Genomic DNA, 72,089 nt, shown 5'->3' on the forward strand with positions numbered 1-72,089 from the left:
AGGGGTCCAATCTCAGAAGCAAGGTGATTTTCAAACTCCTGAAACTCTTTGCTTGAGTATGAATGAAATCCAAGGAGGACATGGGCCATACAGTAAAAGTTTAGGACCTCTGATTGCTCATGTTCATCTTCACATTGCTGCAAGATGGTAGTCCTCCAGCTGGCAAGTAATTCATTCGCCTTCTTCTCATTGGCTGCTCGGTCACTCATGCTATACCCAAGTTTCTCTAACGATGATCTTATAAAGTTCTGATGGTTGGTTTCTGCATGTATCTCATTCTGCAGGCTAGCAAGCTCACTAAAATGTTCTTTTGTTGTGTCGTTTATGGCAACTGCTGTCTCATGTGAAACTCGAGTAAATCCAAGACTCATCACTTCACCAGATGATAGAGTAATGGATGTATCCAGAATCTTCTGCTTCTTCCTTGTGGTGCCATCCCGGTTTAATCCCCAGCTGCTGGCGCTAGCCAATTTTTCCGAAATAAATGCCTTAGCAACATAGTGGCCCTCGTCAACAATTGTCTGCACAGTCTTGCTGGAAGGAAGGTCCCCCTTGGCAAATTCTTTTGAAAATAAATGTTTTGCCACTGAGCAAATGACAGGTGAAACTTTTTCATTAGCTACTTCTAGACCAGTCAGTTCTATCACACAAGTTCTGATACTGTCCACAAATGATCCATCTTTATTTCGTGTTTTGACGTAGTTTTGGAGCAAGTCTTGCAGTCTCTCAACTTCCAAGGTCAATGCTTCAATTTCTCTGGCCTTCTCTTCATCTTCATTGGTGACAGGATCTTGAACAGGTGAATTCAATAGTTCTTTCATGTGCTTTGATGAGTGTTTGTAATAACTTGCAGACTTTTGGGCAATCACTTTTTTCTTTTCTTCAGCTTTAAGTGCTGCCTTTGTGTCCTTATAGTCTTTCATCTGGTTTACAAGGTCTTTGTTCACTGCTTCCAGGTTTTTAATTTTTTCATTATTTGCGTTGCAGGCTTCCGTTAACGATTTGACAACTGTTGTTAGCTTCCTCACAGTGCGCTGTGAATCCCTGAGCAGGTGAAGAAGATTTTTTCTACTGATTTCATCTCTCTTGTTCACATTCTTTACAGAGAAATGTCCAACTTTAGACTGGAGGGCCTGAAGCTTTTCTGAAGCACATTTTATCTCACTATTCACAACTTCTAAAGCTTTCTTTCTTTTCATTAGTTCATACTGCATAGAATTGGACTCCTTGGCATCTATGTCGAGACAGTTCTTGACACTAACAGACTCATGTCCAGTAGTTGAACTCAGAGTGGAAGGCAGAATGGGAAGTGGCTCCTGTGTTGAAGAGATCTCATCTCGGCTGGTCTGGGTGTCAATTTCAGAAATTTCACACAGAACGTTAACATCTTGGACAGAAGTTGGTGATCGAATAGATGGTATAGTAATCGATGAGGGTGGTTGGAACTGTTGATCCAAAAAGTCATGAAGTGATGAAAAACCTTTGACCTTCTTCTTCGATGAAAATTTCTTGCGAATGTCAGCTGTTCTTTTGATTTTCACAAGTAGTGAGTTCTGGTTTACACTTGCAAATCTGTCATCCAAGGATTGTAAAATCTTTAGTAGTAGGCTCACACGTCCGTTGCCATAATACGACTTCAGCTCCAACAAAAGTCCATTGGTTATTTCGCACTGTGAAACACAGATTTCTTCCAAGTCCTGTTTTTTAATGTTTAATTTCTCACAGTATGGACCAGGGAAGTCCATGGTGTCTTGCTGGGACAGGGAAATCAGCAAAAGGCATGACCCCAACAAGGTGTGCAAATATCTGAAATTTTAAGAAATAAAAATCAATGATACATCAAAATTTCGGGGGGGGGGGAATGCATAAAAAAAAAATTGGGCAGAGTAACCCCTGCGGGCGTAGGCCCATGAAACATTCCCCCTTCCCTGTAAAACCCACAAGAAAATTAAAAAAAAAAACATGGAAAATTTGTTCCTGCACAAAAAAAAAACTAAGTTAAAAGAAGCAAAAAAAAATTGGGCAGGGGTTACCCTGCGGGCGTAGGCCCATGAAACATTCCCCCCTTCCCTATGAACCCAAAAGAATGTTAAAATCAAATCCCAAAGCCTTAAAAATTTGGTCTAGCATGGACCACGATAGTGCATAGATCTGAGAGTGATTTGGTTTCATTTTTATTCCAAATGCAAATATAATGAATAAATATTATTATCAAGAGAATGAAATGAAATTATTCATCATATTATAAATGTTCACAACAGAATAAAGCATTAAATGATATAACAAGCGTATACGTAAAAATACGATGTACTGAAAATCTGAGGAAATTCGTTCGACCATCAACGACATCGATTGCCAAATTTATTCATCAAAAATAATAAATAATGTCATTTTAACAATCCTAATTATCTATATCCTTTATAAATAATAATGGTATGACAAACAATGCTTCATTTATAGGGTAAATCGTGTTTGTGAGAGATGTAGTATTGCGAGTTGTAAAATTCCAAGATGGCGCCCGGTGACGCGTGAAATTTGGGTGCGTCTTTTTACCACAAGGTACCACAAGGAACCACAAGGATACCACAAGGAACCACAAGGAACCCCAGGAATACCACAAGGTACCCCAGGGACTCCATATACAACCTTTATTATTCTAAATATGGTTTGTATGCACTTGTAAACTACAAAAAAATGTTTTTGAAGGGCAAATTAACACTTTTATTGTCCTAAACAGGGCTGTTATCCAAGATAAAAATTCAAAAGTAGTATACTTAAACAGTTAAGCTCAATTATGCATGTATAGTTTTGAGGAACTTTAATAATATTTTATATGGTGTAAAAAAAAATTCCTGTAACTATAAATGGTGTATTTCAATACACAGAACCAATGGAAACTCGCATAAACCCAAAGAATACTGTAGGCTTAAGGTACCACAAGAATACCCAAGGGTACCCTAGGAATATCTCAATGACACCCTATTTAACTTTAAAAGATGTACATGTAAATATGGTTTATATTTGCATTTGTAAATGACATAGTAACAGATTATTGTATATACAGCTAAACTTCGAAATCTCGAACACGGATATCTCGAATACCCCGGATATGTCGAAGTAAGGCCGTGGTCCCGACGAAATTTGCTTTATAAATGATTAAAATAAACCCCTCTATGTCGAACACGGTAATGTCGAATACCCCGGTTATCTCGAAGTAAAATTGTGTACCCTTCATTAAAATCACATGCGTTATCTCGAAGTCAGGATAATTTTCCGCTCTGATGATCAAGTCCGTTAGGTAAACTGAATGCTCTATTGATAACACCCACCTGTCTGTCACGCTCGGATTACCTGTGTTCCTGGGATCAACAAATAATAGCGCGATAATTATACGAAGTGTATGTATGGCTTACCTTGATTGTAATTATGCAAGCCAAAGGTTGTGTGTATTAGTCTAATGCATACGCGTGGATGACACATTCATTGTTTTGTGGCTTGGGTACGTTTATCTTGATAATTAATCGCAATTTAATGCTATGTGAAATATGCGCGCATACATACTTTATGCATATGGAAGTGAAAATTATAAACATTGAAGTAAAACAAAATTCTGTAATTTATAATGCAATTAGAATTTATTTTCCCTATATGAGCGTGCAGAAATTACAATCGTCCGTACACACCATCATGTGAGCATGTGTCGCAGTAAAAACTTGTGCTGTAGTGCCCTGTGATTCAGTGTTGTTCTGTTGTTAGACAAAAGTGCATGATTTTTCTTTTGTGTTTGATTTTATTACGGTAAAATAATTTTCTTTTTTACTGATTTTACATGTATGAACATGTTTTTCCAATAAAAGAAATGTATATTTCGTTTTCGTTATTCTGACAGCGACCGGTTTTAAATTTACAATGCATAGACGATATCCGGTTATGTATACATGGGAAACGATGCTAGCGGTTGACTTTCCGCGTTGGATTATACTTCTGTGCATATTATACAAAGCTTTTATTTTGTGAATTATAAAGAGGATGTAAAATTTTTTGATTGCTGAATACATTTTCATGTATATTAGGCCAAATAAAAAAATATGTGTGGTTCCGGTTACACCTCCAAACAAATTAGGGTAGGTAGGTAGGTGTTTTTTTTTTTTTTGTTTTTTTTGATATACTGAACGTCAAAAATATCATTGAATGTTCTTGAATTAACTATTGGTGATATTGGTGAGATAATACTATTGCTTTCTTTCAAGTGGCGATGTTGTCAAAGAAGGCCACCATTGCTGAAACTAAAACAAATACTGGAGCCAATGAGGGAAATTGGGGAAAATTCCGGAAATTTGAAAATTGTCAAAAAAAAGTTTAGGGTCGGGGGTATAAAATTGGGACGGTCGGGTAACCGGAACCACACATACTTTTTTATTTGGCCTTAAAGAAATCTTATACAGAATTTCAAACAAGAAGTATTTCGACATGTTTTTACTATTAACCCGTACATGTTCATTGCACTAAGTTTATTTGAAGTTCTTTTGAATTGTAACCCTCGATATGTCGAACCCCCGGATATCTCGAAGTTCATCAACGGTCCCGTCAACTTCGAGATAACGAAGTTTAACTGTATATATATTGCAATACACAAAACAAAATGATACCCGCATAAGAACCAAAGGATAGCCTTCAGTTGCCACAAGGACATCCCAGGGTAACCCAAAAAATATCTCAAAAAATCCCAAGGACATCCAGTTTGACCTTTATAAATCTAAAAATGGTTTTAATGCTTTTGTAAATAACTTAGTAACTGTTTATTGCATAATTAAGGAAACTCTGGGTATCCCAATAATATCCTTAAGTATCCCAATAAATTTGAGCTATTTCAATGACATCCAATTCAGCTTTAATAAATGAAAATAAGGTTTATGTGCATTTCTTAATTACATTCATCATTATCTGTTTATTGCTTAATTCAATACACAAAATAGAGGATTCAAAGGATGTACCCCAAGCGTACATCAATGACACCTCATTCAAACTTAATAAATGTCATATGCATTTGTAAGTTAGATATCAAGTCTTTCTGAGGTTTATTTGCATTCACTGTGTACAAGTTAATGATCCAATAATGGTCATCTACCCAAAAATTTCAGCCAATCTAATTGATTAGAATTTTTCACTCACGATTTCAGACAAATTGTCATTTTATCTGTGTTACCTGCTATATTTATGAACATCGTATATAATTTATTATTATTAATTATAAAATTAATGTTATTATTAACCTGAATAAAGAAAATACAACAGTAAATCATCCTAAAAGTTTTGCAGTATGATGACTATAACTTACAAAACTTTATGCATAAAAAAATATAACTCATACATGAAGGGGTCATAAAACCTAAATAAATAAATTTAATGCAATAGGATAATTTCTGTCCATGTACCACTATACACTATAATTATAAAATTAATGTTATTATTAACCTGAATAAAGAAAATACAACAGTAAATCATCCTAAAAGTTTTGCAGTATGATGACTATAACTTACAAAACTTTATGCATAAAAAAATATAACTCATACATGAAGGGGTCATAAAACCTAAATAAATAAATTTAATGCAATAGGATAATTTCAGACCAAACATGTTTAAATCTTGCACTAATTACTACCCCAATATTTATAAAGGTTAGACTTTGTTGTACTTATAAATAACATTTAGTTGACTTGTACATCAAGATGACCTATGTAATCTTTGATTTAATACTTATGTTTTGATAGTTTCTCAAGTACATGCCAGTTTTGCTGCATTTGATTGTAATATTTAACTTAAATTCTTAATAAGTTTTGTTTGATTCATTGCTTCAATCTTAAAACTATAAATATTTTGGCACATTAGAGGTACATGTAATGTTTTAATTCGGATTTTTATAAATTCATTAATACTTCCCAAAAAAATATCAAAATCCATTCTCATGCAAGTTTATTACAATTTACAAATTCAGTACTGATAATTTTTCTCTTTTAGGAATAGTAAATAGCTATGTGTAACCCGGTACTTGTCTAAATCTATGTACTGGTTAGATTAAAAAAGTTTTTATATATTAAATTTTTAGGTCACAAAGAAGTGGATCCACATTCAATTTAAATTTTCTTTGCAAAATCACAACATGGATTTTTAATAAAATTATTTTTTTTAAAAATGCATACAATTTTTGAACTCTGAGAAACACAAAAAGAAATAATTTAGAGCTGTAACATTATCATTATAAAGTGAGATCTGTTAATTAAGTTCTCCACAAACCATAAAGTTTGGTGTTTCTTTTTAAATGTTTTTAATTAGCTCAAAATGGGTTTACAGAATTTACTTGAGGTAATCAGTTCCCAGTCAATTGAGTTTAATATTAATATGTGATAACTGTTGGCCAACTTTTTCAAACATATTTTAGTTTATGCTATGTATTAATTTTACCAATGGCAGGTGCCATTTATGATTCATTGATGCTGGAAAGAATGGGATATATATGATTTTTTAACAACATTCAAAGGAGATGGGCAAACATAGCGTGCAGAAAGCCTATAGCTTCAGAAATATAAAAATCATGTTCAGTTTGTGAATTTAATATTTAGAGTAAAGTTCTCATTATTGAAATTTATGAAATTGTGATAAACAAAACTTTTCTGAGGAAAATGTTATCAGAAAAATTTATTCTTTTATTAAAAAAATTAATGTGGTATTCGTGGGGTTCGAACCCTAGCAATAAAAAGCCTGAGTATCATTTTCTTTCGAGACTAGCACGCTAACCGCTAGACTACACAAGTCCTGACGAACAGTGACATTTAAATTATATTTGTGATATGACCCTTGACTTAATGGACTTCAAGTATTTCTTGAAAAGATGCGAATGTTTTGTCATAAAAGTATATTTTTAAGGTATAGTGGGTCACTGCTCCATATTTTTGGTAACCAAAAAATGTATATTTTTATGCAAACTTTGAGAATTAACTTTCAAAAAGGTGGAGAGAAGACCCACTCATATCGAAAAATAGTATTATAGTATGAGAAAATGACTCTTTTAGCCCGCTTTTGTGTGTGTCTATAAATACTTCACAGGCAAATAAATTCAATCTTTGAGGGATTTTTGCAAATTGTAGAGATTTTACATAAAGTATATTTTAATGTTAGATGAAATATCAAGGAAAATTTTGATATAATTGAAATTTAATTTTTCATCTTCATGTTTGTCACACTATATCGCTCGTCATGTTCACCCATCTCCTTATTGCCCATCTTTAGCAGCATGATCTGTAGAAATGTTGAAAGTACCGGTGTAGTAGAATTATGGGGAAAAATGGGTCAGCTTCAGGTATTTTTGTAAAAAAATATTTAATTTATTTACCAGTATCCAGCTAAAAATAGTGAGACAATTTAATGTTTATACTTGTATGTAAATGGTAAAAGAAAAGTTATACATGTATAAGTTTATTAATAATTATTACATTATACCACTGTCCAGGTATATTTTTTCACCAACCATGCAGATTTACTTTTGTTTATATACCTAAGGTATGTTGTGACCAGTTATGTGTACCTTGTGTATACACAAGTTAATCACTGAAAACTGTTGATTTCACTGTTGATTACCTGAAATGGTGGATCTATACATGCAAACTAGGCACCCTATACACAAGAGAGTTCTCCATATGTCATTGAAATACATGCATGCTATTTTCCATACTTCTTTATTAATAAATGGATATTTACTTTTCTATGACCTGGAAAATTAATAATATATTCTGTACTATCTTTATAGACATCCATACAATTAAATTATTAATTTTATAAAAACATGTTTCAATCTTATATGGAGAAATTTAATAAGTTTGCATGAATTCATTTCAATAACAAAAACTCAATGTTTGACATCCTTTGTACATAATTGTTTTTAAATTTGAAATTATTAAAGAATTAACTCTATGAAAACAATGAACAAAATATTTTTGTAGAGAAAAGTTCTTGTGTTCATATAAATGTAAATTAACAAAAATTATTTTGTTTACTTAATTTAATTTGGATATGGATGAATTAAAAGATATTGACTAAAAATTTGAAATTTTAGAGAAAAGTAAGTTTGTTTTTAAATTAATTAACATATATTTTTACAAGATAAGATAATGTATAAATATTCTAGTTAATTTTTTTTTTAAAGTTAGCTCGAAATCGATGTACAGAATTTGTAGATCATATAATTTTTATATGTATATAAAACATTCTAGTTATTTTTTAAGGGTCAATAGAATACATAAATCCATAGAAAAGTTTCAGAATTTTTATTTACAGAACTTTATTTAAAAAATAACAATTTTTAATTATGAAGATAAAACACGCCTCCACCAAAAATATTTGACCATGTGCAGAGCATAAATTAAACCCATGTGGAATGTTAATTAAAAAAAAGTGTTACAATTAATTCCCAGTAAATTACTTTGAATTAATTTATATGATATTCTGTTTCCAATCTGCTTTTTTCATAAAGTTATTCAATTAAATTTGAAAATGTATTAAATTTTCAAAGACAGAAAAAATTATTCACCTACCTACCTACCTACCCAACTTGTGATTTTAGGGTCAGGGGAAACAGCAATATTTCTAATAATGGCCCAATTTTTTTTTTAATACAAGATTTTGAAGGGATCCTCTTTAACCTTTTTTTTGTTGCACTCCTGACTTCTGATGTTTATTAAAAAAAATCATCTAAAATAACACAATCATTTTAAATTTTGTAAAGCAGTTCATTGTTTGAAAATTAGTAAACATTTTATTTTTTAAATACCCAGGGGCAAAGATGGTTTTGAAAGAAATAATTTTGAAAAAGGCATGTTGCTGAACACAACTATATAAGCATTTTATTTTGCTTCATACCTAGGAGCAGAGAGATTTTCAAAGATTTTAATAAATGCTTTACAATATATTACATACCAATAGATCCATAACCTAACACCAGAACCCCTAGCTGACCCAGGGGCCATCACATCATGCATTTAATATGTTTGCTGAATTAAATACCTTGAGTAGAGAATAATGCTTTTTCACCATATTTACCCTAAAACTCTGACCCTGGGGCCATGAATATCACAAATGATTGATCTAGAGCTAGGGCTCAATGCTTATTTATCAATCATGTCAACAGTTTGATTTCCAGGAGTCCCACCCCTCAAGCCCAGAAAGGGGGAAGGGTTAGGGACCATGAAATTCAAAATTCATGTTTCCCTTTACCCATACAGTTTCTCGGACCCTCTCAGCTGCATCTTTGGTAAACGCTCCAAACTCCTAACATAGAACCGGATTTGAATAAGTTGAAGCTACACTACCTGAGGATGCTTCCATATAAATATGACCAATCATAGCTTTGCTGTTCTTGAGAAGATTTTTAAAGATTTTTCCTATATATTCCTATGTAAGACTTTTATTGTCTATTGTTGTGATCCAATCCTACCCCCAGGGGTCATGATGTGATCAAATTTGAATCTACACAACCTGAGGATACTTCCATTTAAATATGACCAATCAAGGCTTTACTGTTCTCAAGAACATTTTTTAAATTTTTCCTATACATTCCTATACATGTAAAATTTTGATTGTCCATTGTGGCCCGCCCTACCCCGGGATATCTTGATTTGAAAAAAAAAAAACTTATCTATTCTAAGGATATTTTCACATTTTAGTTTCATTTTTGCTGGCCCAGTTGTGGTTCATGAGAAGATTTTTAAGAGATGCCATTAAATTTTCACTAATTATTAAATTATCTCCCCTTGGAAGAAGGCGTGGTACTTCATTTGAACAAATTTGAATCCCTTTCACCCAAGGAGACCTTGTGGTAAGTTTGGTTGAAAATGGCCCAGTTGTTCTTGAGAAGAAATCAAAAATGTGAAAAGTGTACAGATAGACGGACAGCTGGATGGACGGTGCACACTGGACAATATGTGATCAAAAAAGCTCACTTTAGCCTTTGGCTCAGGTGAGCTAATAAACAGTTAATTAACAAATGCATTTAAACTATTATTAGATTTTTTAAAAGTTGAATTAAGTGTCATTTAAGTGTCATTTTGATATTCTGTAGGTACCTTGGCCTATCCTTGTGGTACAGGGGACATGACATTAGGGTTTTTCTTGGGTATTGACTTATGGTTTGTGTATTGAAATACACAATCAACCATTAACTTTTTATATATCATAAAAATACAATCTCTCCCTCTGAACTATGCATGCATAATTTAGCTGAAATTAGTGAATTTAATTTAGATTTTTACCTTGGTTTAATAGTGCTGTACTGTACCTATTTAAGACAATTAATGTGTTAATTTGCCCTTCAAAACATTTTTTTATAGTTTACAAGTGCATATAAATCATATTTAGAATAATTAAGGTTGTATATGATGTTCCTGGGGTTCCTTGTGGTATCCTTGTGGTTCCTTGTGGTATCCTTGTGGTTCCTTGTGGTACCTTGTGGTTCCTTGTGGTAAAAAGACGTACCCGTGAAATTTTATGAATGAAGTTGACCTTTAGGTCAAAATGCGGGTGCATAAACCGGAACGTACAAAATCGAAAGTTATATCAAATAAAACTTTAGAAAGTGTACTTTTAAAATATATATGTAAGTAAAAAACTTACCGATAACTTTTCATGCAGGACTGCAAAAACTTTGGTGTATTGTATCTTTCGTAATAATAGGACTACAGCTGACTTTCAACTTCCGTCTTGTAGGAAAATCTTACATGTGATTGGTTGGAAAGTTTCATGCATATTCATTTGTATTTAGACCACCGCATTTCAGTTCACGTGAACCCCTTGAATGAGGCTACGCGCGCCGAAGATAAAACTTCTCCATTGACGATATTCATCTCTGTGTATTGACTTTATCGCTTCAAAACACACTTTCATCAACAAATAAACTTTAAAATATGCACATCGATCGAAAGTTTAATTTATTCTCTTTCAAACAAGGTAAATTTTATTTTAAGTTCTATTGAAGAGATTAAATTAAGGTGATGCTATTTTTTGCCCCATTCTTAACCGAATTCGGCGATCAGCGCGGGTCGCTATAAGTACATTTCTGAAACACTGCATGTAATGTTATGTAAAAATATGAATTCTCACATGTATATTTTTTTTACTGTACAGTCAAGCCTTGTTACCTCGAACTTGAAGGGACCGAGAAAAAACTTAGAGATATCTGAGGATTCGAGATATCGAGGGTAAAATATTTAAAGAATAAGTGGTTGGGACAGCAAATCACTTTGACATATCCATGGTATTCAAGATATCAGTGTTCCAGATAACGAAGTTCAACTGTATCTACATTTTTTATGTAATTCATAGCACACAGATATAATGAAATTCGGTTAATTTGAAATAAATCTCAAGGTCCCTTAAATTTCAATGTAAACGAGTTTGACTGTATATGGTATTTTACAAAAGCCTAATTGCCAAGCAATGCAAGTGCAAAGTATCAAATCCATTCCTCTTACAGTTCTCGGGATCTAGGGTATGACAGACAGACAGACACCATGTAAAGTGATCTCTAAGTGTCGCTTTTACCAAAATTTTTTTTTCATAATTTGTTTTCTTACCTCTCTGAAGATCATGACAAAGGTTACATAGGTGATAGGTAGAAATACATGCATGGGATGTATTGGTGTAATCTTTTTAGTGAGTAGATTGCATCATGCATTGTTTATCTGCCATTGCTGATCTTTAACAAGGGAGACTTCTCCTGAAATAAGAAAAATTCAAAAGTGAATTAAATTACCTGTTACTCTTAAAGGGACATAGACACAGATTCGACATTTTGAAATATTTTCTCAAATTGTCTGTATTATATCATGACATATATGTGGCTATAGCATTTCACATGGAAATATAATAAAAAACTTATTTTATCTGTGAATTATTGAAACTATGAATTTCGGGATGCGTTTGATTGACATATCACATAAGGATGAAGTTTACTTTGTGAAAGCGCAAGGATGTGTCAATCAAATGCGTCCCTAAATTCGTAGTTTCAATAATTTCCAGGTAAAATAAGTTTTTTTATGATATTTCCCTGTGAAATACTATAGCCACACATATGTCATGATCTAGTCGAAAATTTGAGAAAATATTAACTTAAAATCTGAGTCTATGCCCCTTTAAAGGTCATACACAAGGAAATAATTTCACTACATTTTACAATAAAGCCTTGATTAAATTAATCAATTAATATGACCCTCACTAGATAAAAGATGAAGAAAAAATGAATGATGCTTGGACAAAAATTTGAGATAAGAAATAAAATATATTCCTTATGCAGCTTTTAATAGAGAAAATTGATATTATTGATAGGTAAGATACCTTCAATCATGTGGATTTCACATGCTGATAAACAGTTTACACACCATCCAGGAAGTTGCATCATGAACACCTAAAAAAAAGAGTATTCTTTGAATTCATTGATTGCCCACAAGTATAATATTCCTAATATTTGAGTCAAAAATAAATACTGTAGGCCTAAAATGAGAAACCGGAAAAGAACCTGAAAAGAAATTGTCTCTTTCTACAAACAAGAACAACTGACTAAGTTCATTTTGATTTGCTATTCCTGGCTCTAAGCTAAGCATGGCATAACAAGGGTCTACTGGAAAGAAAGGGTAAATTATTCATATGGTAAAAAATTAACAAATCAAACTTTGTAAATAAATACCCAAGCATTTCATTTTGTCTTTGATTTCGACAAAATGTTATTGATCTCCAAAAATTTCTGTTTATGTGTGCTGAGCCACAGTAAAATTTTAAATGTTGTAGAACTGTACATGTATATCCATATCTAGATTCAGTAAGAAATTTCTAGTCATTTGACAAGTTAATTTCACAGTTATACCAAAGTTTGATTAACAATGTTATGGTTAATAAAATATTATCCAATTTATGCTTATAATTATATTATTAAAGTGCAATTTGTCAAAGTAAAAAATGCCTGTAAAAAGAACAAGTGGCCATGGGCAACAATGCTCACCCGAGTCACAATGGCCTTGCTGTTCTACTTTTCTTTTTACTACACATGATGATGTATATTTATTCATATGTAAAAATTTGATTGTCCATTGTGGCCCCATCCTACCCTGGGGGGTCATGATTTAAACAAACCTGAATGTACACTAAGTAATGAAGCTTTCAAAGAATTTTCATTTTCTGGCCCACAGTAATGAAGCTTTAAAATTCACAGAAATTTCATTTTCTGGTCCACTGATTCTTGAGAAGAAATTTTTTTTAAAGATGCCATTAAATTTACAACAATTCTTAATTATTTCCCCTTGAAAGAGGGTGTAGCCCTTCATATGAACAAACTTGAATTTCCTTTACCCAAGGATGCTCTGTGGCAAGTTTGGTTTAAATTGGCAAAGTGGTTCTAGAGAAAAAGATGAAAATGTGAAAAGTTTATGTTGCCGCCTCCAACAACAACAGTGACAGACAACAGACAAATTTTGATCAGAAAACCTCTCTTAAGCCTTTGGCTCAGGTGCGCTAAAATAAAAGATGGAGAAATAAAATTTATTGTCAATGACAGTTTTACTTATGTATTTTAAAACTCTTTCTCAAATACCATGGATATGTCTAAGTGCTCAAGTTCAGTGAGTTTATGAACTTTACCCTCTATTCTTGAAACCTCAATTATCTGTTTCTCAAAGGGTTTTTTTTTTTTTCAGTCCCATCTATTGCCATAATAGGCTTATCTCCAGGGGTCCTCATGACTAGCAATTACATAAGCAATAAGGTTTTTGGATATAAATATATTAAAATAAATAAAACTGAATAATTAAATGACAAGATATGCATTCGACATTGGGTGACACAATTGGGGAAAATATTCTGGCATGTTACCCTCGAAGTAAGTGACTATGAAATTTACTTGTCTGAACATAACTTTTACTTGTATGAAAATATTTCATAAAAGACCTATTTAACAATTTGAAAAAATATTGTACATTACAATAGTATAAAATAATACATTCATGGAGTCTGTTTTTGAGATTTTGAGTGGACACATCTATTGCAAATTACTAAACTGTATCATCCTATCCTAAAGTAGATGTAAATCCTGTTATATAATTACATGTATGAAAGAAAAATAGTAACAACAAGAAATAGCTGACTATATGACTTCAAATTTTTCTTTGCCTTCTTTTGCTTATCCTTTGTAGCCTTAAAATTGTCTTTTGCTAAAGCTCTCCTGCCAGATAATAAAAACCCAAATTTCCTTCAGTAAAAGTACACATTTCAAAGTTACTGTAGTTCTAAGTAGTCAACTTCATGGTACTTTAAATATTAAAATTAAAATTGTGACAAATGCCTGAAAAACATCAGATATTTCAGACAAGTTTCATAGTAACATTGTTCCTGATCAAGTTTGACAACCAGGGCCATCATTATTACAAGCAGGATTAACATTTAACTATTTACAAACCGCATGCATGGCATGTTTTCATTTTGAACCTCCGATAAAAAGTTGACAACAAATTTTAATTCTTTAAGTTTTCATGCTCAGCTATAAAAAATTCTTCCTAGAAAAATATCCCTTGTCAAATCGGACAAGTGGTCAGCAATTATCACTTGTTCATGAAAAATTTTACTGGTACATGTACTGGACAAGTGGATGAGCGTACAATGTCGAGCCCTGGAACTATGCCCCATTTTTTGTTTACATTTGCTTAGCAACCAACAGCATTAAATCTCGAACCCGAGCTATTATAATATGTAGCATAAAAGCACACGAGGATGATCAAGAGGGTGTTACAACTGTTTCTGTTTTGTTGTATTTGTTTCTGGCATTTGTTATTAACTGTTTCTGATGTGATGTGAATTCTTTTTGGTATATATATTGAAACTATATTTGTGATAAAAACATGATAAAAAAATTATTAAAAAATGTATTTCAAAAATGTAAATGATACTAGTAGTATAAAAAATCATTTTTAAGCATTTCAGTGTAGATTATAAACATCGCACCTAATGGGTCCTAGAAAAAACTTTGTGATATCCTACAATTCAAGATACTGAAGTTAAAATATGTACTTGAAGCATAGCATAAATTTTCCATCTTTAACGCTCAGTTATACCTCGATAAATATTGCTAATGAGAGGAGGAGTGCAATTAATATTTCTATCTTCATGATAACACAAATCTAAATAAGTCAGTTAATTTTATAGCTAATTTAGCCTTCATTAAGTTCAACAAATTTCTTTAAATCTGTTCAGAATCAGACAAGTAAAAAATATTTATGCATTCGGACACAGGGTTTAACATTTATAAGGCATGTCTGATCGACACTGACTAGTAAAAGTTTGGTCCTGTCTTAAAATTGAGTGTACATCTGACATGTAAATATAACAAGTGTGCAGCATGTGTGTTTTATTCATCTGCTCTCATGTACACACAGGATTCGAAATACCCCAAACTGTAGGGGTCTACAAATACAGTCATGACTTTAATGATTTTGGGTTAAAATCAAAAACAAGTAATTGTAATTGGAAGTATTCTATCAATACTAATATGTCAAGTTTCATCCACCAGTATAATGCTACGACATTGACGAGAAAATACCATGCATTTTCTACATGGGCATTTCTTCAATCAATTTGTTTATGTACCAGTATAAATTTATAAGAATCTTCTTGGGTTTTAATGTGATGGAGGAGGGTGCATTTAGTCACCAGGATGTTGTAACATGGTCTTAAAACTCTTTAATAGCTTTGGGGCATGAACTACTTTTAAATTAGTTAAATAATCTAACTGCATCTCCAGACGAGCCCTCACCACACCTCTCTTAAACCGGGTCTGAAGCACATTATTATTTTAATGATTAGAAAATTCTATCTACAACTACTTCCTCTTCCAGATGACTCCAGTCTATTGCAGTGCAAACAAAAAATGAGTTTTTATATTTTTTGGTTTTGGTGTTTGGTATCTCCACTGCTTTACTGTTGTTACAAGGATTACAGCAAGTTAAACTATGAATTTAATTTTTTATTTTATACATACATGTGTACCATGCATGTTCATGACTTGTTGGTTGTCAAATGTGTGGATATGTCATGCGAGGAACAGACGTAACTGTGCAAGGTAAAATACCATGAGTCGTGCAGCGCGGGTTTGTGACATTCGGAATACAGATGTATTTCTGCTGTTTGAGTAACCATAAACCACTTTGTGTGCAGTTAGGTATGGATAAGTATGATTACTTCACATTGTGCTGAATAATTACCAATCGATTATCAAGTTTACCTGAACTGATCTTCTTTGTTAATCCATTCAAGAAGTAACTGTTTGGTCACAAATTAACTGAGCGTTGTATATAGCCCTAAAACTTTTATAACTTTGAGTGCAATTGCGCAGAGAAAGACACATTTTCAAGAGAAATTTTTTTCATGAACATGATGAATTGTTTTCAGATGAGCTAAAAGTTGAAAATTATCACTGCACGAAAGTGCGATTTTCTGCACATCTTGAGAAAAAAGCTAATTAAAGAAATAAGTTTGATTTAGTAGTTAAATAAAACTATTTCAGGTAGGTAAATAAAGCTATATAGGTAATTCAAGCTACGTAGCTTAAACTAGTGATTGTGTTACAGTATTAGATTTATTAATTTATTTAATAAATCTATAATGTATTTCATATGTTTTTAAATTGTAAATATAAATGCATTATTAAATCTTTAAAGGTCACCCAAGTAGAACAGGCAGTACCTGTACTTAATTATTATTGCCTTGGGTTATGAAGGTTCTGGTCTTTGGTCTTTGGTTTGAAGTATTCACTGTTTTCATTGGTTTGGACTTTGTAAGGTTGTGTTTTATTGGTTCAGTATTTTTCCCTCCAAAAAGTTGTTTGTTATGGTCATTCTTTGTCCAGTATTTGTCCAGAGAGGGTTGTATTTACGAAGTTTTATAATTATGACCTTCTGACATTGACAATACTTTTCTCTCTTAAGGTAAGATAACATTTATGTACTAATTCTAATATGATTTCTAATATTTGATTTAACTGTAAAATCTGTAATTTTGCCAAAGTTAAATCCATAGCTCTAGCACAGTCAGAATCTGATTTGAGAGACAGTAATTAAGGAGTAACTATTTTATTGAAAGTATTTTTTATTTTATATATATCTACTAGATGTTTTTATGATGATAGGTTTACTTATGTAAACTATGATAATTTGTAGTTTTATGATCTGGACATACGTGTACAGTGAGCCATATTGTGACTACAATGAATGGGAGAGGCTCAGTCCCATAGATTGGTATGATATTTATGATATTAATGTTTTTATATTTTTCAAAGCGTAATATTAAAAGGGGGCATTGATTGTATGTAAATCATGTACAGAGTTACCTCCCTTTATGCAGCGTATCTGTTAACCGCAGATTGTAATTACTATATTGATACGAATATATTAGAATATTTTATCCTATGTATTTATTATTTGTTATTGTGATTTTTCAGGGCATTATTCCAAATTCCTTCATTGTTCCATTATTCCAACTATTCTATGTGTTCATCTGTGAATGTAATAAATGGAGATGTCAGCAGAACCCTGAAACGGACTTATTTATATTTCCATGCTCCAGATTTATAATAAGACACCGTTACAATTGTACCAGCTAAATGACTGTGTATCAGTGTATCGTCCAAGTGTAGAATTGTAGATATCTTTTTACTAAAACTTTGAATTTGATAGATTTGAACTTAGGCGACTAACCGTATGTTTCTTACACATTCTTCTAATACTTCCACAACAAAACACTCGCCGCAACCATTCTTATTAGTCATCCTAAGCTTCCTCAGTCCTCGGTCGGAGCCTGTACTGCCATTTTGGTTGGCTAAATAACCCGACCCACTATTGTTTCGTAAATTGCCAACCCGTTTTTTTTTTTTTTTTTTTAAATACAGAACAATTAATTCTAATAAATCAGATCTTATTTCCTATGGTAATCCATCACATTTTTTCAGACCAGCTGTACAGCATTTGAAGACAGAATAAAAAGATAAATATTTATTTGTAATTGCCATGTCGAACCTCGTATTAGTCGATGCTGAAGAAAGATGGTGATGAGGACGGAAATGCACAATTCATTTATTTTATTGATTAATCCTATTGCAAGTAATTTATGATAGTATCGTCATGATTTTTTCATAAATATGCAATACAGAATTAAAAAGTTTTGAAATTATTGGTAAATAAACATAATAAATGGCAATATTGATAATGTATTTTTTATCACCCTGTACACATACTGAGTGTAGGGCACTGTATTACAGTATATCTGGTAGAGTTTGAAATGACATTTGTTTAATCATAAAATATACTCTTAAAGTGAAGAAATTGCATGCGTCTAATTAAATAAACGAGTAAACTATATGCATGGGTCCCAACTTGCATTTCATTCTATGTTAGGGGTCTCTTAGCAATACCCAGAGACCTTATATATAGTAATATACTAACAAAATATTACATAATTTATTCGATATATACGCACCATCTTGTAAAATATTGTATTGTGTCATAGGAGTTGTTCTATTGCACACCCTAAACATACACATAGCCCAATCACCCTGTTGTATGTGTTAAATGTTTATGCATATTTATGTGTTGTGTGATTTACATTTGTTGTGCAGTACTTATACATTGTTTAAAAGAATTTTTAATTATTTTAAAGATAAAGTCTTGGGTCCCTGTATTTATTTTGGGGCAGACAATAGTCACTAATTTAATTTAGGGTACATGTACATCAGAAATTCAATTTGTGTCTGTTGATTTAGTTGCTTTCAAATTGGCTTTTATATCAGTCTCTACTCCAGTGGAGAGGATGATTCCTCTTGATTCTGGAGTCAAAAGGTCAAAGTTATGATTGCGGGGTGTGGATATGGAATGAAAAAGAGAAGATAATGAACAGTGATCTATTTCATAAAAATTATAAACAATACAAATCTTTGAACACTGCATAAACACAGACCCCCTGAAATTCCAGAGGTCGGATCACGTGCCAAGGAGGATTATATAAGCATCCCCTGTTGACCGGCCACACCCACTGTGAGCCCTATAGATCAAGTAGATGGAACATTTGATAGTCAAATTTAGCATATAAACAAAGGCCTAACAATTGGTATGAAGCAAGTCAGCCAAAATACAACCCAGTGATAGGTTATATTTGCTAACAGGTAAATCTTTGTACACCCTTGATTAAACCTGGATAACAAATCTTTATTTCCTATATAACCTAATAATTTCTCTGTAAACCCAATTCCACTAATATTTTAAACTATTGATTTACTACATGCTTCAATACATCGTGACATCATGTTGTATGGTGTTTATTTGATATAGAAACTATTCTTTTTGATGTCACATTATTTAACCCCATCCCAGCTTTAGCTGGGTGTAAGGAAATTTACACCCCGCTTGCTAACCAATCAGATCTCGTTTTTTAAGATACATAGGAAATAATTAAGGACTTTTATTGAAGGATATATAAAGATTTTTCAATCCAAAGAAACATGAATTATATCAATTGAGGCAATGAAATTATAATTATTTTACCAAACTTTTTCATTATTTCATAAATATCTCTAAAGCTTTTGAATATGGTCCATGTATACTGCCCTACTCATCTGCAAAAATGGGTACAAAACTGGTTGTTACAAAGAAACTTGGAAGAACTTGCACATGGACTACTTGGGAGCTACTTCACAGTTAGATTACTTTTTCTGTTTAGCACGACAAAATGCTATAATGGTTACAACCAAGAGATCTAATTGAAATGCTTCACTTATATAGTAGCATTTATTATCTTGATACATCAGCTTTTAATATTTATTAGTATGATTGCAAATAGATGAACAGGCAGGCACATATGCTAAAGTGTTCCTTCACTTTGATTTTTTAATTATTTTAATAGATACTACATATTTTTGAAACATATTTTCTGATCTGTTCCTAGAACGAATCATAAAATTTATAAATGAATGAACTTCTTTTCTACAATTTCAGTACTGTCCAGTAAATGAAGCCAGGTTTCTCAAACTTTCCATTTTGACATTTCTGATCAATTTAAATTTATTTAAATTATGTATATAATATCTTGTAGTTGAATACATAAAAAGAGTTGGTAAAATGTATATAATTATGAACTTTTAACTAATTGTTAATTTATTTTATTTAAATTATATGTAGTAATTGATTAATGAGTGGTTGGTTGTTTAGAACTATAAAAGTTTGCGTCAAAATGTGAAAACTTGTTGGTGATTCATATGAAATTCATCAAATGCTAAATAAGAAACATGCACAGTCAAACCTATTATCTTAAAATAGATGGAACTGAAAAAACTTAGAGATATAGGAGTATTCAAGATATCGAGTGTTAATTTCTTAAAAAATAAGTGGTTCGGACTTCCAGTTAACTTTGACATATCCATGGCATTCAAGTTATCAGTGCTTGAGATACCAAAGTTCAACTGTATTTAAATTTTCAGTGACTGAACACTTTTGGAATGCATCTGATACACCTGCACAAAGAAAAGTTTCTAGAAAATAAACACTTATTTAAAATTGCAGTGCTTTCTCCTAAGAAATATTAGGATTCAAGGAGACTCATTTATAACTATGAATGACTAAAAAGGGTCAATAGTTCAGTGCTGTAGTTCCTTATTCTAGCTTGACATTTGATTTTTGTTGTTGTTGTTTAACATCCCTCTCGAGAATTTTTCACTCATATGGAAATGCTACCACTTGCCGGTGGAGAGTTGCAAATTTTGACTTGTACTCGGCACTCAGGACCATTGAGCAGTTAGGGATCTTTTTCGTGCCAGCACCTACTGGACACTGGACCTCGATATATATGGTCTCATCTGAAGGACCGGTCTCCATGTCCTACAGTGGGATTCGAACCCACGACATAAGGATCAACTCCTTACTCCGCGACTCTAGAGGAAATGCTCTAACCACTGCGCCACACAGGTGACGCTTGACATTTGAAATTCAAAGTAAAAACAATGTTTTATACACAATTTATAATACTCTAATGCTTCATATATGGGCAAAATGTAACATGAAAAAGTATAATATTTTATCATCTATGGGATTATAGTCATATGTTGTTACCTACCATAAAGCCCTTTGGATTCCATGGGATTTGATCACATGACCAACCTGTATCTATAGCCCCCTGGTAATTTTAAAGGGGATAGAATAAATGTGTCAGAAATACTTAAGCTTGTCCCTTAATAACCAGTCCTTTGGCTATAATATCTAAGTTTTCTTAGCTTTAAATCAAAAGGAAATTTAACTTAAAAATCCAGCTGTTTTACAAAAATTATACAGTCATGTATCTTTATAACCAAGTTGATTTGTAAAGGCAAAAAAATCAAAAATGTGCAGATAGTGAAAACAATTACAGGGTATGTGATATATGGTATAGGTCTAATTGGCGACTAATTAAGTCGCCATAGCACCTAAAAATTATGATTGATGCCTAAAAATTTTCTAGAATTCGCCAAATTGGCGACCATTTTAAATTGGCTTGGTGATCATCAAATTACTGAACTATAAACATTTTCAATTTTTTTTTATAAAGAGCCGAAAAGAAGCAATAGACAAGTCTCTAATATTGACTAATATCAGTTTTTAGATTTGTGCCTAAGAAAAATTTACCTGGCGGCTGAAAATTTGCATTTGTGACTAAATTTTTTTTTTCATAAGGAGCCAGTTGGTGCCTAAATTTTAGAGGTCACATAGAGACCTGTGGTAGAGTCAACATATTTAGTGCATGTTTATCAATTTACCAGTCGCCACGTGGCATAGAGTATAGAGCTTTTGCTCCAGAGTTGCAAAGTAAGGAGTTGATCCTTACTTCATGGGTTTTAATCCCATTGTGGGACCTGAAAACCGGTCCTTTGGATGAAACCGTATAAAGCAGGTTCTTTGTTGCAGTAGGTGTTTGCACAAAATATCCCTTACTGCTAATATAAATGGCCATAAGTGCTGAGTTCAGGTCTAATTTTGCAGCCCTCCACAGGGAAGTGGTGGCTTCTTAACATGAGTAAAAAATTCTCGAAGGGACGTTAAATAAACAGTAAAAAATCATTTTACCAAGGAGAGAAATCAATTGTTAATAAAGAGAATATCATGTTTGACATAAACAGAATAAAATATGAAATCTAATTCAATTTGAGCAATATTTTTCAAATCTAAGAATTGTCGAAACTTCCTGAGGTATTGATTATTTTTAACTCTTTGAATGAATGGGATGTTTGAAATTGGGATCTTGACTTATTTTAAGTGCATTATAGAAGACTTATAAACTATGTCTCAAAGAGCAGCAGTATTTGGTTTATGTGACTACATAGGTAGTGCATACAGCCAGTGACAATTACTCCTATAAGAGGCTATCAAGTCATTTCCTCTGAGGCATGGAGATCAAAGTCACCTGCATGGTGCAATGGTTAGAGCATTTGCTTTAGAGTCAAGGAGTAAGATGATCCTTACATTGTGGATTCAAATAGCAGAACATGGAGACCGGTCTTTGGAGGAGACCTTATAAACTGAGGTCCTGTGTCGCAGTAAGTGCTGGCATGAAAAAGATCCCTCAGTGCTCAAAAGCCATAAGTACTGAGTACAGTTTTAAATTTGCAGCCCTCCACCAGCAAGTGGTGGCCTTTTAATATGAGTGAAAAAACATGGAGATCAGTTTTGTGTTTTGAAGATGAAAGGTAAGGAACATTAAATGAATTGAAGTGTGCAAAAGTATTTATACTAATCTCGAGTTTTACAACAACAAATATAAACAAAATCCATTACCTTAATATTCCATTTATATGTTTCTGAAAGTTTGTTAAGTTATAAATACTGAGTACGGTTGGTCTTGTTTTCTTGATCACCACTGCTTTTCAGACCCATAAAACCTAACCATGATTTTCCGAAAGAATAGAATATTTTTTTTTTAAATTTTGCTTTTCCATAAATTAAAGATTTGCATGCATGCTACTTTTTTAACAAGTTAATCTACTGCTCCATTTCTGAAAACTATGTCAAAGGAACTATACATTGTTTTCGATTCCAAATAAAAAGTCCCTACAATGAAAAAGTGAGGAATCTAAGATTGTCATGTGAAGATAAATGATCGAAATTTTAGTTTCCATTTTCAGTAATTTTGGCTCTTCCCTCTGTAAATTCTAAATTTACAAACTGCCATTTTTAATAATCCTACCTTAATTCGTGTGAATTAATTTAACCAGTGCCACGTATCATTGCTTGTACAAGTGTTTTGTCATCAAAAAAAACCTTGGGGGGGGGGGGGTTAATTATAAGCAAGCGTTTTGTCAACAAGTTAATGTCACCTAAAAACCTGAAAGGCTCATAGAAATGAACATGGTATAAACATATGTTTTTCGTACTTATCATTTCCCCTTCTTCATTGACAGTTTTCCTCAATTACACGATTTTAAGTAGTCAAATGAGATCTATCATTTATCTGTTTATGTCTTTTCCTATTAATGTTTGTATATGTCCTATCTGTTTACATCTACATGTAAGTACAGATACTAGCATTAAAATTCTTTGTTAAATGTCTTTTTTTATCTAAGATTATTTATTTTTCATTAATGAAAACAACGTTTAGTAAATATACTGTGAATACTTACATATTGAGACGTAAAAGTCAAGACCCTTCATCATTTCCGCCATTCCTATGCGCATGCATCAGTGCGCATCGGAAATATCCTGTTTGGATGCGCGCGCATTAGCGCGCGTCTAAAATATCAAATGTGTGTTATGGCAGACGATAAAAGTGTGTGATGGTGTAACACAATTTCACATCTTACTATTCTTCTGAGGACTTTCACCAAATTTCACCACGTGATGTAGTTCGATATTTTGTGACGGTACAAGCAATTTTTTTCCGAGGACGTGGAAAAAGTCCTCGGAAGAAATTTACGTCCTCGGAGTAAAGGTGTTTTTTCACACCATAGTCCTCGGGAGATAGGTGAAACCAACACACACACACACACACACACACACACACACACACACAAAATCAGCATAATACATGTAATTTATATGTTAAGTGTTAAAAATTGCTCATAAGTACTGAAATTTAAAATTGTACTTTTTTCTTTTCAATTAAAATCAAGCATATCCCTTACATCTTAAATATACATGTGACCGTACCTATAAACGTTAATATTATATTTACTTTAGAATGAGCCTGCTACAAAAACTATAACCTGGTTACTCAACCTGAAAATGTAAATCACATACAGCATCCAAAAATCATGACCATACATGTATCTATGATATCTATCAATGTATTATAAATGTGAATTAGAAAATAAAAGGACAACAAAGGACATGTATTTCCGATTAGGTATTAAAAATGTATTTAATGACCAAATGATTTTTTCCCAACTTCATGATGAAAAGGAACAATGAACAAAATTTGAATCTTAGTATTACTGTGTATTAAATTCCAGCGTAAGTGAAAAAATAAATACAAGTCTGAGTGTGCGTACCTTTAATATTGAATATTATTATGCGGACTTGCTTATTTTCAGCAGGGCTGACGGACTTTTTAAGTAGTCAGCCCTGCTGGTCCACCTGAATTTTTTCGGAGTTTCGTACACTGTATGAAGGGAAATACGAGCAACTAAAAAACACAAGAATCACCAAAAAACAGAGAACAAAAAAACTGCCATTTAAAATCTGAACTTCGATTTATTTGATACCACTGCAAATAGTTCGATTTCTTTCCATACGAAAGTATGATATCAAAAAAATCATTATAATGTAGGATAATCTGACTTGCTCGTTATTTATAGTGTTTTTGCATCAGTAATTTTGCGTTTGATTTTGTATTATGTGTGACGTTACTCAAAACCTTCGTGGATTATAATAAGACGTCGAGGTCGTGGCAGAGGAACAGTATCATCTGCTGGGGAATGCGAGGTGTCTACCGAAAGGAGAACATCACATAAGTTGGAGACGGGGGATGGCCGAGCTTCGTAATCCGGCTGGCCAAAAGCCCGGGGAAGTGCCCAGATAGGTCCCTTATAACGGTAGGCGTCGGCAAGATAAAGAACCCCCACTGTTCAATAGCCGTAAGTGCCGAGTATAGGTTTAAATTTGAAGCATTTACATGTATTTGGTTGATGTCTCATATTACTTAAATATTCTCGTTAGGGACGAAAAACAACAAACAATACGTCAATGACACAATGGATATTTAGTGAGCAAAACAGTTTTTTTTATACATCGGGTTATGGTAAAATAGGTGGTGCATGTTTATGGCTTTAAACTATGCACCCTTTTACAAAATGCAGTGTACAAATGCTAAAAATACAATTTTACATCACAATTTTATCTGGAATAATTCGAAATCTTAATTTGCGAAAAAAAGTCGAAAAGACCAAAGAAATGAATACGTTTTTTTTTTTAAAAAAAAATGGAGTGAGGAACGTTTATATCAGTTCCCGTAAAATTAAATTAAGTAGTTGACCATTAGAGGTGTATGTCAAGGATTAAAAAATAAAGAATAAAACATTGTAATATATCTCCTAGAAAACTAGAAAATTGCAGCATCAATGGAAGAAATGTATTCTGTTTCATAGGAGTTTGCTCTGCTCCAAATTTGTATTGATTCAATGGACTTTTGAGACTGATTAATGTTCGTTATATTTATATTTCAAAGATAAACTGTCTGCATATGAGAGGTGACTCTTTTAAATTGAGATAGGAAGACTTACGACAGGCTTGCTTAACAAATTCCAGTGTTTACCGAGGTGAACGCATTCTCTACAGATACCCCCCCCCCCCCCCCTCCCACCTTTGTTGACAAAAGAGGAGTTCATGAAAATATTACTGAATAGGAAGGAGAATTTGACATAATAAGAAAACTTTATAAATGGTACTGCGACATACTAAAGACACACTGAATAGCAAATATTTATCGTTCTTTCTCAATGGAAAGTTATTTCATTTACAAAGTACGTAAACGGACATGGTCAAAATCAACGAAAACACGTATATTTAACATTACCGTTTTAAAAGATACTAGTACATTTTAATTATTTCATCCTTACTCTCACTGATCCTGAAATCTGATGTGATAAAAGAACAGTCAAGAAAACCACATAAACAAACGACAGACTAGTTTTCATCAAGTGTCCTGTTCTTTGCTGTAAAAGACAGAAGATACATTAAACTTGATACAATTTCGTTATTATCAACAAGAATAATTCTTACAACAGATAACGTTAACTGTTCCACCTGTTTCGAAGACTCTACTCCTATTGATTATTTGAAAATTATGACAAAAAGTCACTGAACCCATCAGATTTAAGAAGTTTCTGTATTTCTTTCCTTTTAAATGATCTACTGAATCCTTGATTTGTGAATATTTTTTTCAAAGCCTTAAAAGTTGGTCTTCTAGTGTGATCCATGTTCAAGCAGAGTCCCATCATTTCGTGATGAAAGTCGGTACAGTTTTCTGGTCGAGGAATGCGGTATCCTTTTCCTACTTTTCTTTAATTTCTGTCTCATCAAAATCTGGAAAAAAAAAACAACTCAAACTATAGAAACATTACTACATTACTATTTGAGCAAACTTTCTCAGTCTAATTTGTTTTTGTAAACTAATCTAGAGTTAATTTTGAAAATAGATATATTGCTTCTAAGCAATGGCGTAAAGAGAAGATCTATCACATTCTGCAACAAGTAAAGTTCTCATCTGAATGATAATTTACTTTGTAGTACTTCGGGTCTCTATACTTTGCACGAGTAACCGCTTAGTATAAAAATTGATTAAAAAAAAAAAAAAACGTTCAAAGTAATGAAAAATCTAAATGAAACATTTTTCAGTTTCATTGCTTAATTGTGTCAATATCTAAAATTTTGAAATATTTTGAAAAGAAAAAATATTTAAATTTCCCTGAAAAAAAATGGCATGTCAAAAACTGAATTAAAACATGGGTCTTTCTAACACAAAGCTGTTTAATCACAGTGCTAAAGTTTCAAATAGGTTTTGCCTGGTGCCTGGTAAACACACGGGAACTGCATGCATATGATACTAATAGATTGTATTAATTAGAACAAGTCAAATTGAGGATAATAACAGAAACATTTCTCACATTAGAAATCACATTAATTGTAAAGTTAGCAATGTTGTTAAGGAAATTTCAACCAAAAAAGAAAAAAATGTAAACAGATTCTGTCTTTTTGGAAAATCTGGTACATGTAGGACTTTATATCGTATGTCTTAATTTTATCATTTATCAAAAGATAAACCACTTATTCTGTGGCTTCTTTTTCCCGATTTTTTATACCATAGTTAATTATAAAATTATAGGCTTTGAAAACTGTACAAGAAAAGAGTTTACCAGAAATATAGAAAATAATCTTTTGGATGAAAACTTAAGGTAGTTCAAAACACCCATGAAATCTATTTTAACTCATTTCTTAAAAAGTACGTGAGAAAAAGTATAATGTTACTATATTGTCAAAATAATCAATGATCTTTGTATGAAAATTAATAAGCCGTGACATGTTTTCACCATATTTTGTTTAAAAATTAGAGACATCCTACATATTGGTCACTTGGTAGCCCACATTTTCGAATGTGTTTATGCTGTCCAAATGTGATATAATAGTCTGATATTTAATGTGGAGTAACTTTTGATCCATAAAGAGAAGAGGGCTGATTTATGGAGATGTATATAACGCAGCTAGGTTAAGGACGCCCATGAAATATACGCCTTTATATATACAGGGAAAAGGAATACAATTTTAATATTTTTTTTAACAGCATTAGTTTTGATAAATATGATTTGTGGTGTTTGAGCTTGTATATATCGGGTCTCTGCTGAGTTCGGCCAAAGCGACATCGCTTACATCAGCTGTTTGTCACGTGACAGTTTTAAAATTAGAACATATATGTACTACTACAAAGATCGTAAAAGTTCAACGATATACGGGCATTTTTCCACTATAAAATTTATTCTGTTTTCTTTGAGACAAATTCCTTAACTCGAAAAGTGCTGGGAGCAACTTCCTCATGCTCGGGAATTGTTTAAAATTTAGCCGTCTTTCTAGAAACTCCAGTCAAAAATGTAATTCGCATTGGAATAATGTTACATTACGGAATAAATCAACAATGCACAACCAGCTCCCAGCACTTTTCAGAATAGTTGGAATAATAGCTACACGTGTTTAAAAATTCAGAATTTTTATGGAAGCGGATATCGTTGAACTTTTGATATTTTCGAGGGGCTGAACCTATCATTCTAGCACGTTACTGTACAAATGAGCTCCCTACGGCTTTATATAAAGTCTACACATTATCAATTTAGTTTGACAATAAAATGTGGATTAATATATTTCAGAATTTGTCGCTCTTTTGGTCCAACTATGCGTGTTTCGTATTTATTTTTATTTTTACAAGCCACGATAAAAGCTTGATCCACGCCTCAATTACAGAGAAACTGCGTGTCAAACTAAGAAATGACGTCATCTCAGTAAGTACAGCGAGATCAAGCTGGCTTTCATTCCACACACGCTTAGTGATATTATGGCAAGATAAGTTGCACATCCATTTATCTTTATAATATTTATGATAAACGAAAGTATTTAGTGTATTTTAAAAAGAACATATAGTATTTATTCATCGAGATTCATTTGTATTGTTTTAACGTGACGTCATAATAGTTTTACCGAACCTCAGCATAGGCTGACGTATATATGGGAGTCCTTAACCTAGCTGCGAAGATGCCCCGTTTTTCATGTACAATAAAGGTCAAGGTCACATTAGGAGGACAAAGGTCAATATTGTGACGTCATCTGCCAAATCTTACAGTTTTTTGACATTGATTTATTTAATTGCCAAAATATCTGAAACAACTGATTCAATTTTCAGTATTTTGACACATTTTATTTTGGAACCCATTTCAATCTTTCTGATGATTTTTTGTAAAGATTGAAGTATACATTTTCTATGAAGGGAACTTAAAGTGTAGCATATTTATATGTGAATTCTCAGTTCAAGAATTATGTATGTTCCATTTTAGACCACATTCTATCCTAAAATTTACCGGTTCAACACATTTTTCTGAATCTTAATAACAAAAAGGCTGCCTTTATAAACGACATCACACAAATTTGCATTTGATCAATTGGTAGTTTTAAAATAAGGCACATTCTTAAGTCGAAGTCTGATTTTACAATCTTCTTACAAGGGTCTGATAGGCCATATTTAAAACAATGTGGGCAAAAATTGTGCGGTTAAATTTCTTCCACATTACATATAAAGAGAGAGTTTTGGCCTATCTATTGTGTACTACCTTAAGTGTACAATTCGGTATCAAGAAGTATCAAGAAAAGGTAGCAGTGTTATCTTTAAGCGACGTTAATAAACTTGTCGTGTGTATGTATGAACAAATTATTTTATTGTGAGAGTTTATATTTATTTCATATACAGGAGTTTACTTTACAGGTAAATATTGTAAATCTTGCAATCTTTTCCGATGTTTTTCGTGCATTTGTGATATATGATATGACCTCTTGGTTTTTATGTACATGTCCAGCGCTAAGACTTCAGGCATATTTCCCATCTATACAAACGCAAACAGTTCATAATACTACATATTCACTGGATTTGAAGCCGTATTCACCGGAGGGTCAGTGCGCGTGCAGCGGCATTGTGACGTCACAATCAATACCTAAACAACGTTGAAAACAATGGTTGCAACGACCGGAGCCAGCTGTATATGCAGTATATCTGAGTAGGAAAACTTTTAAGCAAATTTCTCGTAGGATTATTTTCCAAACAATTCGATGTCTTACACACAGCAAAAGGAAAACACGGAGGTTATAAGTTATAATTCGCCTCGGTCAATATTGATATTTTTCTGGTGAACAACAAACCATATTCAACACCGAAAGAGTCCATATATATTGTATATAATTCTTCTTCAATATCGCTCAAGTTGTTTAAGATGAATTTTATCTACACTCTTGAAAGAGATTAAGAAAAACTAATTTCACATTTTCTTTGGGCGTTCTGCAGAAAACACATTCTATGACTAAAATTGCAATGGTATTTCTATATTTTTTTGTCAAAAAATAATTAAAAAAAAAATTATTTTTTTTTGATTTTTGATAAGGTTTACCTTTATATGGAACTTCGCCTTTCGAAACGATCTCAAACAGGACAATCCCAAAAGACCACACATCAGATTGTGATCCATACTCGATATTTAAAAAAATTTCCGGGGCACACCAGCGATATTGTAAAGGAACATTCTCACCTAAATAAAAAAAAATATAATAGCTTTCATTTTAAACTTATCCGTATTGTAAGATTTTAAACAAAAATCAATATAATTTACGTTAGCATACTATGGACTCACATTTACTCATAATCATCGGATCCTGATGTAAATACTCTGCAAAGTGAAGTCCACCCACTTTTAATTTGTTTCGTTCGCCGACAAAATGTTTGATGCACAAAGATCCCTATGAATATATCTACTTTCGTGAAGGCACTCCATTGCGCTTGTTATCTTTAAAAAAGTAGAAAAATACAGTAAAACTCGATTAAAAAGAAACTTTAACAAATCCTCTAAATAAAACAAAATGCATTGTTTCTGATACGTACAAAAGGAATCTTTGTTTTTACGAACGTAAAATGTGAAGTCTCATTCACCTCCTTTGACATGTAACGGGGTTTTAATGTATCCCCGGATGTCTATGAGTCGTTACCCTAATTTGATCGTGACTGTTTGTAAATAAATTTGAAGTGCTGTTTCATTTCGGTAATTAAACATGTTCTTTTCTTGCAGTAAACTTGTCAAATAAAAAAAAAAAACATGCCTTATTGATTGTTTTCATTTCATTCAAGTTACTGATGTTTACCTGCCGACATTTTGAAAAGCAGGTCCTAGGGTCGTGACGTCAGCGAAAATTGAAGTACGAAGTATAAAGGTCAAGAGAATGAATGTATGCGTTTTTTTTTTTTTTTTTTTTTTTTTTTTTTTTTTTTTTTCAACTGAAAGTTAAATGTGTGTCAACATTTTTTTAAGGACAAATTATTACAGTCTTTACAATAAATTTTTTTTTTTCAGTTTAACAATTAAAAACTTATATAACTGAGCTGAATTTAACACTGTCAAATTCAATAAACAACAGCAACAGTAGTTATGTATTACTCTGCATTACAATGTGGACAAAGGAATTGATCATTCCTTCGCACAACACGTGCTGGAGAACAATAAATCAAGTGAACCCAATGACTGCACTTGTCACATTGTGCCCACTTTACAAATACAAGGGAAATGCATCTCTTCGGCTCATCTGGCTGGAACTTCTTGCAAATGCAGCAAAGTTTAGATGGCTCCATCTCAACACCACTGTCAGTGTCTGAAGTGTTTTGGAGATCCTCAGAGACAGTCAGATTTATTGTTGATGGGCCAGGTATGTCATCAATATAACTGAGCTGAATTTAACACTGTCAAATTCAATAAACAACAGCAACAGTAGTTATATGTTACTCTGCATTACAATGTGGACAAAGGAATTGATCACAACACGTGCTGGAGAACAATAAATCAAGTGAACCCAATGGCTGCACTTGTCAGATTGTGCCCACTTCACAAATACAAGGGGAATGCATCTCTTCAGCTCATCTGGCTGGAACTTCTTGCAAATGCAGCAAAGTTTAGATGGCTCCATCTCAACATCACTGTCAGTGTCTGAAGTGTTTTGGAGATCCTCAGAGACAGTCAGATTTATTGTTGATGGGCCAGGTATGTCATCAAGAAGTGCAGTTTTCTTTAAACTTTGATGCTTCTTACTCCCTATGTCTTTCTCTTGTTTCCCTTGACTACTTGCATGATCTTTCATTCGATGACACACGCTTTCTAAGATTCCACTCCCTGAAACAATCTTGCTCATTGTTTTCCTCTCCTTCATTTCTCCACCACTCTTTTTTTTTTACCTTCATATGGTTCTCTTTCTTTTTTAACTTTACCATAATAATATTGCTGATCTACATTTTCTTCCATTTTGCTCAAATCCTATTTCATTCTCTTGGCTTTCATCTCTAATTTCAGTGGCCAGGCCCTTGAACACTTCTGCTGGTACCAAATACCTCGAAGGGACTGCGTCTTTGCAAAGGGGGTAAATGCTAGTGAGACGAAATCCTGACTTGATGTTTTCAGGAGACAGTGCCTTTTTATATGCCTTGCATGCGACTTCACAAATGTTATACCTGGTAATTGTTGCTGCTGTTTCCCTTATTAACTTGTGACACTGATTATTGTAAATGGTTTGAAATTGTCCGTAGCAAGCAACATCCACTGGCTGCAAGACATGTCTTGTATGGGCTGGAAGAATAAAGATGATTTTACACCCTTTGATTTGCCAACCCTACCAGTTGCACTGACACATGGGACTTTTGTCCACCCGAAAGGAGTAAGACCTGTCCTTCATCTCGTGGAAAAACGTGAGGAAGTGGTGTTCCAGATAGTGTCGGAAGATTAGACCGTTTGACCACCAAGTTTCGCTTGCTGTGTCACTAGCCCCAGGGGATGCTTCACTCAACAGCTCTGGCATCATCTGTTTGCCAGGGAAGATGAAAAAAGGTGGTATAGAGACACCACTTGCACTGCCTCCACCGAGAATAGTGATAGTCTTTCCACGACCTAATGTTACAGACTGGGAACAGTAAGCAGAATCTCCAACCACGGCTGGTGGTTTGTGGTCAACAGAAATACCCTTTTCTTCAACACTGAAGATGAGATGAGGCTTTCCATACAGATCATGTTTAGAGAGAGTGTTGCAAAGATTTTCAAAGTATTTGGACACAGTTTCACTGGAAGCCATCTTTGCTCTTACGTGCTCTAACCATCGTGGCTTCAAAACTTTAAGTTGAGACCATAGCTTTAAAAAAAAACTCATCCACTTCATAGACAAGAGGCCCAAGGTCCTTAACGGTCACCTGAGTATAATACAACAATTTAGAAGTTAAATACACTGACAGATGAAGCTTTGTTGCCCTAAAGCAAGAGAAGTAGGAAGATCAGGATCAACAAAATAATTAGTCTAGTATTCGGTATCAACTCATAACTTAAGTTCTAATCTGTCCCCCACTTAATATTATCACCATGCAGACTATTAACACACTATTAGTGCTTTCTGTACTATTTTTAAACCCATATTAAGACCTCTAGCATTGACCTCTCTTATGGTCTTTGAAGAACTTTTAATAAGATAAGTTATTTTTGTCTCATTTTTATTTATCTATTACTTACAGGTCTGCCTGATTATTAAAACTAAGAAAGTACTTTTTGAATTATACGATAAACATTCTTGCATAATTATCTTATTCTATTAATCTTTCAAATACATTATTTACAGTGATTAATTATCAAAGGTGAATGGAAAAGGGGAATAACTTCTCTCAGTAGAATATAAATTAATAGAGCCCCGTCGAGGACCAGAATGCTTAGACAAATTGTCCAGATGTTCAAAAATCTGGAAGAAATACACTTACTTATATCATTTAAACTTTTACTCAGTTTGCTTTCGATATGCCCAGAAGCAGAGAAGAATTTCACAGGTACAATGTATTTTCACTACAGATTCAACAAAGCCTTACCCTAACACCAGAACCCAAGACCAAAGGTCAAGAAATTTACAAATTTGGAAGAGTTACCCTCATCATCATAACTATGGACTTCAAAGAATTAACACTTTTCCACTATATTATCAAAAGCCCCCCCCCCCCTTCCTCGTTATGCCAGAACCCCTGACCCTAGGACCACAAGATTTAAAAATTCTGTTCATAGCTCCCATCTTCATCATAGCTAAGCAATTTATTTATCAGCTCAACACTAAGGAACAGACAGGATTAGTTAATGATTAATTAATAGAATCCATGCATTTTCACTATATAATCAATAGAGCCCCCCTCCCCCCCCCCCCTCCTCAAGAACCCCAAAAACTGAGGCCATGTATCTAAAAATTTTGGAAGAGGCATCCTTGCCTATCATAATCATGCACTTAGTTTGTTTAAATAATCTCCAGTAGCAAAGAAGAAGATTTTCATAGAATCAATGCATTTTCACTATATAATCAATAGAGCCCCGCCCTAACACCGGAACCCCTGACCCTGGGGCCATGAAATTCACAATTTTTAAAAAAGGCATCCTTATGCATCATAACCATGCACTTAGTTTGTTTAAATAATCTCCAGTAGCAGAGAAGAAGATTTTCAAAGAATCAATGCATTTTCACTATATAATCAATAGAGCCCCACCCTAACACCAGAACCCCTGACCCTGGGGCCATGAAATTCACAATTTTTGAAAAGGCATCCTTATGCATCATAACTATGCACTTAGTTTGTTTAAATAATACCCAGGAGCAGAGAAGAAGATTTTCAAAGAATTAATGCATTTTCACTATATAGTCGATAGAGCCCCACCCTAACACCAGAACCCCTGACCCTGGGGCCATGAATTTCACAATTTTGGAAGAGGCACTCTTGCTCATCATAACTATGTACTTAATTACTTTACTTAATACCCAGGGGCAGAGAAGAAGATTTTCAAAGAATTAATGCATTTTCACTATATAATCAATAGAGCCCCGCCCTTACACCAGAACCCCTGACCCCGGGGCCACGAATTTCACAATTTTGGAAGAGGTACTCTTGCTCATCATAACTATGTACTTAGTTACCTTATTTAATACCCAGGAGCAGAGAAGAAGATTTTCAAAGAAATAATGCACTTTCACTATATGATCTATATAGCCCCACCCTGGGACCAGAACCCCTGACCCTGGGGCCATGAATTTCACAATTTTGAAAGAAGCACTCTTGCTCATCATAACTATGTACTTAGTTACTTTATTTAATACCCAGGAGCAGAGAAGAAGATTTTCAAAGAATTAATGCATTTTCACTATATAATCAATAGAGCCCTGCCCTAACACCAGAACCCCTGACCCTGGAGCCATGAATTTCACAATTTTGGAAGAGGCACTCTTGCTCATCATAACTATATACTTAATTACCTTATTTAATACCCAGGAGCAGAGAAGAAGATTTTCAAAGAAATAATGCACTTTCACTATATGATCTATATAGCCCCACCCTGGGGCCAGAACCCCTGACCCTGGGGCCATGAATTTCACAATTTTGGAAGAGGCAATCTTCCTCATCATAAATATGTACTTAGTTACTTTATTTAATACCCAGGAGCAGAGAAGAAGATTTTCAAAGAATTAATGCATTTTCACTATATAATCAATAGAGCCCCGCCCTTACACCAGAACCCCTGACCCTGGGGCCATGAATTTCACAATTTTGGAAGAGGCACTCTTGCTCATCATAACTATGTACTTAGTTACCTTATTTAATACCCAGGAGCAGAGAAGAAGATTTTCAAAGAAATAATGCACTTTCACTATATGATCTATATAGCCCCACCCTGGGGCCAGAACCCCTGACCCTGGGGCCATGAATTTCATAATTTTGGTAGAGGGTTCAATGCTTATTACAATGATGCCAACAGTTTGACTGCTTGATTTCCAGGAGTAAAGAAGATTTTTAAAGATTGCATTATTTTTGGTGGTTTTAGCCCCACCCCTCAGGCCCCAGGGGGGCAGGGACCATGAAATTCACAATTTTTGCTCCCCTTTACCCATAGATGCTATATGCCAAATTTGGTTGAAATTAATTAAGCGGTTTCAGAGAAGAAGCTAAAAATGTTCAAATGTTAGCGCACGACGCACGACGCACGCCGACGGACGAGAACGGATAGCAATAGGTCACCTGAGTGACTCAGGTGACCTAAAATTGGCTTGTCAGGGGTCCTCTTACCCACAAAATTGCGTTATCTGTTGCAATATTTATGCATTCCTGTCTGGTATACCCATAACCAAAGACTGCCATCGTTTTAAAATGAATGATTAGATTGGCCTCTTCAAGGTTGTCTAGAACTGGAGTTTTACCAAAAACAGCAGTTTCTGGGTCAACTTTTAGCAGAACCCTGTCCCTAAGTGCTATATCGGGCACCCGAAAATTTTTTGAAGCTTTTCTAACTGACATTTTTTTTTTCTTTAACCATTTTATATGCATTTGTCATTTGTGTTGGGAGAATAAAGTCTATTATTTCTTTTGTACGGCTTGTGACTTTTCTACAATAGCAAACAAACAAATCCATCATCAAAAAATGTCTAAGGAACAATTCAACTTGAATGGAAAAAATAACTTTGTTTGGCCTATCAAAGTCCAATGTAGTCATGTGACTTCTGTTGATATAATGTAAACAAAGCGTACAGTAGTCCTTATACACTCAATGCTGTATAGGGGAAAAATAACTCGCGGTGTTAATATTCGCTATATTCACGGTGTAAATAAATCCGTGAATTCAGGAAACAGTGAATAAGTTTTCAATGACCTCCATGTTTTATTTGAAAATTTGAGAACAGACTATGATAGGTATATATACGTGCAGTACTTGGTCATTTCAGTAATTACGAGTAGTACTTGTCATTCAATTATTTTAAATATCACGCTTTACTTAAATTTAAATCAGCAGATAATAACCTGTTTTTGTTAAAAAACTGTTTTAATAGCCAACTCTACATGTTGCATCAATCAAATCACGTAGGTCACTGGTTTTGATTACCAGTGCGTAACTAATGTTACCACGTGTATTTGTTATCTGTATTATCATGCGTATTACTTTTTATCGACATTTTGGTTAAGAAAAATCATTCAAATAACTATCAAACTTGCTTAAGACGTGAAAGGATATTATTTCGTCGACCTACATTAACACATTTATTACCGTCCAGTGGTTTTCGCCGCGATGCATTATCCCTTCGAGAAGTAGATCTTGGAGTGTACATGCACTCATCGTAATAGCATATAGGAAAGTCGTTCGACATTTATAGTCAAGGACTTTTAATGATTGCACTTGTTTTAATTAATCATCAATTAATTATTAAATCTACCCGCGAATTCAACAAACCGCGATCATGTCAGAGAAAAACGTGAAAATTACAACCCGTGAAATTAATCCCCTTTACAGTATAGGTCGTCATTTAAAAAAAAAAAAATTGGACGTTATTGTCATACTTATTTAGTAATAATGGATTTGACAGAAAATCAGCTAAAATTTTGTTTCATACTATATTTTTTTTAACCTGTTTTGACCTCATTGTCATCTGCAGTTGTAAATATGACATAATCGATCGTAGTAAAATTTTTCTCACGGTGTGCGCAACCGCAGACAAAATCTCGCGAGATAGGCGAGGAAAATAAAAGGGACACGACTCTAGGACCATAAGGAATTTAGGGCCTCCGACGATATATTTATTTTTTTTTTCAATTAAGGTTAGCAAATTAGATTGGTGAAACCAATTGCAACATTAAAAGACATCATGAATGAAATTTACATCGTTCTTTTTTTTTTTCTTGGATATATGCACTAACTTTAAAATTTTACGAACCTTTTCTTAATGGAATTTCCTCGCTTTTAAAATTTAAAGGTTTTTATTCATAAATGACATGTCATGGTTTCGTTTAGATTCAAAATGAGTGGATCATCAAACAAATGGATAACATGTATTACCTAACTTGCATAAGGGTTATGTTGAGAGAAAAAAAATTCTAGCAGTGATAGCAAGAAAGTTTCGCAAAAAATTACTCGTTACAAGCAGACGTAGTTGATGGAAAAGCCTATTAGTAACATTATTAATATATTTCCTTGGTATACTTACATTTATTACCATGTCATTTATCTCTTGAACCGATAATTTGGCACTACCTTTCCTCAAATGCTGAAGCAGAGTGCACGTCACAAATTCTGTGACCCTTACGAGAGGGCTTGTTGTACTGTACATACCAAATATTTCCAAAATATTTTCGTTTGAGAATTTGCAAAGGTTGATTGCTTCTCTTACTGCATCATCTGCTGCATTGTAAGAAGGGAATGCATTCTTAGGTTTCACCGTATAATCTTTTGTCAACTTATAAATGAACACAGAATATTTTTTCGCTGTTTGTAGATACCCTGTAAAATTGATCACAATAAAAAAAAAAAAAAAAACCTTTACTTTTTTCATATATGTCAATCTGAAACAAAGTAAATGATAATTATCGTTTATTATTTGAATAATTAAAACTCAATTATCATGGCCAGTATCATGAGGTATTTACATTGACATTTTATATGAAAATCAAATTTAAAAAAATAATAAGTGAAAAAATTGTATCATTAATATAAATGTACCTTCATAAATATCGTACAACAGAAGAACTTGCAATCTCTTGGAAAGCGTAATGTCAGCTCTACTAATTTCAAAACCAATTAATGAAATCGATAGCTTTTGATGTTTTGGTAGCTCATTTAAAGTACATGTACCTTCCAATCCTGGTACGTACTCAGCTTAAAACAGACATATTTAATCAACTTAGATTTCTTATTGATTTTTAAAATTAAATTTCATCTTGTAAATTCTTGCAAATCCGTGTGTCGATAATCAAGAGGCCTAAGGGCCAATGGTCACCTGAGTATAATGCAACCCTGTAAAGGAACGCGACCATATATGTATATTTGAAAAATAAAAATAAAATGATGCTTGAAATATGTTTCAATAAAACAAGACAGATGTGAAGATCAGAGATTTAACAAAATTGTTAATGGAACCAGATCCCACCTCTGATGTTTTAGAGTTCCGTGTTTGCTCTGCTCCCATTTTGAAATGTTTAATGGACTTTTGAGCTTGAATAGTGTTCCTTGTCTCCATATATTTCATTAGTCTAGTAATCAACAAGAACTCAAAATGTAATTCTATTTATTTGCAAGTACTGTCTCCTGTTTCACCATCACCAGATTAAATAACACCACACTGCTTGAGCAGATAAAATTAATTAAATATATATATATATATATATATACATATATATATATATATATATATATATATATATATATATATATATATATATATATATATATATATATATATATATATATATATATATATATATCAAGAAAGGCAACATAGGTTAAAACGTTAGCGCTTTCATTATCATCTTCAGACGTTTTACAAATACATAATAACGTTTTCGTGTCTGTTATATCTAACAAAACTATTAATACTTTAAAAATCATTATCTATAATTGAATCTGACAGCTAGCTATACAATGCTTGCAGTATGTTCACGCCTCTGAAACCAAATCAAACATACAAGTGTTTCTATTACTTATTGGAGAACATGGGAAGGTTATACTCTGTGTGAAAGTTTTTTTCAGAAATCAAATTAAATCAGACTGTTAAGACTGGGTTTAAATTTTTGAATGAAATTTTTTTTTCTTTTTCTCTTCTTTCAATTATATTGTCTCTAAAAATATTATAAAAGGGAAATATTTTAGATTGTCCGTGTCCGCATATATCTATATTTTCGCTGAGTTTAATCTTGCGGTACTCGGGGACTTGAATGTGTTGTTTATTCACCCGGATTCTGGCTCTCAAAGTAGTAACCGTTTCACCGATGTAGAATTGGTTACATCCTCCGCAAGTAATAACATATATTAAATTTTTGGACTCACATGTCATGTCCGAATTAATAAAAAAAAATATTTTCCTCTGAAATTAAATGACGTTCTTTGTCTTGAAAAAGGACATGTGCCACATCGCGGGTTCTTACACCTTGTAACGGATTTCGTAGATTTCCGTATTTTGGAAGGACAGAGCATTCTCCTGAGGTTTTCTGGCTGCCTTTTGCTGTTTATAAATTTAAAATTTGATAAAACACTAGACATTTTTTCATCTCTTTTGAGGATATCATTGAGATTTTGAACGATAGGAGTAATATTTTGGTTGTAAGGGTTGTAAGTTGTGACTAGTGGTAATATTTTAATTTCCTCCACATCCTTAGCAGTTTGGATAATTAATTCTTGCCTCTCTAGTTCCTTTGATGTCTTGATGCCGTCGTTAATTAAGTTTAAAGGATAATGTTGGTATATTTTCAATTCCTCCAGACGTTGATTTTTGGTTTCTTCCTCACTGATTATTGTGCATATTCTTCCAGCTAGGTTGTACGGTATTGCTCTTTTAATGTGTCGTGGGTGAGAAGAACCAAAATGCAAATACTGATGTCAGTATTTTTTTAAAATATATCTGTAGAAATTTTGTTGTTTTCCTTACTGATTAACACATCTATAAATTATATATATATATATATATATATATATATATATATATATATATATATATATATATATATATATATATATATATATATATATATATATATATATATATATATATATATATTAAAATAAAATCCAAGATAAACAAACAAGTTCACATTTATATATATATACCCTAAAGCAGTGCTTTAAGACGGCTGACCGATAAAATCGTGTACAAGTTCTTTGGAGAGAAAATTAACTCAACAATTTCGAAAATTTTCAGATAAGAATAGATATATGCTAAAAATCCATACAAAATATGTGATTTTAAATTTTGTGTTGTACCCGCCTTATAATAACGTCAAGGTGTCAAAACCAACGTCCCATTTCATCCTTACTAAAACAAAACAAGATGTGGCGAAGGTTAAATTTTCTCAAATGTAACTTTAACACCAAAGTCAAGGTGAAAAGTAATAATAACCAAGGTTTGAGTTATATGTAAAGTAAAACTTCATGGTCAAGGTCAGAAGGTCCAAAGGTATTTATATCCATGGAAAGGCCTAGTCACAGTGAATACACTCGTGATGTATGAAAGCCCTATCACCAACTCTTCAAAAGATATGACCAAGGTTAAAGTTTGGTTAATTATTGCAAAAGTGGTTCAATCTCGATGGTCAAGAGGTCAAATATGTTGGTACCAAGAAAGGTCTTTTCACAAGGAGTGCACATGTTTAATACAAATCCGTAAATCCAACTACTAATCAAAAGTAATGAACAATGTTAATGCTTTTGCAGACAAACAAACAAACAGACGAACGGACAGAGCAAAAAATATGTACCCCGAATCTCCGGGGCATAATAAATTGGATAAACCCTACTTAAATTTGGGAAATTTACTGATGCACAAACTCGAATTCCCCTTTTATATTCCTACATAAAAAGCAAAGGAACCAATCTTAAGCAACAACGGACCAAGTCTTCTGAGATTTTAAATGCCCTCGTTATGGAAGATTTGGGGTTATATAGCTTTTTCCCTCCGTCCGTCTGCCTGTCTGTTTGTTCGCAGAACTCTAACGTTGCCCATTGCTTTTGATTGGTTGGGGCTATGGCTTTCATATTTCAAATGTGTATTCCTTGTGACAATGTCTTTCTTCGGTGCCAACATATTTGACCTCACGAACTTGACCTTGGTTTTGAACCACTTCTGCAAAAATTTACTTAACTTTAACCTTGGCCGTAACTTTTTAACAGTTGGAGCTAGGATTTTCATTCGTCACAAATGTTTTCATTGTGACTAGACCTTTCCATGGAAATAACTCTTTTTGACCTTGACCTTTGAGTTTTATCCACTTTTTAAAAACTTAAACCTTTATTTGATAGTAAATATGATAATGTTTACCCCAATCTTTTCTAATTCATACATTTATTTTGAAAAAAAAAAAATGGCGTATTCTCAGATTTTGTGATCGTGCTCCGTAGCCTATACCCTGTTCACATTCAAATACTAGTAAAAAAAATCTATTTTATCTATATCTTATTTTTAAAAAAGTACTTAAATATGACAAATAGACATTATTTTTTTGAAATTTTCAACTTAGTGGGTGCATCATTTGTTTTTTTTTTTTTTTTTTTAAATAAATTTATGTCAACAATTTTAGCGGACAGTCCTCGCACAGTCCCTGAAACGTTCTACTTTCCCACCTGAACGGTGAGCGAACGCTAAACGAACGGTGAACGAACGCTGAGCGAACGCAGAGCGAACGGTGAGTGAACGATATGTGAACGCTGAACGCAACTTGGTGAACGATGTGTGAACGGTGAACGGTGAGCGAACGCAGAACGCGAACGGAGCGCAAACGCGAACGCAAAGTGAACGGTGAACGAACGGTGAACGCAAGATGAACGATATATTCGGAATGCCTCTGATCTTTTCCTTGCATTGAAACTATTTTATTGTTTTATAATGTCAGGTGCCAAAAAAAAAAAAAATCAATCAATCAATAATAAATAAGTAAACCAATAAATGAATGAATAAATGAGTCAATAAAATAAATTCTCCAAAATTGTCCTGAGAAAGACGATGCATGCACATTAAGTTTTTAATCACACGATTTTTATCGCATTAAAACATTGCAATTGTTGCCGAACGCTGAAGTATAAGAGATATTTTTTTTTTAGTTCGAAAATAAAAATGTTTATTCTTATTTGATAACAAATCAGAGAAAACTTCTGACTTATAGAATGAATTAAAGTGGTTGTAACATCCATTCATATATCTCCGTGTTAAAGCGATTTCGTGTAAAGTAATGAAAAAAAAAAAATAATAACAGGTCATTGGACGTTTTGCATCTATACGCTCGTATTTTAAATTTTTAATACAATAATATATTATGTGTCATTTCTATTTTTCAAAATGATTTATTCAGGCCCGTAGGAAGCAAATTCGTTTTTTTTTTTTTTTTGGGGGGGGGGGGGGGCACAGCCATACATTTTCAGTTGATAGTTGAGGGGGCACTACCAAAAATTTCCTGACAAGCAAAAAAAAAAAAAAAAAAAAAAAAAAAAAAAAAAAAAAAAGGTCATCAGACTTTTTATTGTGGGGGGCACAAGCATATAGTCTATGTTTACTATAATAATCTATATATCGGCAAATTATTGGGGAGGGGGCACGGCCCCCCTTGCCCCCCCCCCCCCGGTTCCAACGGCCATGTTTATTGAGCAGACTTCTACATTTATCTGTAGATGGCCGTGATTATACTCGGACAAGATAATACAAAGATACATATTCATATCATTTGTTATAAATTCAATTTTCAGAACTTGATATTCAAGTAATATGCTGTTATTGTTTTTATTAAAAAGACAAATGAGAGAGAGAGAGAGAGAGAGAGAGAGAGAGAGAGAGAGAGAGAGAGAGAGAAAGACAGAGAGATTCCGTTTTAGCCCCCCCCCCATTTCAGGCTTCACTAAATGTTTGTACCTATATCAAACAAAAACTCTGAATTTTTTTTTTAAAATATATCAGACAGTGAAAGTAACTTTTTTTTTTATCAACAAATCATATCCATTTGTTTGACAGTCATACTCGTTTTTATTTTCCTGCTTCAAGTTCACACGAAGTCCACGTGCTTGTACTGTCAATCAAAATCATTCGACACTGTGCAGGTGTGAAAGTTTCGTCACATCGAAGACGAAGTGCGAGTATTTCCTACAAGTTATAACATTTATTTTTATCATTTCTAGATTTGATTCCAACATTTGAATAATAATTGAATAAAATACATTGGGCATTAACACTTTAAATTTGAAACATACTCTCTGCCAATTCCAAATACCACCGCCGACACGTGTACATTTGAACTACTATTGTTTTGTGACTTTTTTTGATGCATGTTTGTTTTGAAACTGAATTTTTGTTCTAAAAAAGACCTTAACTTTTTTAAAAAATGTTAATTAAAATATTCTGGAAATACAATACCACAGGGGCTTGCTCCCGGCGTGTAATAATTATTTATTAAAAAATATCATATACGGTAATACTAAAACATCACGTTTTCGTATTACCGTATATGATTTTTTTTTTAATAAATAATTATTACACGCCGGGAGCAAGCCCCTGTGCAATACTGAATAAGTAACCGATTTAGGGGGAAAAGGGGGGAGGGGTATTAATCATATCGAATGGCAAACATATAAAGTTACGGTGAAGAAAGATTTTTTTCTCTATAACTATAGACTTTACATATTATAGTAGAGAAAATTCTGTAGTGCATTACATTTAAAATAAATATTTCCTTTAACCACACTATCAATTTAATTCGCTCCAAAGATAATAAATTAACACGATATCCGCAGTACTATGTATAACTCTCAGAACTAGTTCTATCATATTTTCTGTAGTAATTGAAAAAAAAGTGTTAGAAATAAATATTTTCGTAATTTTGCTGATTAATTATTTGACTTGGATAATTATATCTCCATTAACAATTTGTCGTCTTTAACAAAACAACAAAATGTTGCAGTGTTTGAAGTATTTGCACATTGCCCTTAGTTTAATTTAATATTTCAGCATCGCTCTACATAGGTACAGAATGTGCTTATAACAACATTTATTTTCCAGAGTAATTTAATAAATAGCCTAACAGCTAAGTTAGAATAATAAAAATATATATCGTTGATATTTTTCCCCATGAAATAATGATTCTTCAAACACGATATGTTAGTTATTAAATTAAAAAAACCTGTAACTCCTAACCTACAAAAAGATAAGTCCTTTCACATCGGAGTTCCGAATGACAATGAAAACTGAACGATAGGTGAACGCTGAACGCAAGGTGAACGCAAAGTGAACGGAACGAAGAGCGAACGCTGAACGCTTTGTGAACGGTGAACGCGAGCGCACGGTGAACGGTGAACGCAAAACTGTGAACGGAGAGCGAACGGTGAACGCACGGTGAACGAACGGTGAACGCACGCTGAACGAACGGTGAACGAACGGTGAGCGAACGGAAAAATGGGAAAGTAGAACGTTTCAGGGACTGTATCACAATGTGATTTTAATCAAATATCAGAAATCAACCATCTTAAATGAAATTTGTTTTTTTTTATTATTTTCGTTCTCACTTTAAACTTTAGCCGTTATCGTTATTGGTCGTTTAACCCACTCGGAGCTCCTCGTGTTGCTTGTGTCTTGCACACTTACCTCGGACGTGAACTGAGTTCTACATTTCCAATCCGAAATTCCTCCAAATATTATTCCTTTGAAATCTGAGTTACTTTGTGGCACGCTCAACAAATACTTCAAATATTTGCCTTCAAATACTAGTAACAGAAGGTTTTTATCAAAGCCAATATACAAAGAAGAATTAGACAAGATAGGGTCTTTTTGGTGAACTTCATGCAGTGCAAATGACGAAATGAGTTAAAAGGCATTTCGGCGGAGAAATACATAAATTTGAATCATATTCCTTCACCAATCACATCTGAGGTCTGTATGGAGCGTATACGTAGCGTGGCAAACCGAGGATTGCCGATAGAGTTTATTCACGAGTTCTTTTCAAGTTTGGAAACATATTATTTGGATAGGAGACCGTCTACATTTGAAAATGTGAAACTAAAAACATACCTTGATATCCCCCCAGTATCGTACTATTAGCAGCCGGAGCCCCTCGGATTTTTATATTACGGCTAAGTAAAGCAACTTCACCTCGCATATCGACGCCATTAACCATTTGTCCAAAGTGAGCGAACAATGCCTCAACTGTAATTTAATGCAAAATATATACAGATCACATTGTGTTCAATTGGAAAAAAAAATTCTTCTAACCAGCAGAGTTAAATATAAATTTCTGTCAAAGTTCAGGCTTCCTACGTACGATTGACCCTTGCCTCATTCGATCCACAGTCATTACATTGTTTAATTGTGGTCACCTCCGCTTGTTTTGGGTAATAATCGGTGGACAGGAGGATTACCCTATCGCCTTAAACGAGATTGCTAAAACATGTTTGCTATTACAGAACGCCTCTTACAAATATTCCTATTTAGTTTAGTGCCTAAAAAGCTAATTCACTTCCTAAAATGGTCAATGTTGTAACAAATTTTATATTTCTTTTAATCTCATCATTGTTGGATGATGCATTTCATTTCACTTCCCTTAAATGGCCCTTGGTGTAACACAGCATTACTTTTAATCGTATTATTGTTGGATGTTGCATTTCATCCAATTAATGCCTACCATCTGTCCAGGAAGTGACGTTACTAGTCATTGATAATTTTGGATCAGCAATGTCAGCTTGAGCGCTCCTTCCTCGGGCGTAGCAAGCACCACGACGTATAGTGTGAACCCAGCTCCTTACAGTGAACTTGATGTTATTTTCGTAATGTTATAGCTCGGCGGCACGCTCTAGTTTTACTTTATCGTCTTTCAAATGTAACTCTTGAGCTGTAGAGCTGTCGCCTAAAACAAACCAAGGTATTTGTGAAAAATTACTAAGGACAGAAGCTGACTTCTTTAATCTAAACACCCATGTGATGTTTGAGCCACTTTAAAGAATGGGTGAATTCAGAATTAAATAAAAAAGACTGAAAACATCATCGCCTGGTTCACAATTTTGTTTACTGTGGAATCATTTTAATTCGTGGGAGGCAATGTTCGTGGGCAAGCAAAATTTTACATATTCGTTGGGACGTTATTTCGTGGGTCACTCGTTTATACGATAGATTCAATGAATCAATATGTTTACAAAATAAACGTTCGTGGGGATGTTAATTCGTGGGTAAGGGTGACCCACGAAATCCACCAACATTGGTCCCCCACGAACAATGATGATTCCACAGTATTAAGGGACCTGTGAGATCGATAGATCACTGTTCTTCGTATCTTTTATTCAACGGGCTCAAATCATTTTCAAGTATATAAACGTGCATATATTTAATACCAGTAAAGCCCTTTCTTGAGGTCGATCCATAGATATTCTTCCTGCAAAAGCATATCGACCGAGCACGAAGTGCAAGGTACCAGTTATTGTTTTATTTTTCCCCGTCTCTTACTGTCTTTAGTGTCCGTAAAAGGGTTGCTGCAGAAATCCAAACCAAAGCCACGACACTTGTGACTAATTGATATAGGAATGCCAGGTTACTGTTTTTGGATTTACCTACAGAGAGCAAAGCTTTTTTTTTTTTTTTTTTTTTTTTTTTTTTTGAAAAAAAAACAAAAAAAAAAAAAAAAACAAAAAACTAAATCTGCATTAGATACTGAAATATATGGAGATAACGAACAGTATTAAAGCTCAAAAGTCCACTAAACAATACAAAATAGGAGCAGAGCAAACACGGACCTCCAAAACATCAGAGGTGGGATCAGGTGCCATAGAGGAGAGAGCATCCCCTGCCGACCGGTCACACCCGCCGTGTGCTCCTTGTCATGATCGGGAGATAACGGAAATATCCTTCGACAATTCAGTGTGTAAATAATGGCCTAACAATTAGTATGAAAAACGTCAGTCAGCATTTGACTCAATGATAAATTGTATTTGCTGACAAGGTCATTGTATCGACCATAGAACTTACGAAATGATGCATTTAAACGATACCTTTCTTCATGACGAATGACCAAGCGTCGTGTAGACGTAGATCACGTTCATCGCTATTGCCCGTCACTTTTCCGAATGAGAAGTTTTCTCAGTTTTCGTAAAACATGGCGCAATTGATATTTCTGTGCAGGAGATGTCGTATTAAAGCCAATCCAACAATTTTACCGTCGGGTACATCTATAAATGGAAATAAAAATTGCATAAACAAAAGTGTTCCTCTAAAGGACGCATCATAAGTCCTAAGGTTTTAATAAAGTTCTGACGTTTATAGTTCTGCCAAGAAAATTCAAAGGGTTCACACATTCAAAAATTAAAATAAAAACTCTCAGAAAGGAAATATAACATGACGTTTTCATAAAATACAAATGAAAAGCTGAAGGGACATTGACCATTCCAGATAAATTTCACTAAAAATAAATAAATAAATAAATTTCCCATCGCTGATCTTAATTAAAAACAATAGCATAAATTCCAAGGGGAACAACATGAGCTTTTTCAGAAGCGTTGTTTTTTTTTTTCTTTTTCTTTCAGATATGAACTTTATTTCAAACCAAGCGCGTTGGTTTGAAGAAAAATACCGCTGAGCAATTCTTCAAACTGTTTGGCATCCTGGTCAGCCTCGCACTGATTCCCTGCCCTAGTGACAGTGTATCGACCAGCTGCATACGCAGGATTCGCTTCCTCCAGCTCTCCAGCTGTTGTGTTCCAAACATACATAACAATTCCTTGAAAGTGGGCTTTTCTGACACCATCATCGTTCTAACATGAAATGCCAGTCTGCTGTCCCATTCCGATGACCGAACGCGCCTCTTATTTACACAGTTCGAGTAATGGAAATTAAACGTAGAAGATTTTATAGGGAATGGACATTTGAGCTAGATTTATACTCGTAATCTGTATTTCATTGTTCAAATAAAAGATTACAGAAATCAATTCCTTTTGCAGTTAAAACAAAAAATTAAAAAAAAGAATTACAGGACTGCATATAAACAATGACAACTCAGAGATAAAATCATTTCATGTTTTAAAGATCTTTATTCTTAAGTATATATCAGATATCTCTCCGTCCTTCGCTTTCCTGACTGTCTGGGTCAGTTTACTCCACGGCAGTTTGTCATTTCCGTGAAGATGGAGAACTCCGCCCTATCTACGCTAATGAATTTCTCTCCAAAAACAGATATTGAAACATCACCTTTATCACCTGAAAAAAAATGTTGATGATAAAATGTTTACTTTATTAAAAAAAGAAAAAAAAACATTGACGAAGATCCGACGATACAGGCAAAAGTATATGTTTAAAAAGTTATTATCGGCCGCTCTATTTGTGGTTGTGTTAGAATATGCACATGGGGAAATGAGTCGTTATTTATCCATTGTTCGATGGAATAATTTCTTACGAATAACTTTAATAAAAACCTTCAATAAAAGTGTTAAATTTGCTTAATAACAATTCTAAATGGTTATATTTATGTTTCAATTTGTTTTTTTAATTTCTCTTCAGACATTTATTAACTTATAAATTTATAGAAAGTTGTTACATTAACTGCTCCCAACATGGGAGCGTGTAGGATATAACCATAGAACGTAATGTTTCCGGATGTCAATTACAGTGAAAAAATGGTTAATAAATATTGAAGAAAAAACATATAAGCAGATGCACTACAGACATAACATTTTTTCTGCACTCCTTATTTATTGTGATGCATGCCTATTTTAACAAAAAATGTCGGCATTATAACATGACTAAGATTCAGGGATCGAATCATCACGTGAAAAGTTTGCATTTCTTTTTTGTCAGAAATCATGGAGACATTCAACTTGTAATAGATAATGATATCATCCTATCCTATACCGCCGATTTCAATATCCATGAATTAATTTATTTTTGCTTAATAGAACTTGTACAATTCACCGAACATTAAAGTATTTTAAAATGCACAGAAAAGTAAAGTAAGTGTACAGTTTTCATAGGCCTCGGAAGCAAATTAAAAGTGGGGGTGGGGAGGGGGGTGGGGTGAAATATATGGAGATAACGAACAGTATTCAAGCTCAAACGTCCATTAAACAATACAAATTTTGGAGCAGAGCAAAACACGGACTTCTAAAACATTAGAGATGGGTTCAGGTGCCATAGAAGAGTGAGCATCCCCTGCCGACCGGTCACACCCGCCGTGTGCTCCTTGTCATGATCGGAAAATAACGGAAAAATCCGTCGACAATTCAGTGTGTAAATAATGACCTTACAATTAGTATGAAAAACGTCAGTCAGCATTTGACTTAATGATGGATTGTATTTGCTGACAAGAGCATTGTATCGACCATAGAACTTACGAAATGATGACTTTAAACGAGACTACTGGAGGCAAATTGAAAGGGGGGGGGGGGGTAAACCGACAAAAAATGTAAGCATCAATTTTTAATGCCTATATTATGTCCATCTTGCAAAAAAGTGTTGGGGGAGGGGTTAAGCCCCCCTCCCCCCCCCCCCCGGTTCCGACGCCTATGATTTTGAAGAAAAATGTATAATTATAATATACTTTCTGTAATTTCAATGATAATATATTTTTTATACAAATATTTTTTTAGGACTCTTTCATAAGGAAATAAACATGTTTGTGGCCGATTTGGTGTTTTGCATCAATTTCACTTGTTGATATATTAAGCTATGGTGCAAAACGTTTTATGTCTGTTTGTTTTATTGCATATTCTCCAGTAGCTGTATCACACGTATTTGGCGGACCATTTTTTTATTATCAAACCATGCAGTAAAATATTAGTGAACTATTTAAATTCAGCAATAATAAGCAATTACATTTCTGATAACATTCGCTATAATGAACTTACCATATAAGGTAATGTCTATGATGCTTTTGAGCTTACAAGTTTCAGAGCCGAGATAAAGCGCCCCGTGGACCATGCAGGATATAGCGAGTCTTGACCGTGAGGTCAATGTCCTTAAACACGAGTGTAGCGTCCTTGCTGACCGAGACGCTTCTGACGTCAATTGACGTATCCAGAAGGTAGACCCCGTCATCTTATGTTACGTCTGTTGTAGCTTCTGGTAGTTTCTGAAGAAAGAAACACGAATGCCTCGTAAGAACATCGCTTTCATTTTATTCATTAAAGTTATAAAATGAGCCGAAAGTATGTAATTCTTTTCAGATATCTTTATCATACACCGAAGATATGACAAACTCAACTGTACTGTAAAGCAAGAAAAGACAGCAAAATAATATAGTGCCCCATTGTTTTCAATACATATCTAGTGTTGTTAATGTCAAAGACGTAAACAACATGTATATTTTAACGTATTTTTTTTTTTAAAATGAATTTAAGTGCTGGCGGGTATAATTACCTGGATTAGTATAGTTTAAGCTTTATAGACTTGGTGAAAAATTTGCAGTCCAGGACATCCGAGGTGTTTCGAATATTATTATTTATAAAATCTCTTTTTTAACAATATGATCGTAGTAATACATAAAATGTCTTTATAGATGAAGAATTTCAAAACAATATTTGCTTAGCGCGTTATCCATTGTCAGCTAGATGAAAACTAAAAAGAAAATGATAGACTACTCACCCGAGAACTGCAACTATTCTCAGAAAACCAAACGTTGTACTTAACTTCAGGCTGGTCATGTGGGCAATTCGTAGACCTTAGCTGCGCAGCTACAGCAATTGCGCAGAAACCGAGAAGTATACACAATTTTCTGATAGCCATAACTTGGTGATCAGCCGTTTCAGAGATTTCTGCCTTCTGACCCCTACGTGAATCTAGGAAAGGTCTGAAAGTAAATTTGCGCAACTTTTATACTTCCTTAAAGTTGTTGACCCGTGAATGAGCGCCATTAATGGAGTGCTATCAGAACTATACCACAAAACATCCTGTATCATTGTTTTAGTAATCACGTGACGAAAGAAAAGTTCACACAAGGTTCAGAAATCAAGCATGCCCTTATTACTTAAAGCAGATTGCATCAAGCATATTTCATTTTGGAAAAAATATATCTTTTTTTAAGTTTGTCTCGATAATATATTTCGTTGTGTAGCCAAAAAAAATTAATTTCAAGTCCGAGTGGAAATCAGAATTTTCAGACATTAACTTATACACGTACGTATGTTACATACTACTGTAAGATTTGAAAATGGAGAGATTAACATTCTCTCTCTCTCTCTCTCTCTCTCTCTCTCATTAACTTAATCTCATATATACAAATTGATTGCTCTTTTCTGTCTTTCATTTGGAATTAATCATGTTCTTATATATATCTTTGCCTAGGGCAGCTTGCTGTACTTGAGCTTGAATTGTTTAGATTACTTTTCCTGATAGATTTTGGCAGACGTCGTCACCTTTACTTACTGGGATAACAATCACAATGCATAAGAGATAGGACAACCATATTGATGATCAAGACAAACTTGATAAAAAATATTTTTACGAAAATGAAGTATGCTTGATGCAATTTTTGTTTTAAGTAATAAGGACAAAATACAAAACCTTTCGCAGTCCAGCTTTAATATAAAAACAAGGGCCTTCCTATTGGTATGAATCAGATCAGCAAAAATACGACCCAGTGATTGGTTATATTTGATAACAAGGTCATTATAACGACAATAGAATATACAAAATGCCGATTTTCGAACGAGGTTGTGGAAATCCATGAAACATCAACTTATCTCTAAGTAGCCCGACTCAGTTTAATAATTGATCGTTCTCAGAGCATGCTATTAAATATCAAATACTTTAGGAGAGGAAAACCGTATTCCAGAGATAGCCGAATGAACAAATTACTAAAGAAAGTTGACGATGGTAAAATTGAAGTGAATATCTGAGATATAATTTTGAGGTATATGTATTTAAATGAAATACTTAAAATAAATCAGTGGGAAATGTTACAGTTATATAATAAACGAGTTACTTCACTTATAATGAATAACATTATCACTCTTTGGTTGAACAAATGCACTCTCAAGCTCGTGCAATTGTACAACCAACTCTTGCCAATATTCACCAGCATAAATTCAACAACCTGACTTTATATATAACGTTGACATCCTATCTTGATTTTGAATTTCTCAACTTCGATACAGGTTTTGTCTTTTCAAAATATAAAATGTCATTGATGAGTTCTTCTTTATTTCTATAGCTTAGCTTTATTTTATTTAATATATCAATAAAAAACAGTGTAAAGTGATAAATGATTAAATAATATAATGCCCTTTTTTGCTGTATTGCCTATTGATATACTAGTAACATGTATGCTGATTTTGATATTATTAAAAAAAATTTCCTATATATTATTTTAAAGCTATTCCAAGTTTATTTTGTGTATAATGCTCAGATGGATTGGTTTTTAGGTATGAAAATGAAACAAAAATGGACGCTAACTATAAACAACAAGTATTTGAATTGCCTATTGTGGTTTCAAAGTACCACAGTTCATGAACATTTCTTTCTAAAGTGTATTGAAACAATAACAATCGTAAGCAGACCATACGCGGACCTCAAAAACCATCAGAGATAAAATCGGGCGCCATGAAGTCTACGCAAGCATACTCCCACTGTCTGCTCGGTAAACGGAATAATTAGGTAAATGGCCAATCAAATATGACCGATTTACAATAGTATTTGCAAAAATGATCATGAAAGAGTTTTGTTCTTCAATAATACACATGTTTATACATTGTACTTCCGAGTTCAAAAATACAGTTAATCAATGAAATATGAAGAAAACGAACAGTAATCATGCCCAAAAGTCCATTAAAAAAGTACAGTTCAGGAGCAAAGCAAACACAGACCTCTAAAACATCTGAGATTGGATCAGGTGCCATGGAAGAGTAAGCATTCCCTGTTGATAGGTCACCGTGTGCTCCTTGTCATAACCGGGTAAACGGGAAAAAAAATCCGTAAAACAATCCAGTGTTAAAATAATGGCCTAACAATCTGTATGAAAAACCTCAGTCAACATTTGACTTAATGATTGATTGTATTTGCTGACAAGGTCATAATTACGACGATATAATTTGCTAATTGTTTAAACGAGACTGTTTATAAATAATATTTGCTAAATGTTTAAACGAGACTGTTAATAAATTATATTAAAAAATATATCAAAACTAAATTTTCAGTTAGCGTTAATTAAAGCACATTTTATGTATTTCTCTTTTTAAAAGATCAAAATTTAAAAGGATAAAATGTAGAGCATCCAGGTCCTTTTTTTAACTGTTTTAATACTTACATGAATGTGTTATATCATTTCTCCAGTTAAATATAAGGTTCATTTTGAACCATTCACTTAAATAATAATTTTTAAAGTTAGGGCATATCCTTATAACTGCAATAGATTGGGGGAAATGCTACTTTTATACAATGTAGTTGAAAAAATAGATTGTATTGGACGGACAGAGTTCATTTGGATTGGGTGGTTAAGGATTCGTTTGAAGATAATGATTTAAGGAGGTTCGATCCTGAGCTTTAGAGCAGATTTTGGTCTGGACCTTTATTTCTAAAATTCTGCATCATTTTTAAATTTAAAATTAAATCTGGATTCTACAATGCAAGTTAAACTATATCCAATGAAAAAAACTGCAATTATATTCAATTCAAATAGGATCAAGCCAGGAACTATATTTTGTGGCGGAAGGTTTTTTTTGTTTCTTTTTAGAAGAAAATGATCATTTTTTTCCCTTTTGAAATATATACATAACTGTTAAGTTTAGATTCCTATTTTTCCATGCTGTTTGCATACAGAGCTGTTTTTTGCAGTGAAATGTTTTATGCTGGTTCTGATATATTTTCTAAATCATTTCTTATCAATTCTTTCATCATATTGTGACAAATACAGTTAATATATTCTGAAGTTCGAGGAAAAAATTGAGCCAATTTTAACATAAATATTAACACTTTTTTAGTAATATCTGAAACTTTACATCATAGAGCCCCGATTTTGATTTTCTTTTTTGAATATATAAGATAACTTTAATAAATCTGTTTAAATTCAGCTAAAGTTTAAGACTTTAAAATAATTGTCTTGATTGTTAAATTTTTAATGCCAGAAAAATCACATTTTGTGAGTGCAGAAAGGTCAAAAAATTGATTATGCGAAGCAATTGGAAACTTTTCTTAGTCCCAACTTTAATGTGTCTTTTATTAAATAGAATAATAGTTTATATTGTCCCATGCTTTATTTAAATAAAAAAAATGGAGTGAAAACGTCGAAGATGTGATTTTCAATTAAGACACAAATTTCAGTGTAATAAGGTCATATTAAATGTACTCACTACTGGACGAAAAAAGTGCTGAGAATCCCAAATTTTACTGATAATGTTTGAGAATTACTGATACTGTGCTGTTCTTGCTGATAATTACTGCTATTTACTGTTATTCTTACTGTTGTTACTGATAATTTTAGTTGTTTCTGATAAATACTGATAATTACTGTCGTCTTTACTGTTGAATCTGATAAATACTGATAAATACTGTTGATGTGCTGTCGATGCTGAGATTTACTGATAATTACTGTGGTCATTGTTCTTGAGCTAAGAAGGTGCTAAAAAAAACTTGAGTGATGATGAATTATTTTAAAGAAAGTATTTTATCAACAAAATTCATTACAATCTACTTACTAGTTAAATTGTAAATGAAAAAGTCACATGAATTATTTGTTTTCAAATTTCATTATTCATTTATTTATTTTTATTTTATTATTAATTTTTATACATCTTAATGTTAAAATTAGATCATAAATGTTTATGTTTTCCTTTATCTTTATATTTCTCCTTTGTTGTCAATATCTGAAAGGGGGGGGGGGTGTTCATGCAGTTGTTACTCTACCTATGCAGGTACTTTTTAAAACATTTTTTTATACACAAAGGTTGTTTTTTTTTAAAAAATCCCATCTCATATTTTTTCCGCGTGTATTTGTACTGTCGTTAAAAATTTTAGGAAGCATCTTCAATACAGTCAATGATTGCAATTGAATTTATATTTGCATGTAGAGAACCTGAATATTTGACTAGTAACATGGGTTCCGTCTGCTCTGTTAGTTGAGACCCCCCCCTTTTTACAAACCATTCTCCTTTTAACAAGGCAGTATTAAATATTTCTCACAAAAAATCTATTCATATAACATATACTATGCCCTTTAATGAAGAATGTGACAGGTTCAAATAATAAGATTTGATCATGATCTTAAATTTGTTGAATTATCTCATTTAGCTAGTGCTCTCTAGATCTATAATTTATGTCCTCCTCACAATTTTTTTAATATCATTTTGTGGTATCAAGCTATCTATCTTTCGTTGTTTTTTTTTTAACAACAAGCCACCAAGAGATAGAAATCTTATGCAGTGTGATTTTCATTCAATGAAATACGGAGATCTTTCTTCGTTAGTACGATGTGCGTAATTACTGGTAACAGCTACATCAATTTTTTTAAAAAAAATAATAACCTGCTTATACGCGGTCAGTCAGTTAAAAAACGAAATAAAAACAAAACTTGAAATTACTCGGTTGTTCTTAAAACACTGTGTAAAATATTCACATGTCCAGTTTCTACTTTCGTTTTGAGAATCGGGTCAAATATTAGTACACGTTGTATTTCTTACGATATGCATTTAGTAACATTAGTAAAATTAGAAATAACCTTGTACAGAGAGTATAATATTTGTTGTCCATTTCTCTTTTTGCGAGACCAATGTACTCAAAGTACACGCGACATGATTCAATTAGTTATTCAGACTGTAGCAGAAAAAGGGGGGGGGGGGGGTGAAAGACTGTTAACTAAGCTGATAGGCGCAAGGTTGATTCTTTAGTTTTAAGTTCCATAAGTTATACATATAATAATTACTAAATATCTTTAATATACAGGAATAAATTATTTTAGAGAATCAAGAAACAATACAAAATTCAGCTATTATAATAACATTTATTCATGAGTGCGATCAGCATGTTACTATTACATTCCGATAATTCATAACAGATTTTTTTCTCGGATTCAGCGATGTTCTGAACTGTGAACAGTTGATGCTAATATCATTACACAAATTGCTAAACCACTAAACCATCTTTTAAAAAAAAAATCTCGTATAAATTTTGCATAATTATTTATTAGATAAACAAAGTCGAACTCTTCCTTATCAATTTCTCGTCTCCGTTTTACAGGCCCATAAACACTGTTAACAGAGATTCAAATGAATTTACATGTAGCATCCTCCCCCTGGATATTCTTTAAACTTTATATCAAGAAATGTACGTAAAACTAGAAAATGAAATTAAATACTGAGCAAAGATCGACGTGAATTAAAATAAATCTATTTTATTTTGACATGTTTAAGTTACTTCATTTAATTAATAAGTTTGTACAATGTGTATAACTTCATTTCTCTTTTTTTTTTGTACTGTGTCCTATATTGCTAAACATTTTTCTATCAATTTAATTTGTCAACCAAATCGATAACAAATATTAAATTTTTTGTGCATTCATAAAGATTGTTCCTGCTCCAAGTAGCAAGTACAAGTGTACATGACTGTACAGTGCAGGTTCATTTGTTTATTATTAACACCGGTGGCCGCAGACGCAGAACAATAGGTAATTAGTGCCCATTGTTACGCTGACCACTACAACTTACATGGAATATACATGTTGTACCCGGTTCTGCCCAAGTGCCTAAGACATGTACACAATAAAGCCAAATCACGGGTTGATCTTTGATTTCTGATCAATTTAAACGTGTATTCCATTCAGATCTGTGACCTTACAATATTAAAATCGATCAACTTAATAATCCATTATTTACATTTAGTAGGTCCCATTTCTTATTTTCCATTCCATAAAAATTCAATTAAATGAATGAGATTTTTAAAACTTATTGAATAAAAATGTTTTATGTGGTGACTTGTAAAATTGTAAGAAACCAACATCAAAATTACATGTATACGTGTATACCATTGCACTTACACTATAATTTTGACAAATAATTTTTGATCAGCCTCCATCTGCCGGTTGCACATGTATAAACATGTAGCAGAGTTATATTCTGGGACGATCTACGGATGCTTGCATTACGTAATCCTTAAAAATAAATAAATAAATAAATATGTGTCTCCAGACTGAACATATTCACCCCTTTTTTTCATCTCTCAATTTATTTAAAAAAAAAAAAAACCATAAATTTATCAGTTTCGGGCAGATTTTCAGGGGAAAAAAGATCCGAAAGACCGAACATTAAAAAAAAAAAAATAAAAACTATACATATCTTTGGGGAAGAATTTTAAAAAAATGCTATCATGTAAGGCCATCTTTAAAAAGAAAATGATTGTTTGTCCTCTCTTGACCGAGTGAAAAAAAGGTCCGAATCAAATTTTTTCTATTCTGCTGGAATTTTTTTTATCCCGATTTTAGCCCACCCATTAATAATCATTTCCACTTCAGTGTTTTTTAATGAAAAAATTCACCAACCTCATTACCCAAATTTCTTGAGTTGGGCTATCAATCTTTTTTTTCTTCACTTTTTTTTAAGCCTTAATGTTTTAGTATTACAGTGACTTATTTATGCAAAAGGAAAATTCCATTTATTCTGCTTACAGACATACATGTACTATTTTCATAGATTCTTGGAAAACATTTGCCTTTACGCTGACAATTTTATTTAATGGTTAACTTTAATTATAATTGTCAAGATTTTCACGGCCGTATTATAATTGAGACCAGTATCATATTTTTGTCACAAGCAGTAAATATAAAGAAACATGAAAATGTTGTTGGGAAAATTAAATAAAAAAGAAAGTAATGATTGAAGAAGGTTTTAACAACCCAAAGCTCTATTATAGCACCTTCTCGCTTAAGACCAATGACCACAGTAATTATCAGTAAATCTCAGCATCGACAGCACATCAACAGTATTTATCAGTGTTTATCAGACTCAACAGTAAAGACGACAGTAATTATCAGTATTTATCAGAAACAACTAAAATTATCAGTAACAACAGTAAGAATAACAGTAAATATCAGTATTTATCAGCAAGAACAGCACAGTATCAGTAATTATCAAACATAATCAGTAAATTTTGGGATTCTCGGCACTTTTTTCGTCCAGTAGTGACTGTAGTGCCAAAAGTAGCAGATTGACCCCCATTTTTTGTTTTGATTTTTAATTAAGCTATGTGTGTAGAAACTAAAAGATATACTTGACAAAAAAGTTTAAGACTTTAAATATCAGGATCTAACCTCGTTAATTATCTTCTTGTTATATATTACAGTTGAAACCTTTGAGGTAATTAATAAAGAAATATACGAAAAGGCTTTTATTGATTCAATACGTAAAAATATGAATTATATCTATTAATCCAATGCATAGATATTTCTTCTGTATATGGATTAACTCTCTTACTTCATAAAAAGTCAATAATATATAATCATCACATAATCATCGCATTGTTTAATTTTTTTTTCTTATCTTATGACTCCGTGGTCTGAACAACTTTTATATGGAACAATAAAAAGTCAAAAACCGCGAACATATACACAATATGTACTGCAATGATCCACATAATATAGGGAAATAAGTGGTTCACACCTCCCACTCACATCCTCAGTCCCCCACACTCAGTCTACAATGACTTAGATATACATACAAATTATTATACAGTTAAAGTATATCATTGATGGAGTTAGCAAGATTCCAGTTCCCCAAGGCCAGGACTATTTCCCGAGGCGAAGCCGAGGGAAATAGTCCTGGTCGAGGGGAACTGGAATCTTGCTAACTCCATCAATGATATACTTTAACTGTTTTATTATACCGATACAAACATAGAATTTAGAGGATTCAGATAGCGTGATTTCAAAGCAGGGATTCGCTCACTGAATTAACACACGGTGATTAGTCCATCCACGTATCATACCAAATGTGAAAGTAAAATCTAGAGGATTACGGATAACCGGGATTTAGCTTTCGATGCAGGGATTAGCTCACTTGACTAACACACGGGGATCAGTCCATTCATAACGATTTCTAGGGAATTAGTCACATCTAACGATCTAATGTTATATAGGAAAAAATCAGTCGAGGTATAATAAAGTCGACTAAACACAACTATTTTAAGCCCAACGGCACGTAAAAGAATCTAGAGAATTTATTTTATAACAAAAGTTTTCTAACTTACAAGCAAAATATGTTTTTAACCAAAAAAAAAAAATTATCAGTTTTGTTGAATAATGAGGACTACACTATTTCAGTTTAATTTTTTTTTCGGATATAAGGAATTACGCTTGTAACGACGCCGTTCCTTGTACTTCGTTATAAACATGCTTTACCGTAATGAGTTTTTAAGGTCTTCTGTTTTCAGCGGAAGACCTTTTTGTTATTCTTAGGTTTCTTTTCCACTATTTTTATTAAGGTCTTACGTCTTCAGCGGAAGACCTTCTTGTTATTCTAGGGTTTCTTTTTCACTTAAAAGTTGGTAAGATCATCAGAAGGCGTCTTATGACGTCACTTCCGGTAAAACAGAAAGTAGACAGAAAATGCATATTTTTTTTAAAGTTTTGTACACGTTGTTGCATGTTTTGTGTCATCGGAAGCGTCTAAACTCATTTGTCTCCGATCGACGGTCAAACCGGAAGTAGTCAGGAAAGGCTTATTTTCGGAGGTATTGGCAGGAAATTGATTGGTTAAAGTCATTGGAGACGTCCGACTTTAATTTTTTGTCGATCGACGTCACCTTTATTCTAAACGGAAGTAGTTACCAATGGGTTCTTTGTACAAGAAATACCTCTTTGTAATTGAATGATAAAAGTCCCTGCAAACGTCTAACATCATTTTAAGTAGAATACTCTCCGGAACTATGTTCTTTTTTTTTTTTTACATTTCTGCATTTGCATTTCTGTTCTTCATTTCCTCCACAGAATTAGACGGAAGACCTGCTTGTTGCTACAGCAACGAGCTTTGATCTAGTTATTTTTTTTTCTTACCGATTTTGTGCACGCGATTTTTCAAGAAGGGCTTGACCGATTTTCATAAAACTTTCAGGTCTGATAGAGCATCAAAATCTCTCTCTCTCTCTATTATTTTGGATACGTCACTTCCGGTTAGGAGATTTTCGGGATTTAGTGATTTTAAGAGGGTCAATTTGTCCGGCAGTTTTCTCAAAAAGCACTGTACACCGAAGTGTGAAATTTTCGGTTATGATAGAGAAACATATGGAGAAGTGAATTTTGTATATCATTACCACTGATATCATTACCACTGGAAGTATGAAGCGCCGACGCTCGCTATGGCCCGAAAATAGTCACATCGAGAATTTCAAAATTTCTAACACGTTTTCTACATCTTTTTACCTGGAAACATTTTGTTAACACATAGAGAACGCGGCTAGGATAAGGCTGTCCGTAAAATATCAAACTATTCCAACTGGAGTAACTTCTCTGAACTACCTATATATGACGTCATAATAGCATATGACGTCAAGTCACTGCATACTTGAGCTGACATGACGGGAAAAGTGGCATAACTTTTACATTCCTTTCACATGACATGTAAAGATTTTTTAGCGTTGTTGTTTGATTCAAGTGTCTGGATTGTTCTTTAAGCTTATGAGTGCTGTTATGATGTTGAACATCTGCAATTTGATATCGTTATTAGTTTTAAATTTGACCGATAAACATATATGCAAACAATAACACAAAGTTGACTGTGAAACGCTCCCACTTACACTTCCGTGGACAGAATTAGAATTTATAAATCGTGTATAAATTTGACTGGCACAAGTGATTAATAAAGAAAAAATAGAAGATATTCTGTGTGAATCTACTAGAGAGGTATGTCCTCAAATTTAAATTTGATGGGGGATTTATGTATTGTATCCTATTTTGTATAAATTGCGATTAAGAGTGGAAAATGCCCTCTTGTAGATAGGTAAGTTGAATTTCTCGTAGAATATTTTCTCAAGAAATAAAATTCAGACTTGCCCCTAGCACTTTAAATGTACCAAATATCACGATGGATTTACTTATGTGACAAATTTTTCTCAATACTATTGTTTTGCACTTGTGCCTATGCGATTTTTATGCAACATTTAGGAATTTATAAGTGTCCATCACGTGATCAACAAAGTCATGTGACATCACAAAAAGCATTATTATGATACCTGATTACACTCTCGTCACAAGTTGACTGCAAATTCATACGTAGATTACAAATTAAAATTAAAATCTAGCTCAAAATAAAATGTATATTTTAACGTATATTAAGCCTTCGGACAGCCTTAACATATCTGCGAACAAAAGAAGTGCAGAATAGCAAGTTCTACCTGTATCAAATGATGACTCGGAAAAGGGGCTGGCTCCTAAAATTAAGGATATGGTGGGTCCGAAAGTTTTATTCCGATATCTCAAAAACTTTTGAGAATTTTTAATACATCAAAGAAGCAAAGTTGTTCAAAATGACATGCAGCAGCTAGTAAAATAGGCGAAATATGTCGATTGAAGTCACTTCCAGCAAAAGAGGAAGTAGTCAAAATTGCTTATTTTTAAGATATTGGCATTGCATTGAGTTATAGAGAACGTCCGACCGTATTTCATGTCGATTTTCGTCACTTTTGACAACTTCCGGTTTTACCTGAAGTAACTAAAATGATATTTCTGCAGATATTATACTAAAAATCAAATGATTTATTTCACCCAAGACTTCCAACCAAATTTTCGGTCGATATAGGTCACTTCCGGCTTTCACGAAAACTAACATAAATTTTAATCATAATAATACTAAATACTAATTGACATCATTTTTGGTCTTGAGGCCTTCTTTTTACATATTCATAATTTTTATTTACCCATCTTACAAGCAGTGCTTCTAAAAGTCTTAAGAAAGACCTACTCCTTGCTTTGCAACGAGCTTTGCTCTAGTTTATTATTGTTATTATTATTTTACTCATCCTTATTAGCTCTACAAAAGGATAGATTTTATATCTTTGAGTTCATTCTTTGGAAAAGCGTGTGATCACATAGAATGGAATCATTAACAATTTAAATGTACTCGGGTGTTAATTGTTAGTTTTAAAAGATGTAGTAAAAGAGTCGAGCCTCGTTTATCCAGACGCAGATTATCTTTATCTTCTAGGCCTTAAATTTTAGTAAAACAATTTACATTTGATTAATCTCTGTCTATTTTTAACAAAAATAGAAAGTGCCTTTTACTGATTCTTCAGTATGGTTTTTTTTTCACACGGATCCTGTTTATTTAGCTGAAACATAAAACCATCTATGAATTCTTCTGCAATTTAAATACACTGATACCAAAATATAAATTGGTGGAAAGGTTGAGAAGCTTATCTTGTCCTCGACACAAGAACACCTTAACCCATATACCAAAGCGCTGCTGTACACCAGAATTGTTCTCCCTTCCCCTTTGTACGGATGTGAAGTTTGGTGCAGTTTACGTTAACGAGGTCTTCAAACTCTTAACACTTTTCAACACTTTGTATGCAAACATGTACACTGTAATTGATCTGCCAAAAAAAAAAAAAAAAAAAAAACAAAAAAAAAACAACAACACTAGATCTGATATAGTGAATCCTTACTTGGACATTAGCACCTGTCCCTCTACCTACGAAATTGTTACTTTCCTTCGAATAACTTGTGGAAAAGATGGGTAAAAGCATCTGTCACAAACTTCCATCTAGAATTTACGGATGAAGCGATGCCCTTCCTTCCTTTTTTAACATAATAACTGCAGGTTGACCTCCTCAGTCTACCTAGAAAATTCCTTGCAATACTTACAAAAAAGAAATTTGTAAATTTACTTCCAAACTATCGACTTTTTTTGAAAATTCTGTTGACAATTTAGTGTGTAAATAATGGTTTTACAATTTGCATGAAAAACGTCAATCAGCATTTGATTTAATGATAGACTATGTTGATGAAAAGATCATTTTATCGACCATAGAACTTACGAAATGATGACTTTAAATGAGACTGTTCATATTCTTGTTTCATCAACTTGTTTGTTAGCATCTTCGCTAGCCAAGGGTTTCTGATATGCTACTCTCCTCATTAACCCTTGGCATACGTTGCTGATAAAAGAATGGATTTTTTTCGTCACGTGATCACGATTCTTACCAGGTACGCACAGATTACGTCATCGACAGAAATAAAGAGCGTATTTAAAAAAAAATAATGTTTTTAAAGAATAATTAGCAAGAAAGTATTGAGATATGTTAATTTGTTATTTAAACATGTTAAAATGCAAATCTACATCTTCAGTATAAATTCTTAATCACATATTTTGCACGTAGCTTAAGATATTGGATGACACCATAAAACTATTCATAGAATGGCATGTTATCTTACGGACAGTTGTTTACTTGTGTTTTTCAATCCTGATATTAAAGAGTCAAGATATATCCCGAACGCAAATATCGTCATTTACAAATTGCTGCTTGGTCGAACGATGTCGATCAACTCCAATCACAACCTGAGAAAAAAATCCCAATTTTTTTAACACCGTATGCCAAGGGTTTATGAGGAGAGTAGCGTATCAGAAACCCTTGGCTAGCGAAGATGGTTTGTCAGTAACTAAACTCGTTATAGAAACTGTTCTGCGTAGAACATGTTTTTGCGTATTGAATCAACTGAGAGATATAAACTTCTATGCAGGTAATAAGGTATAAGCAAGAGAAGTTATGATTGAAAAGTTAGTTGAAGTCATCATGTTTATTATGAAGGCTTGTTGCTGGGTTACCAATAACTTATTTTTCTAGAAAAAAATACCCAAATATGGAACAGATCTAGACACTTTTCTAGATCACACAAACGCATACTTAAAAGTGGATCAACTATATTTTCAGATTAACTGATTTTCTTTACAATAAAACTCCAAGAACACAAAAAAATATTCCCATCTCTTTGTTAAAATTCATTCTTCGGAATATTGTTTTATTTAATTGCTTCATTCTAGATATTTTGTGTAAAAGAGTGACAAAAAACGAACCCAACATTACGATTTATAAAACAACACAAATTGAAATCATGTTCTATGGTGAGAACAATGACCTTGTCAGCAAATACAAATTATCATTAAGTCAATTACTGACTATCGTTTTTCATACTAATTGTCGACGGATTTTTCCGTTATTTCCCGATCATGACAAGGATGTTTTAGAGGTCCGTATTCGATCTGTTCCTGATTTGTCAAACAATTTTATTTGAAATTAGCATACGTGGGATCAGGTGCCAAAAAGAAGTAAACATTTCTTGATTTCCTACGTCCTGCTAGTTGATCTTATAGCTACATGTTTATATTGTTAAGAAAGAAAGTCAAGTATTTCCTTTAGGTTTTCACGTATGACGACCAATTAAGAATGTTTCAAGTTTTAATAACATTTGTTATATTAGCAGTGCCTATCGATCAATCTATTCGAATTTCATTTGTTTTTAATTATAGCTTATATATTTACATTCAGTGTATTTTTCTTTATGAAATGCATTTAGAATCTGCAACACTCATTTACCTATAAAACACACGAAACCTTGTCAATGCACAGTAGAAACTATATGCATTTTCAATACTCTAGGAACACCAACGTGTATATCGTTTCGACTCAATTAAATTCCTGTTAATTTATCGTAAAAATATAACACCTTTGCATTTAATTTTTTTTTTTTTCATCCGCAATTTTTTTTTTTTTTTTTTTTTTTTTTTTTTGCGTTGTTTGACTTTCCGTGTCACAAACGGCTCTTACGTCTATTAAGCACACCATTCATAAAGAAGCTAACGCGCGGTATTCAATTTGTCGGCACGTCCAGATGCTGTAATAGGACCGACGACATCCAAACATAAGAATCCAATGATTAAATGATTAGATCACCTATGTTTTATGTTTATTGTATGCAACAATTTGAAAGGATATTTCTGTTTTGTTTGTTTGTCTGTTGTTTAAGGTCCCTCTCGATAATTATTCACTTATATGGAGACGCCACCACTTGCCGTTGGAGGTCTGCAAATTATGTCCTATACTCAGCACCCATGACCATTGAGCAGTGAGGGATCTTTTTCGTGCCAACATCTACTGCCAGACAAGACCTCGGTTTAAACAGTCTAATCTGAAGGACCGGTCTCAAAGTTCCACGGTTGTGAATATGCAATTAAGTCTAAATCTTTTTTTCAGTATATCATATATCTTTTCCTGACCTCTTTATACATAAACTGGTGTTTTGTTTAGAAACCCCATTTTATTTATTTGCAGAAATTGTTTCAAAGTAAAAAAGTAACAAAACAGAAAAGTTGATTCGTGATTGTAGGCAACTGACCAAACACTTCATTAAAGGTATAGATTTCTAATAACATGAAGGCCTTTCTTATTCTTCCTGGTTTAAAACCATACATTATTTCTCCTGTACAAACTACCGTTCACGGTAGCTCAGTCGATAGAGCGCTAGCTCCATGACCTGAAGGTCTTGAGATCAAATCGCGACTGACCTTATTCGAATAAAAAAACGGTAGCAACTGTTCCACCGCAATGCGCTCGGCATGGAAGTTGCGGGTCCTTCAGATACATGTAAGACCTTAAAAAGCGAGGCCCCGTGTCACGACAGGCGTTGGCACGTCACATTAAAGATTCCTCACTCCTAGATGGCCCTGAGTGCCAGTATTTTGCATACTTTGAGTTTAAACGCAATTAAAAGTATTTCTTTTTGTGGCCTCAACAAGCTTCCGTAATTTACTATTTATTTTCCTTTATTCCAATTTTACATCAAGGAACATTTTACTTTAACTGATTAAGGACCCAACATTTTTTTATCACTTGTAATTACCTAAGGAGAGGGGGGTGGTCTTATATTTACCTAGAATGCCCTAAACTCAATATGTCAAAAATCAATATATGTCTTTGGTGATCACTATCAACATTACAATGTACACAAATCTCTATTCTAATTTTCATTGAAATAAAATAGTTATTTTTTGTTTGATATACGCTTGCAAAATTCCCCTACTCATCATTTTTTCAATATATATATTTTGAAGATAAAATATTACACTAGTGAATACTACTGAGAAATAAATTACTTCAATGGTGTATAATATTCTAATTGACGTTTAGTTATTAGGTAAAATTATTGTTTTAAATTCTTTTCTTATAAGGATCTGCTGGGTAACCATGAGCATTTTTTTTATTTCTTTGGTCAACACCTGTGCCTATGTTCATTTTCAACTGACATTTTCAATGTGTGGTGTTGATTTATTTAGTTTTTGTTCTAGTAATCTATTCTGTTTATGTTCTGGAAATTGCAGCAAACTACTCAAAATTCCTCCGAACATAACCTAATTGTAATTAAAATTTTCTTTGAAAATGTTTATTTTCACACGGTCCTCTTTCTTTGCATTTTATACTTCTTTCACCAAGTTTGAGTGATTAAATAATGCATGTGATTTTCTTGAATATTCTGCCCTTCTTTGTCATCAAAATTGCATTTTAGCATAAAAATAAAGCACTTTTTTTTTCATTAAATATATAACATTGACCTTATTTTTGTTATCTAAAGAAATCAAAATATCCTACATAAATCCATTAAAACTAGCAATGGTACAGACAATTTAAAAAAACAATTAAAATGTTATATGTATCATTTTATTTTCAATACGCGATTAAATTATATATTTATTTAACTTAGATTTTGAACTAGGAATATAGTGGCTGCATTATTGATTTTGTTATTTCATTTTATCGGATATAAATAGGGAGTGTCAGATGATGAAATGCTATATTATGTAATTTGATAACGTAGCGTCCAGCATTTGTGTTCTGATAAAATGAATGAAACAGAAAGAGGAGTACTCAAAGAATTTCATATAGATTTAATTAATCTACAGGCAACGGTAGTGGTGCATTTTTTCTATTCGAAAAAAGTAATAAAAGAGAAGTTACTAAGTGATATTCTCCATGAAACTGCTCCAAACTCAGAGAAAATGACGGATCTTTTACTGGAGGTGCCTGATTATTGTTCGATGTCGGACTTTGTGGAATGTCTTGACTTATCAGGGTATGGCTTTCTGAGCAAACAAATAAAACATACCATAGAAAATCTTGATATTAATTCTAAGATTCGAAATTACGCAAGGCAGTCAAGCTCTCAAAATGCATCTTTTGTAGATCATTTTGCAGAGAAAGTGAAGGTTAAGATTCACAATTCAGAGGCTCGAATGTTCAAATGTGATTTTGAAAGATGGGCTAGGCGGTTACTAGATAACCTGCATAACGGTAGACTTTCTCTTTCCGAGTCGCGACAACAAGCTGATTGCTGTTTCATTCTGCTGGACTCTCTGTCTATTATTGAAAGAACTCATTCCTCAGACAAGAAAAAACTGTGGAAATCACCCGTTTTTCGTGAGATGAAAAACCTGATTTCTGAAACCTCCAACCCTATTCTGGGTAGAATAAGATATCTTGCTCGATATGGTGTTGCTCTTTTCCTTGGAGGGAGTGGCCAACGCGGAGAGGAATACATAGAGACAGCATTGGCAGATGCCAAAACATTCCTTTATTCAGGTCGTGATATCGGAAATTGCATCTTTGCACTTGTTAATTATAAACTTCATAAATTCGGAAAGATATATACAGCAAAAAATAAACAAGAAATCCTTGATCTAATAGAGGAAGGAAATAGTTATTTTGAAAAAGAAGATGACGAAATGAGAAACACCTGGCGAGTCGTATACCTTGACAAAATAATATCATGCCACATGTCTCTTGAGCCTTCAGGACGAGCTATTGCAGATGCTAAGATTTCAAGCGAAGACCGTAGAAAAGCAAAGAAATACCTTCATGAAATGGATGAAAGATTAAAGGATAAACGAAGACAAATACACTTTTATCAAGAGCAAGCAAGTTTGTACAAACAAGAATCAAAGATTAAGATTGCTAAAGGTTTTTTGGAAGAGGCATTGGAATTATGTATTGAGGGAGGATATGAATCCGAATTACGCGTTATAGAACAGGAATTAGGAATGCCTTTCACCATTTTGAATAACAATGTGAGTGTTACACGCATGATTACAGATTTTATTCCGGAGGATGGCTCACACAGACCGGAGGAGGAAGAAAACGTTTGTTCAGCATTGAGAGCAGATCCCTCTCCTGATCAATCACCTGTTGTTAACATGTGTATATCAGATTTATCCCAGAAATTACAAATTGAAAACAATATGCTTACTGATTCAAAAGAGTGACTTTGGAAGTGAGAGGATATAAACTTTGGAATAAGAACTCAATATGCGAGTTTCTAGATTGTACAACCGTAACTCTCCTGCCATAGAGGCGCAATTTAAGTATCCATATGAGCATGGAAGTTGGACAGGTTGTTAATGTATACAAACTTGCATCAATAAATAATGATGACTATGACTTTTAAAATTCATTTAATGACTTAGGAAGATGATTATGCTGGGCAGTGATGATTTCATATAGCTCTTTTGTAAATATTTACAAAATCTACTTTCAATTAGGATAGTTGAAAACGAAAGAACCATCATAGTCTTTGTATAGTTTAAGATTTCTTTGATTGTACAAACCTTACCTAAAAAGTTAATGGGCTCTTTGAAGTTATTTTAAGGGGAAATGCCGGCGTGTCATTTAGAATGCGGACGTGCAATGATCAGATGCGTGTGCATTTATTAGAGATCCATATCTCTTCCATCGCCTGATGTCTTATCCACTGATATTTTCCTTTGTTCCGATTTTCATTTTCTCTTCTTAGAAAAAATTGATGCCAGTAATTTTTGAGTTGAAGAGTGCCGACAATCAGTTATAATAGACCGTATATCGATGATGCAATGTATCCAATATAAATAACTGTCCCACCTGCCGGTTTACACGAAAACAAAACTCCCCTCCACAACAAAAAAGCGCACCAAGGGAGATTATCTCGAAACTGGTGTATTCCCATAAGTTAAAAATAACAATTACTTAAAAACTAGAAGTAAGGGATGTTGTTAACGACACAACGTAAAAAAAGACTAGCCTCTTCAGAAAAAATAAGCTCACATGTATAAGAATTATGTCTCTTTATATATATTATATCTTTATAATAATAAACTAATATTAATTAAATTTTACTTAGTGATACCCCTGTCCATTTAAATTTTTGTCTGAAAATTTCAATGAATTATATAAAATACCTTTTTAAATAATGAAGATGAATACAAAGTTAGGTACTGTATATCGCAGGCAAGACTATCAATTGGTTGTATTCACAGGTTTATTGCAGATTTTGGATTATTGAAGATTTTCTAGTAATTGTGACATTACTTTTGAATCAACCCTCATATATATTCATTTAAAAAAAATATTTTAATTATTTATAGTATTTTTATTTTTGCATGAATGTATAATCTCTATATTTTGTTATTAATATTGTGCCGTTATCTTCTTCATAGTGTGCTCAATTTTATCATGACATCAAGTAGATATAAACTGTCGGATGATGAATTATTTCATTTATCATTTGCCAACCCATATCTGTATTTAGATAAAATGAATGAAACAGAAAGAATAATTATGCAATGTTATTTTTACGAGTTAATAACTAGGATACGATGTAAATGCGCAGTTTTTTTTTTAAATCAAATCAAGCAATCAGTAGTAATATTTCAAATGGTACTGTAGTATATGTGACACCTTCTATTTTTATTTAAATGAAATGAAAGTAACGTTTTGGCACAATGTTATGTATTATTTCATCCAAAATTGCGTTTAATCATACATAGTCAAAGACTGTAATATTTTACGATATTTTTATGTGTTTGTGGCGGGTTGATTTTTTTTAATCAAAAAGAGTCAATGTCTGTAATACGTTATCACGTATAATGATTTGGACGGGTTGATTAACTATATTTTGTTAACACACGCAGAATTATTTATGATATGGATGTGCTATTCGCTAAAATGTTTTTAAGTTATTTAATTACGAGATGTATATGGACATGCACTTTGAACAGTGGTACATTATATTCTATAAATGGCGATAATGAAAACATATGATAGAGCCAATCGGACTGAGAGTGTGTTACTATATTTGTAAAATTGGTAGTAAAAATATCAAATTTAAGATCGTATCATTGTGTAACAGTATGAGAATGCTGTTAATTTATGTAAGTTTTGTTAATATACCTCTTAAGTAGTCCAAACATTTGTTGGTATATTGTTTGACAGGAAATATGGAGACAACCAACAGTAGTCCATGAAATCAATACAAATGGGGAACCGGGGTGGAATCACATACCACAGAGAAGTAAGCATCCCCTGTCGACTGGCCACAACGGCCGTGTGCCTCTTGTCATGTTCGAGCAAATGGAAAAAAATCCTTAAACAATATTTGACAATAAATTAACTATTTTATTTATGATTATGTTTCTGATTTTTAACCTTTGGAATCATGTGTTATATTATATACGTAAAAATATCGAATCGAATATTAACAATGTATCAATAGAAATTGTTTATTAAATTTTCGTTAAAAAAATGGCAACTTTGGAATTTTAGACTCAAAATAAGACTCAAATAATAAATTATTAAATATAATTTCTTTAAGTTAATTTGAATTTTGTCTGATGTTATTTAAGGAATACTTATAAGTTTTATGTGAGTTATTGGTGTGTTAATCACACAAACTTCTCACGTTAGCAAATTTCATGAAGCGTACAAGCGCATAATAAAAAAATATGCATACGTACGTGCAAATCTCTACGTTACATTCATCTACAGGGGATTCTTCCAGGCGAAAGAAACATATGGAGATAACGAACATTATTCAAGCTCAAAAGTCCATTAAACAATACAAAATTGGAACAGAGCAAACACGGACCTCAAAAACATGAGGCGGGATCAGGTGGCATGGAGGAGTGAGCATCCCCTGCCTACAGGTCACACCCGCCGTGTGCTCCTTGTCATTATCGGGAAATAACGGAAAAATCAGTAGACAATTCAGATTGTAAATAATGACCTAACAATTAGTATGAAAAACGTCAGTCAGCATTTGACTTAATGATTAATAGTATTTGCTGACAAGGTCATTGTATCGACCATAGAACTGACGAATTGAAATGAGACTACTGATATTCTTGTTAAATCAACTTGTTTGTCAATAATTTACCTCGTTTAAGAAATTGTTCACACGTAGAACTTGCTCTTGCGTATCGAATCAAATGAGAGGTGATGATTGTATATTACTGCATAAGTGAGGGAAGTTGACGATTGAAAAGTTAAAGTCCTCACGTTTATCATAAAGCTTGGTTGTTAGATTACCATTAACGTATTTTTCAAGTAATATATCTAGATATGAAACAGATGTGTCACAGTCTGTGGTATCTTTTATTTCAAGCTCACCGGGATATATCGTTTTGACATACGAATGGAAATAACCATTGTTAATTGACAATACGTCGTCAATATATCTAAATGTCGAGTTGAAGGGAACAGCAAGTGTTTTCTGCTTTAAATGAATACAAAAACAGATCTGCTAATAATGGAGCGCAATTGGTACCAATGGCAATTCCAATAGATTGTTGGAATATAAGGATTTGTTTTTCTACACATTAGAGTAAAAATAGACAAAATAATTCTACAATTTCTGTCGGTATACTTTTTACACCGATTCCTTGGTAGAGTTTAAGAAAAGAAAATGTCATAATACTTGTTCGCTGCAATTACAAAATGATAACCATATAATCTTCTTTT

The 72,089-nt window shown here is 33.1% G+C and overlaps 2 long non-coding RNA genes and 1 pseudogene across 2 annotated transcripts; all 3 read right to left on the reverse strand.

The window, feature by feature from the left end:
* Positions 1 to 11,637: 11,637 nt before the first annotated feature.
* Positions 11,638 to 17,918, reverse strand: LOC133194655 (uncharacterized). The gene is made up of 3 exons (XR_009722151.1): positions 17,781 to 17,918; positions 12,382 to 12,451; positions 11,638 to 11,764 (listed from the first exon to the last, which is right to left on the reverse strand). It is a non-coding gene; the product is annotated as an uncharacterized LOC133194655 (long non-coding RNA).
* Positions 17,919 to 26,365: 8,447 nt separating this feature from the next.
* Positions 26,366 to 38,447, reverse strand: LOC133194656 (uncharacterized). The gene is made up of 5 exons (XR_009722152.1): positions 38,366 to 38,447; positions 37,854 to 38,146; positions 30,470 to 30,622; positions 30,230 to 30,367; positions 26,366 to 26,615 (listed from the first exon to the last, which is right to left on the reverse strand). It is a non-coding gene; the product is annotated as an uncharacterized LOC133194656 (long non-coding RNA).
* Positions 38,448 to 39,782: 1,335 nt separating this feature from the next.
* On the reverse strand, positions 39,783 to 51,086 carry LOC133195136 (cell surface hyaluronidase-like; annotated as a pseudogene).
* Positions 51,087 to 72,089: the final 21,003 nt, after the last annotated feature.

Source organism: Saccostrea echinata, unplaced genomic scaffold, assembly GCF_033153115.1.
Source record: "Saccostrea echinata isolate AGI-Se365-2 ecotype Australia unplaced genomic scaffold, CSIRO_AGI_Sech_v1 ptg000029l, whole genome shotgun sequence".
Taxonomy (NCBI): domain Eukaryota; kingdom Metazoa; phylum Mollusca; class Bivalvia; order Ostreida; family Ostreidae; genus Saccostrea; species Saccostrea echinata.